At 37.7% G+C, this 72089-nt stretch overlaps 1 protein-coding gene and 1 long non-coding RNA gene across 2 annotated transcripts; one reads left to right on the top strand and one right to left on the bottom strand.

Annotated features, from left to right (window-relative positions):
* Positions 1-36680: 36680 nt before the first annotated feature.
* Positions 36681-57214, bottom strand: LOC133096381 (uncharacterized). Its single transcript, XR_009701771.1, has 3 exons — positions 57083-57214; positions 54133-54307; positions 36681-36717 (listed from the first exon to the last, which is right to left on the bottom strand). It is a non-coding gene; the product is annotated as an uncharacterized LOC133096381 (long non-coding RNA).
* Positions 57215-57307: 93 nt separating this feature from the next.
* SMIM30 (small integral membrane protein 30) lies at positions 57308-59062 on the top strand. The gene is made up of 3 exons (XM_061197953.1): positions 57308-57324; positions 57681-57751; positions 58218-59062. The coding sequence occupies exon 3, from the start codon at positions 58263-58265 to the stop codon at positions 58440-58442; it is 180 nt and encodes a 59-aa protein (XP_061053936.1). The 5' UTR covers positions 57308-57324; positions 57681-57751; positions 58218-58262; the 3' UTR covers positions 58443-59062.
* The last annotated feature ends 13027 nt before the right edge of the window (positions 59063-72089 follow it).

Here is a 72089-nt window from a genome sequence, read left to right as displayed (position 1 = left end):
CTCTTGCATTTCCCACTTAGAGAAGTTCCTTTAGCGTTTGTTGTAGAGCTGGTTTGGTGGTGCTGAATTCTCTTAGCTTTTGCTTGTCTGTAAAGCTTTTGGTTTCTCCATCGTACCTGAATGATATCCCTGCCGGGTAGAGTAATCTTGATTGTAGGTTCTTCCCTTTCATCACTTTAAATATGTCATGCCACTCCCTTCTGGCTTGTAGAGTTTCTGCTGAGAAATCAGCTGTTAACCTTATGGGAGTTCCCTTGTATGTTATTTGTCGTTTTTCCCTTGTTGCTTTCAATAATTTTTCTTTGCCTTTAATTTTTGCCAATTTGATTACTATGTGTCTCGGCGTGTTTCTCCTTGGGTTTATCATGCCTGGGACTCTCTGCGCTTCCCGGACTTGGGTGGCTATTTCCTTTTCCATGTTAGGGAAGTTTTTTGACTATAATCTCTTCAAATATTTTCTCTGGTCCTTTCTCTCTCTCTTCTCCTTCTGGGACCCCTATAATGTGAATGTTGTTGTGTTTAATGTTGTCCCAGAGGTCTCTTAGGCTGCCTTCATTTCTTTTCATTCTTTTTTCTTTATTCTGTTCCGCAGCAGTGAATTCCACCATTTTGCCTTCCAGGTCACTTATCTGTTCTTCTGTCTCAGTTATTCTGCTATTGATTCCTTCTACTGTAGTTTTCATTTCAGTTATTGTGTTGTTCATCTCTGTTTGTTTGTTCTTTAAATATTCTAGGTGTTTGTTGTTTAATTCTTCTAGGTCTTTGTTAAACATTTCTTGCATCTTCTCAATCTTTGCCTCCATTCTTTCCTGAGGTCCTGGGTCATCTTCATTATCATTATTCTGAATTCTTTTTCTAGAAGGTTGCCTATCTCCACTTCATTTAGTTGTTTTTCTGGGGTTTTATCTTGTTCCTTCATCTGGTACATAGCCCTCTGCCTTTTCATCTTGTCTGTCTTTCTGTGAATGTGGTTTTTGTTCCACAGGCTGCAGTATTGTAGTTCTTGCTTCTGCTGTCTGCCCTCTGGTGGATGAGGCTATCTAAGAGGCTTGTGCCAGTTCCCTGATGGGAGGACTGGTGGTGGGTAGAGCTGGCTGCTGCTCTGGTGGGCAGAGCTCAGTAAAACTTTAATCCGCTTGTCTGCTGATGGGTGGGCCTGGGTTCCCTCCCTGTTGGTTGTTTAGCCTGAGGCGACCCAACACTGGAGCCTACCCTGGCTCTTTGGTGGGGTTAATGGCAGACTCTGGGAAGGCTCACACCAAGGAGTACTTCCCAGAACATCTGCTGCCAGTGTCCTTGTCCTCACGATGAGACACAGCCACGCCCTGCCTCTGCAGGAGACCCTCCAACACTAGCAGGTAGGTCTGGTTCAGTCTCCTATGGGGTCACTGCTCCTTTCCTGGGTCCTGATGCGCACACTACTTTGTGTGTCCCCTCCACGAGTGGAGTCTCTGTTTCCCCCAGTCCTGTCGAAGTCCTGCAGTCATATCCTGCTAGCCTTCAAAGTCTGATTCTCTAGGAATTCCTCCTCCCATTGCCGGACCCCCAGGTTGGGAAGCCTGACGTGGGGCTCAGATCCTTCACTCCAGTAGGTGGACTTCTGTGGTATAAATGTTCTCCAGTTTGTGAGTCACCCACCCAGCAGTTATGGGATTTGATTTTATTGTGATTGCACCCCTCCTACCATCTCATTGTGGCTTCTCCTTTGTCTTTGGATGTGGGGTATCTTTTTTGGTGAGCTCCAGTGTCTTCCTGTCAATGACTGTTCAGCAGTTAGTTGTGATTCTGGTTCTCTCGCAAGAGGGAGTGAGAGCACCTCCTTCTATTCCGCCATCTTGAACCAATCTCGCATTCAGTGTTATTTTCAATCACACCTTCAATAAAATATATACCTGACACTTCCTTCAAAGACAGCACATAGAAATTCTGAAAGCTGCCTGCAAACCTGCGGTTGAGGATTTCCAGACCTCCGGAGCCTGAGTGCTCAAAATATCAGACTTCTCAGGGCAATCTCCGTGCTAAATCAGAGATTACCAGGAACAGGGCCCTACTCATTTCAGAATATCAATAGTGTTTTTTATGCTGTTTTTTTCCTGTGAACAAATATGTATTACCTTCTTACTGTGTACTAAGTACTGTTGTCACTTAGAATATATATAAATTTTAAAAACATATCACCTATCTTCAAGGTTATCTCAATGTAGTTAGAAAGATAGAAAGACATGTAAATAAACAAATGCAATAAAGACAGTATTGTACATATAAGTATCCACATGGTATCAGAAATATACAAGGGGAAAAGGTATCAATTCTGCCAGAAAATATCAGAAAAGTATGTATAGAGTCAGAAACACTTTAATCAAGTTGTAAATAATAATAGCAATGAGAACAGCAGCAAGGCAGGTGAAATGTACTATGCTTATCTCACTAATCCCCTTGACATCCTATATGATAGGTACTATTATTATCCCAACTTTACAAATTAGAAACTGAGGAACAGTTCGATTAATTAACATTAACCCATAGCTAGTAAACAACGGAGCTGAGACTTGAACCCAGGGTTTTCTGACTCCAGAGCAGACATCCTTAAATATTGCAGTATCAGAGATATTTCAGATGACACACATGCTGTTAGGAGAGGGAAACTTAGGGAAAGAGACCTAAAGAGAGAGAGAGAGAAATTAAATACAATAATTTCTCTGGGTAAGTGGTAATATCCCTAACAGAAAATGGAATATGAGAAGGGAAGCAAAGATGTAGTGAAGATAAGAAAGATGATGTGCCAGGTTTTGACCATACTGAATTTTAGTGTCTGTGAGACATCCAGGGGCAGTGCCTAGGAGTCAGAGGATGTATGAGTCAGAGTTTAGGAGACACGCTGAGCTCAGGCATGGGGTTTATTCTCTAGGTCCTAGATGTGTCTCACCTACATGCACATTTTAAATATAAAAGTGGTTAAAACTATGCTTCCAAGAAGAATGTACAGTATGAGAAGAGAGGCAACAATAGGGATCTGAGAAATATCATTATTTAGACTAAAATAGAATAGTAGTTAAAAATCCCCTTTTATGAGCTCTCACAATCTCTGCATACTTTTTCTTTATATTATCATCAATGGTGCAAATTTACAATTGTTGACAACTTACTTTAATAATTTCTTATACTCAATGAGTCAAGCCCCCTGGGCTTAGGGATTAGCTTTTGCTAACCACTCATTGTATTTCAAGCACTTAGCATGATGCCAGCACATGATAGGTGCTCAATACTGAATAAATAAGCGAGGAAAGGAAACAGATAAACTCATTAGAAATGTGGAAAGAGAGGCATGATAGAGTGCTGTCAAGAGATTCCAAGGTTTCTAGAACAGAATATACAGTTAGAATAGAAATGAATCTTTGAAAACCATTTGGCATCCTCACTATAACACAAGAAGAAGCACTATAACAAGAGAGCAGAAAGCCCTAAGAGGGCAATAACCTAGATGAAACTGAAAAAGAACTGAGTAAAATAAGGGTGAATTAAAAGAAATCTAAAAATACAACACAGGATCAATATGTCTATTGGAAGCAATAAATGGAAGAATAGACACTGCATAAACCTGTTACTGAAATATATAGGGCAAACTTGAGAAGCTTCATCAAAAATATAGAGGAAAAGGAAAGGCATTAAAGCTATGCAAATACTAAGAATAAAAAATGGACACTCAACATAACAATCATGGATATCCTTTAAAATAAGCAAAACAATTAAACAGAAGCAACATCAAAATTATAATTGATGAAAACTTTTCTGAATTAAAAAAATGAATATGCAAATAGATGTGGCTCACCAGATCTAAATAAAATCTAAGAAAGGTATTCTACATGCAAACACTCCTGAGTAAATTCTTGAGTTACCAACAGAAATAAAAATCCTCTGATAATCCAGAAATTTCCTTTCAATAGAAATGTAAAAACTATTCTTAAAATAAAATAAACATAGTGAATAATGCATACATTAATAATGATAAATTGTATCCAAACCTCTAGTTTTTAATCAGCTAGACATGTTGTGAGGAAAAGAGAAGAGGAGAGGGTTTCAGATGCAACTTCAAAATGTTTAATAAAATTCTTTATCTCACTTTCAGGGGACTTCAAAGATCCTATTTCATTCCTGACTTTGATAACTAGATAAATATAGCTTCAAAGAACTGCCCCCCTCCGTGTCCCAATCAATTCCAAAAAGCAGAAACTGCACAGTTCACATTTTCTAACGCAATCCACTAAGGCTTGAAACCTTTTTTTTTAAATGTCTAACGGAGAAAAATTAAATCTTGGTAACTGAAAATACTCTTAACATTCTCCTAAATAACCACTGATTCAAAGCAAATCTATAATGAGAGACTACTTGAAAAATAATATAAATGGGGCCATAACATCAAAACCTGTGATTGATTTCCAGGTCTGATTTCAGACATAAATTCAAAGTTTTCAATGCTTTTTCAGCATTATTTATTATATTAAAAATTGAAACAGCATAACAAAAATAAGGCAATAGTTATTATTCAAATATTAAAACATATTTTTAAATATTTTTAAATGGCATAGAAAAAAGTTCACAAAATAATATAATGTGTAAAATGTAGTATCCAAAACTAAGTATATTACCATATGTGGTTAAATGAGAGGTGACATGCAATAATAACTTCTCTGAAAATTCAGAGAGAAATAGAAAGTAAAGGAATAGAGAAATAACTGCATAAATATATCTGAGAAAAGCAAAGTTTTTGACCAAATATACTTTCTATATGTCAAATCATTTTTTTAAAAGTTCAGATCTGGCTGATGTATATTTTAAACGTCTTACCCTCAATACAATTTTCTAAACAAGCATATAAAATTTTCAGTACTCAGTGTGTTGATATTATTTTCTTTTCAATATGCTAAAATTAATCTACTATGATTGTGACCAATCTTAGGAAAAATCATACATCTAATCTCTACGGAGTTGTAACAGAGACAAATGATTTGATCTCCATGGACATAGATGTCACTGCATATTCTAAAGATAAGTTTTAAGAACAAGAACTGAAAATGGATAGACCATATTAGGTCAAATCTCATTATAACTATCTCTAAAAAACCTATGAGACAAAACTGAAATTTAATAGTAGTAAGTGAGTAAAAAGAGAAATCGGATTTTCTAATGAAATAGAATTCTGCAGTTCATATCACTTACGGCAATTATTTCACTTCAACCTGGTAGAAAGTCTTCGGTAGCCAACAAATTCGATATGAAAATTGGTGTTATTTAACAAAGAATCCAGAATTCACAATAACACTAGCTTTTAAAATTAATACCAGGCATTGAATATTAAGGTCAATGTCAGCACACATCTATTCAAAGTTGCGAGCTAAGTCAGTTTTACCAGAGATCTGTGCCAATAGCACACTTTGTGCCTGCCCAGGATTTTATTTTTTGTTTTAATTTTTACTGAAATATAGTTGATTCACAATGTTGTGAGAATTTCAGATCTACAGCAAAATGATTCAATAAACATATATATATGTTTATTTCTCCCTTCAATGAGAGGAGAATCATTACTGCCAAGTACATTAAGGTATAGTAAGGCATACATAAAGCAGAAGGTAATTATAGAATATTGTGAAAGTTCATAATTTGCAACCCTCAAAAGGGAGGGGATCTCTGTAAGTGTATGGCTGATTCATTTTGTTGTGCAGTGGAGGCTAACACAACATTGTAAAGCAACCATACTCCAATAAAAATTAATTTAAAAAAAGAGTATATGTAGATTTTAGCAATCACAGTAGATAAATATTACTTTTGGAATATTTACATGAAACTTCACAAAGAATCAGCCTGTGAATAAAAGCTTCAAAACATGAATTTTTTGTTCACTGGCATTATCTCTCCTTTTCCAGTCATTATAGGAAATGTCCTTACAAGAAGTGACAAGAAAAGGACCATCACATTTTTATAGTAGCAGATAAAATTCACTACTAATATTGGTTTCCTCTCCCCTCTGTGCATGGTAGGCAGAATAACAGCCACACAAAGAATGCATGTCTAACCGTAAATATGTTAAGTTACACAGCAAAGTGGGAACGAAGGTTGCAAATGGAGTCAAATTTGCTAATCGGCTGACCTCAAAATGGGGAGATTATCCTGGATTGTCTGAGTGGGATTATCACAAGGGTCCTTATAAGTGAATTAGGGAGGCAGGAAAGTCAGTTAGACTTTTGAAGATGCTGCACTGCTGGCTTTAAAAATGGATTGGAAACCATGAGCCAAAGAATGCAGGCAGCCACCCAAAGCATATAAGGCGAGGAAGCAGATTCACTCCTAGAGCCTCCAGAAGGCACTCAACACCCCATCATCTTGATTTTAACCCAGTGAGACCTGTGTCAGACTTCTGACCTCCACAGAATTGTGATATAATAAATTTGTGTTGTTTAAGTCACTGTTTGTAGTAATTTGAAGCAATTCTTACACTGAAGGAGGATACGAATAAAAATCCTAAGGAAAATAACTGCAGAAGAAGTTTGCCTTCTCCTCAAATGGTAACCATGAGAAAAGAAAGGTGTTTCTTGGAGTTATGGCTATTTGGGAAAATTAAATAAATTTATAATTTTATGTGAGAACATGTACTTTAAAAGGAAAATTACACTTTAATTATCAGTCTATGTATTGTCAATGCAAAGGCTTATTTATCTAAGGTTAAACTTCACATAGACAGTTAACACTTATACATAATAAATGAATTTCAAGTTTCAGGTACTTTCAATTTAATTGTTACTCTGAATGTTTTAAAATTTTATCATTTTGTAAGCTTCTATATGAAAATGTTCCATTTTTACTTTCCCTCTATATTTTCATGTCTTCTCCAATGGCTTCTCTTGTGTCTTTGCTCCCATATCGTCACTCGGAGTGACATGAAAATATAGAGGGAAGTTAATTTGTTATTTACACAAATTAACTTCTCTCATATTTTTGGTCTTCCCTTTCTTCTTCATACTTCCTGTGCACATTTCCTTGATCCTGTATCTTTATGCCTCCCCTTTGGCATCAAACGTGGTTCTGAGTTTCAACCAACCAACCAACCAACAAATAAACAAATTTTGGCCAATTTAAAGAGAAACAATTTACTAAAAATGTATTATCAGAGATAATACCAAGTGCTGGTGAGAGTGTAGAGCAACTCTCCTTGCAGGGCTGATGGAAATATTAATTGGTAACATCATTCTGGCAAATTGTTTAGAAATGCATTTGTGGGCTATGAAGGGAAAAAACACCTAAACCATGCTGAAAAGCTACTCCTATGAAAGACACCTCTATCACTGGCCCAGGGTACAGACAACAGAACCTACACCTTCATGACATTTCCCAGGGACCTGAATGATCGTTTCTCTTGCCAAGGGTTTTCTCAAGAGGAAAAAAAAAAAAGGTCAATAAAAGAGGTCATTTGGTAATAAATTTGGTAATAAATTGCCTTGAGTTCCATATGGATGTTTGCATTTAAAAGGTAATGGTTTTAAATGGCAATTACAAGGATTGATATGAGTTCTTAGTAGGCAGAAAGGTAGTCAGATATGTTTAAATAATTTACAAATTTATATCGCAAGTCATGGGGGAAAAATAATCTTACTTAAAACTGGCAAAAAAAAAAAAAAATGGCAAAAATGAACCTACCTAGGAACTATTGTAGGCTTAAAGCATCATACTGGCTGTATGACTATGACATCAGCTACTAATGTTTAAATGTCATTTAAAAATGAATTGCTATGGCTTTTAACAAAAGACCTCTGTTTTGCCTGGTTTTCTTTTTACTCCACTTATTCATCAATCATTACCGAGAGCCGGCTATGTAACAAGCACTCTGCTAAGCACTAATAATAGACAGAAGCACAATGCCTCTAACCTCAAGAATTCTTATTCCCGTTAAGTAAAAAATGTTATGAGACATTGTAATTATTATCTCATATTTTACTAAATTAACAAGGCTGACCAGCTAGTTTGGAGACAGAGAGACCCAATCAACTTGCTTATTCAAGAATTTGTGGTACAATATATGGATTATCTATATAGGTTATCTCTCCTCCATTTTAGTCCTGCTGCTTAATATTTCACTTTTTACTACTCAATAACATGCTCATGAGAAAATGGGCTAGGAAAATTAAAAGAGGTTAGCTAAATTATTCTTCAACTGATAGATTATGAAGAAAGACTTGCATGTTTAACTGATAAATATATATGTATAAAATCCTTTTGTATGTATATCCATAAGAAAAAAATAATAGCCCAAAAGAAATATAAATAAAAGATATAAACTGATAATTCACAGAAGAAAAGATGTTCAGCCTTATTATAGTAAAGAGATGTAACTTTAAACAGTAAGATGCCATGTTTCACCTGTTGCACTGATAACATTTTTCAAACTTGATAATGTCTAGATGGCAAGAATATGACCAAAACAAGGTCTCATATACTACTGTAGGAACAAACAATTTAGATAGTGTTTCAGGAAGAGAATGTGGCAATATTTACCAAAAATTTAAATGCATATATTTTTCGCTCAGTAATTCTACTTTTAGAAATCCATCCTACTTACACCATCTCTCAGAACAAGAGGCTGTTCATTTAGGCCTTGTTTCTAATAGCAAAACTGGAAACAATCTGAATTATGATTTTTTAAAAAGGGGAATGGCTAAATAAAACATTTCACATACCATATAATACTGTGTAGTGATTTAAAGTAATGAGACTAAGCTTGTGTGCTGACATGGAATGATATCCCTTATATAGCTTTAAATAAATGGAAAGCAAGTTGCAAATGATGTTCTATATGATTCCATTTTTTTGAAAAAAAAAAAGCTAACAAGCCTATATGTGCATGTGCTTATGTGTTTATGCTTAGAAAAAGTCTAGAAGGATATTTATGAACCACTAAGGTAGACTCTCTATGAAGAATGAGATTGTAGCACGAGAAGGGAGGAACAGCACATGTGTACATCATTTGATTGTCACTAATGCCTATTACTTTAAAACTTCTTTATATTTTAACCACTCTTTTCTTCTCCATTAGCAGAGGAGGAAAAATTTTTTAAATTTAGATAAGAAGCTGAAACCACAGGGTAAAAAGTACTCGCCATAATCTTCAGGTTCTGTATCTGCATTGATGCATATATGGGAAGCCTCTGCCCTAAAATCCCATGCTTTGACACCTGAAGCAGAGAGAGATGCTACCTGTGAATACTGTTGTTTGCTGCTGTGGTTGTTTTGTTGTTCCTTTTGCACTCTGGGGGAGCTGTATGGCATTTCTCAACCTGGTCACTACAAGTTGGTTAACAACACTGCCACACTGCCCTCCTGGGGGGTGCAATATGGCAGACAGGCAGGTAGGAAAACTAGGAGAAAAAAGAACTCCTGAAAATATCCTGAAATAGTGTCATCCTGTTATGGAGTCCAAGCTTGTACTGCTCCCCATACAACAGGCCAATAAATAGAGAGACGAGTTGTTGGGGAAAGGAACAGCAACTTTATTTGGAAAGGTTGGAAAGGCAGCAGACCAAGAAGATGGTAGACTAGTGTCCCAAAGAACCATCTTACCCAAGTTAGAATTCAGGCTTCTTTTATACTAAAAGAGGAGGGGGTGTGGTTGGTTGTTGAAAACTTCTTGGTGTCAGAATCCTTTGTTCTTGCATCTGTCCACTTAGGTCAGGTCATGATGTTCATGTAAACCTCCAACAAGACAAATGTTATTCTCTGTTCTATAACTTTTTACCTCTATAGGAATGGAAGTGTTATGTTGCTACCTTTAAAGGTCAGCCTTGAGAATGGGCTATCCAGTATATTTCAAGCTGTAGGCAACATTCTTAACTTATAGCAAAAACAATAGAATACAAAGGTTAAATTAAAAGAAACAGATCCACTATGGAGTCAGATTTATTCTTCCTTATTACAATCCTGTATAAGTAAAAGCATTAATTCATTCACAAATGCTAAGTTATATTTAAACAGGAGAATTAACAAATGAACAACTCATGAACTTAAATTCTACCCTTATTTTTTTTTTTTTTTTGGCTGCACCACACAGGTTGCAGGATCTTAGTTCCCCAACCAGGGACTGAACCCGCACCCTCAGCAGTGAAAGCACAGAGTCCTAACCACTGGACCACCAAGGAATTCCCTAACTCATGAATTTAAAATTGCATGCGTAGAATCCATTTCCATATAGGGAAATATATGCACAAATAATAATAAAACTGGCTTTAAATCCCAGTTATTTTTCCTTTATTCTATTATTTTAAGCTTTCCTATAGAATTGAGCTACATACTTTCACTCCAAACAAATCTCTGTTGTACAGAAATCTATAAGAAATGTAGCTGCCTTTTGAACCTTAATTTTACCTTAACCTACTTAAGAATTCTTTCTTTTCATTACATTATAGCTATCTTTTTTCAGTCTTAACCAATTTGTGAGTTGGTGTTCATTTCTTGACCTACTTAGCTTTTGGTGTTTTTAATGAGAAACAACAATTATTAAACAAGAAAACTCTATGAATCAAAAAGATTGGCTTCAAATCCTGACTCAGCAACTTCTAGTTGTGTGTTTTGGACAAGGTACTTAAGACTCAATTTCCTCATCTGTTACATAGTTAATAGTGGTGCTTACTTTAGTTGTCCATGTGGATTCCCTAAGAGAATGCAGGTAAGGGGCATCCCACACAGTAAGTGTTTACTGAAGTATTATTATAACCACTCCCCTCAAATAGATAATGTAGTTGTGCATTAGCTCACACATGATGTTACATTGGTTAGTCTTTATCTTAAATAAGAAATGCAAAACATATTACACTACGTGAGAGCTGTTTAAAAACAAACAACTTTATCTAATTGTCTGAATTCTTTTAAACACCTTTAAAAATGCCTGGAAATACTTTCTTCTAAAATTTTAAATGTTGGCAGGAGTCACATAGATGAATGGCAGTCTGCAGAGGCTATAGTACACCCCCTTCCATTCTGACTGATTTACTATGAGCCAGGCTTCAAATATTACCAGTCCTCCCCAGCAGGCCCCCAACCATGTTCTCAGTGGATCTTGATTAGAGAGAAACAAATAAGACAGGCAAATGTAGACAAAATTAGATGACAGCGTTAATTCCCATTTCCCAAGCCTGGAAATAGTCTGCTGCCTTGTTCCCATTCTCCTCCACTGGCAACTCTGTACTCAAGAATGGGAGAGAAATTGGTGTTTCCCTCCAGCAGTTGGCCCAGATGTACTCCCCAAGAACTGCTGTTTCATCCTTCTTGAGGTATGGGGTGAAATGTTATACATTCTAAGAAGGGGGGGCACAGCCAAAAGCTGCATTGCCCAATTCGAGTTACCGAAGACTGAAAAGTGGGACACAAAAGACCTTGCAACTTTATCCTTATGAGGCATACCTGAGGTATGCAAATACACAAAAGCATTATTGAATTGTAGGATTCTCCTTGTAAGATTATAACAAGATTGCTTTTGTGAAGTATTTTTCAGGCTACTAGATATTTCTTTCTAAAAGTAGCTACTTATAAGATCTTGAGATAGGCAAATTCTGCAAGAGTTCTTCCTTCCTAGCATCTTAAAAAAACACCGAAATTCTGCAAGAGTTCTTCCTTCCTAGCATCTTAAAAAAACACCGCGTTTCTTTTTCCAAATTACGTAAGCAGACAGCCATATTGTTAAATTAAATGATGGCAGCCTTAATGATGTTCCTTTTTTTTTTTTAATTTATTTATTTTATTTATTTATTTTCGGCTGCGTTGGGTCCTCGTTGCTGCACGGGCTTCTCATTGCAGTGGCTTCTCTTGCTGTGGCGCACGGGCTTAGTTGGTCCATGACATGTGGGATCTTCCCGGACCAGGGCTCAAACCCGTGTCCCCTGCAGCGGCAGGTGGATTCTTAACCACTGCACCACCAGAGAAGTCCCTATAATGTTATTTTCAGTCATGAGATTATTGTTCTACATTTTACCTTCTTCCTGAGAGCAACATGATCAGTACAATATATCTTTTCTCCAGGAAAGTTTAACAGCTTCCAGAATTTTCTTGGATATTCTCTAATATTTATTATAATAGTAGTAATAGTGGCTAACATTTATTGTGAGATTACTAATGACAAACACCATTCTAAGTGCTTTACATAAATTAACTTATATAATCTTCATAACAACCCTACCAAGTAGGCACTATTATTATTCCCATTTTACAGAGGAAGGAAATAAAGCACAGAGAGGTTTAGTAATTTCCCATAGTTACAGCTCGTAGCTGGGGAAACCTGAATTCAAACCCCAGCAGTCTGGCTCCAGAGTCTGCATTCCGAAATTCTAGGCCATGCTGCCTGGCTATCCACAAACAAGATGCACCTGTGATCAGACCAGGGTCTGATGAAGGTAAACACTGCAGTATTGGTTCTTGTTACATCACAAGCTATGCTAACCGCTACCCCCAAAAGCCTCACCCCCAAAAATGAACAGTGAAGGAAATAAAAGCCCATTTCAAATATGCATATTTTTAAAATCTTACATTTTTCTGAATAGTATATGGTTGTGCCATTTTGATTCATATTTCTACCTCCTAAAAATACAGCAGTCAGACATGCATTCATTTTAAAAATTTACTCTGAATTTTGCAAAAGTCCAAGATATGACACTTTATCCAATGTATTCTGAAACCATAAAATAGCATTAGTGTATAAGATCAATTATTCTGATTCACACTAAGGCTTACAAGACCTCAGGCTCAGCATACATCCTCCTGAACACTCCAGGAAACCTCCAAATCCTTGGAATCCTCTGAATCAGAGGTTGCCGACACATTCCTAGAGGGTCCATGCAGGTAATTTTAATACATAAATCTTATGGAGTATAATACAATCAGGAGTGGGGGAACCTGGGGTTAACTAGAGAGGGCACACCCTCTATAAGAACATTCAAATTCAATTTTTTAAATAATGTGTCAATCACATAAAATATGGCTAAGAATACATTCTGCTCTAAATGGAATAGCAAAGCAATATGCTTCTTGGCCTGACCAATCTGGCCAGTACATCTCATACGATGTACTCTTTTCTGTAATCGTTTGGTTTATTAGCTATCAATCTCCCAGTATAAGTTCCCTGAAGGGACAGAGTCTCTTTCACCCTTATATTCATTTAGTCATTCAAGAAATAGTTTTTAAGCTCCTACTAAATACCATTATTTTAGAAACTGGGCATATAGCAGTGAACAAAACAAGTGAATTCTCTGTACACATGCCTTTTTGATCTTATGGGGAGATACAGAATAAATGTATAAATAAATAAGAAAAATCAGACTATGTTACATGGTAATAAGAAATAAGGAACATAAAGTAGATAGGACAGAGGGTTTTGGGGTGGGAGTGAGGGTTGATATTTATAAATGATAACAGAGATCTCTCCAAGAAGGTGACATTTGAGCAAAGACATAAAAGAAATGGTGAGTGATCCACATAGATATCCAGGAAGAGCTTTCCAGACAAAAGGAACATTAAGCACATACGTCCTTGAGTAGAAAGTGTTTTGCCTGACTGAAGAACAGCAAAGAACCCAGTGTGGCTGAAGAAGAGGAAGCAAGGGCAGGAATAGGAATTTGCACAGAAAGGTAAGAGAAGGGGTTGCTGTTCATGCAGGGTCTGGCAGACCATTGTGATGACTTTGGCTTCTACTCTGAATGAGATGGGAAGCCACTGGAGGAGGGATATGATCTGGCTTATGTTTCAATAATATTACTGTGGCTACAAAACTGAGAATAGATGGAAGGAGGGTAAAGGTAAACAAAGGAGACCAGTTAGTTAGGAGGGAATTGCCATAATGAAATGCAACAAATGATGGTGGAGTGGACCAGACTGGTAGCAGATAGGATGGTAAAAGGCTATCAGATTCTGTATATATTTTGAGGTGGAGCCAACAAGACTTGCTGATGGATTGCATGTGGGGTATGAAAAATAGAGAGGAGTCAAAATTTTTGGCCTGAGAAACTAAACAGAGGAAGTTATTAATTTACTGAGGTGGAGAAGACTATGGGAGGAATTGGTCTGGAGTGAGGGCAAGGGAAGAATCAGGAGTTCGGTGCTGGACAAAAATTGTGATGCCTATTGGGCATCCAAGTGGGAAAGTCATGGAAGCAATTGGACGTTTATGACTCTGAACTTCAGGGAAGATGTCCAGACTGGAAATATAAACTTAAGATTAGCCAGAGCATAGGTAATATTCAAAAAGACAGACAGGATGGAATTACCAAGGACATTATTGTAGAAGGAGAAGAGGTCCAAAGACTCAGAGCTTGCCAAGGTTTAGATGTCTGGGAGATGAGGAGAAACGACCAGATGAAACACAGTCATGACGAAGACAGTACCATGGAAATGCACCACCCAAATTCCCCCTTCAAGGAAGGACTTGCTTCCCAGTCTAAGGAAGTATGGGCAGCAGACAGTCACAGCCGTCAGCTACTTTAGGGTCCAACTCAGCAGCAGAGACCACCTCGGTCAAAAGCATGCCCTTCTCTGATAAGTCTACTTGGGAAAACAATATTTTCTATGTGGAAGTCTATTCTGGCAGTTTTGAGTTAAGTGGTACTATAGTTAGTAAGACTGAGGGAACCATCGGATAAAGACACTTACATGAAACCCATAATCCAATTCAGCTTTCTTCCTCTTTTGAACTCTAATATTTTTAAATGGCATTTTAATTCCAGTAAGTTATATGTTTTTTTATCTAAATTAGTAACTCTAAGTACTTCCCTAAATATTTGGGAAGTTCTAGCACTTCCTTGGTTATGCAACTATAGCAAAAGAGGCAAAACTACAGATTAAAGACAACTTCAAATGGCTTATTTTACCCAACTGCAATTATTTGCTAATTTGTCTATATTTCCAACAGACAATGAGCTTCTTGCAGTTAAGAACCATGCATCTTTGTATCTGTGGTATCTAAGCATGGACTAGTTCTGGTATGTGCTCAATAAACCTTTGATTAATTAATTAATTAATTAATTAATGCATCCTCACAGAGCTATTGAGAAGCAAAATAAAAATCATTTAAATTTTACCTTCTCTTCCTTCTTTTATGATAGAAATGCCAATAAAGAATGAAATGGCAGAAAAATAAGAGGAGGGAGGCAGGAGGCATCAAGATAATACACAATTAATTAATGGCTGATTGTATGATTATCTCTTTCACATTTGCTCGTTTACATAAAAGCCTAAAGTGTGGCATGGTCAAACAATTTGTGCAATAGAGTACAGATTTCTTTATCACCAGTATATGCACTATCTACCAGTGTCCACCCACAATTGTTGGACTGTTTTGTTCACTTTTGAAAAATTGCATTTCACATCTGTAACCTCAAGCATTTATATTGCAATATATTAATTGGATTTACGTATTTCTAATTGATCTTTTTTACTCTTCACATTTCTAATCATTTAAAATGCATTAGTTACCATGGAAACAATGTCATCAACTAAGGGGAAACCTCAGTGACATCCATAAGTGATGAAATATGAAATCAATTAATATAATGGCTGTGCAATTTATAAGAGTTACTTAGAAAGGGTTAGCTGATCTAATGTAAAATAAATATCATAGCATGAGAGAGGGTATAGTCACTTTTTTACTCCTACAATCTCAGGTAAGTTCTATCATCAGTCACCCACTTAAAATGTATGCTTCGTTTGGATAAATTTGTCATATAAATCATCTCAGAAGTGGTCCACAGATTTAGTCATCCTCAGAAAAGACGGGAAATGAAATAAGGCAATTCATAGCCTATGCACCGCTCTTCCATTCCAGGATCTTTGCCTCCTTCTGGCTGTGCCTTACACTGAAGTACTGATTTCTGCATCCAGTGACTTCCTTTGTAGATGACAGACTCATCTCAGGAAAAGCCACAGAGTAGGCAACCAATCAGGTGGTGAGATTTTAGGGCAACAGGAAAGTCTCTACATAAAAATATTACCTCTCACCCCATGGTCTCTTGTGCATGAAATTCTACCATTTATTTCCATTTTTTGAGCATTGTCTTCCCTAGAAGACACCTTTTAAACTGCAGATCTGAAGTGCATAAATTTGAGACAAGAACATATCTCAGAGATCCTCATATCTTATAGATGAGGAAAGTTGAGCCCCTAAGTGAGGAAGTGGCTTCCCTAGGACAAAAATATCAAATAAAGAACAGGGCTAAATAAGAATCCCTATCTCCTAACTCACAGGAATAGCACTGGGAGCCTATAAGAGGGGTTTGGAGAGAGAAGGAAAAATGGGTACAGGTAGTATGAGATGTGATCCCAGGGAACATAAGTGAGGAGCCATGGAGAGTAAAGGAAGGAAAGCCAATATAGCAATGCTTAGTGAATGGTTTGATATAGAATACTACACAGCAGTGAAAAAGAACCAGCCACTAACACCTACAAACAACATAGGTGAACCCCACCATCATAATACTGAGTATAAGAAGTTAGACCCAAAACAGGATATACAATATGAATCTATTTATATAAAATTTTAAAACAGAGGGGGCACAAGCTAGCATTCTGAGGTGCTCAAAATATTCTGTATCTTGAACTTGGTAGTAGCTACATGCATGTATACAATGTAAAAATTCATAAAGCTATACATCTAAGATTTGTGAAGTTTTATGTAAATTTTGCCTCAATTTTTTAAAATCTTAAAAAAAAAAACTTTATTGAGTTGACCAACACTGTAGGTAATAAATGTTTAATTCTGCCAGGATCTTCAAGGTGTTATTTGGAATGAACCTTAAAACTGTTTACCCAAGGGATGGAAGAGATAAACGCTTAACCATCACATCCCAGAACCTATTGATTGAGGTTTGCCTGATGGGGCATTAATTTATCTGCATGTGCATGAGTGCCAATGTGTCCCCCAGGTGTCCACCCTATGGACTCAGAGAAGCCTCAAGGCAGAAATCAGGAGACGCACAGTTCATGCTTGTGATGAGGCACTGGCAACATAAAAAAAAAAATGGAAGTCTGATCAGAACTGTTCTCCATGGCTATGGTTAGAATCAGAGGTAAAGCTGAGAAGATATGAAACAATGATAGAGACGTGTCTGATCCACACAGACTTTCCACACATGATAGCAAAATGGTACTATAGGTGAGGTGTAAATGTCAACTCCTGGTGGGTGTGAAAAGGGTAACCTTAGTAAAAGCAATGAAAAAATGATAAGACAACAAAATTATGCCCCAAATAATATATAACCCACTTGGTCCTGTGATGCTCTAAACCAGGAGTCCCCAGCCCCCAACCGTGGACCAATTAGCGGTCCGCGGCCTGTTAGGAACCGGGCCACTCAGCAGGAGGTGAGCGGCGGGCAAGCAAGTGAGTGAAGCTTCATCTGCCGCTCCCTATCGCTCCCCATCGCTCACATTACTGCCTGCTGAACCATCCCCCCCCATCGCTCGCATTACTGCCTGAACCATCACCCCTCCCGCCCCCTCAACCCCCGTCCGTGGAAAAATTGTCTTCCATGAAACCGGTCCCTGATGCCAAAATGGTTGGGGACCACTGCTCTAAACTCACTGATCCCCACAAGAAAAAGCATTATGTGTGTGTGTGAAATAGAGGAATGAAAGGGGTTGTACTGCATTCTCCACAGCCTTCCATTTTCACAGTGAGACAGGGGTAGGTCTGTAAATAGATGCAGCAAGATCAATAACAGTGGCGATAACCTGACCAATGAGGAGATGCCTTTAATGATAGAGAGCTGAGAGAGAGTTTGGGATAAATGTGAAGATTTCCCAATAACCAAATACCCTGTAGTGTAGGCACTGAAACTTCATTAACTACTTATGAAAGTTCCCTTTGGAGCAAATAACTTTGAGCACTTAGAGAGGGGGAAGGACTGAGAAATGCATTCCTTAGCAATAAAGTTAAGTACATTCATATAGTCTCTAAGAGACCCCAATTATATCACTGACTTGACCCTCTAGCAGGATTCAGCTGCTAGAATAACACCTTAAATTTGCTATAGCAAATCCTACCACAGGCAGAGAAAGAAACAGAGGTTGTGTCACAGGCAGAGAAAGAAACAGAGGTTGTGTCAATCATAAAAACCAATGTTACAGATACTACTGTTGCCTGACTGTAACAAACCTTCATTCTCTACTTCCTCGTTTCTGTCAGTTAGCTCTTCCACAAACAGCAGATATGACTCAATCCCACTATGACTGTATATGGCTTAAAATAAACAGAACATTCACTTTTCCTAGACTTTATTACTGATTCAGTGTCATATGACCATGGTACACAAGCATTTCCTCTTTTTCCTTGGAATTTTTTCCTAGGTGATTGTAAAGCCAGGAACTGTAGCCACCATCTTGTTTACAGCCTATGGATGAATCATACACGTGGAGGAAAGTATGTGAAGAGAACACTGCTCAAGGCAACTATGAAGCCCACAACACCTTTTGACTTAGAAATATGGGACCAACGACTTTCTATGTTGTTTAAGATAGTTAGAGCTGGATTTTCTGTTGCTGCTGATTCATTTATTTTTCTTTTGTCTCGATTTTTAATAACTATGAACCTTCACCAAATAAAAGCTGGATAAGCCAAATACCAATTGCCCCACTAAAACACAAGCAGGACACCCTGGCATTTCCATTCTCTACTGAGGTTCACCATCATTTTCCATAATTTTTGTAGCTATATGGGATATTTCTAAATTATTTAGAATAAAACATATTTCTTTTCAGATAAACTGACTTGTTTATCTATTCCTATTTTTTGAGCGTATTGTTATGAATTCCAGCTTCAGTGAACCTCTGAACCTACCCAAATTCATCCCGAAACATCTCTGAGGATCTAAGCTGTAGCAGTATCTTGGCCTAGAACTTCATCGGAGGTAAGAAATTGGAAGAATAAATGATGATGCATTATTCTTTTGTTCATTTGTTTTTAAACAATCTGAGCAATTAAATATATACAAGCATGATTCTGGGTGATGACTGAGTTTAAGGTAAAAGAGAATTTTTTTTCCTCCTCCATCTTGCAAAGCCATTCACTTAGGAATTTTTTTAAATGCTGTTAAACTAAAGTGGAACAAAGACAATAAAGCCTCTTATTATCAAATTGTTGTTATAAGGTTTGCATTCAGAACTATCTACCCTCTTTAAACTATATATAAATGTGTTTCTATTTTTGTGTTTTTTATATATAATATATACACATATTCATGTAAATATATGTATATGAAGCCCTATATATTGAAATTGTTTTTAACTGGACACTAGTTATCTGTTGAAAAGATTTTATAAAACCACTAGCTTTCACATACTTTTACCATGAATCGAGATCTGGTTTTCTACCATCTTTTTCTGTCCTTAAATTCCTAACTGTGCCTTTATGTTTTGGTAGTAGAAAAGCAAGTCTTCTTGATGTTTTCAGGAACCCACAAATCCCTCATTTTGTATATCTCTCCATATCATGCTTTTATCTTTTCATTCTATGATAATTTAGAAAGGGGATATTCTAAAGTAGGTGTTTAGCAATGAAGCTTTCCTTCATCAATGGCCTGCTTGTCCTTTACTTTTTTAAAACTATTCAATACAATATACCTATTCTGCATATTTCAAAAAAGTGGTTTTGTGATATTATAACTGTGAGTCTTTACTGCTTCTATGTGAAAAAAAAATTAAAATCCTGAAATAAATGAACATGTCAGTCATTTCTTCTGTTTTCAACCAATTACGTAAAATTGATAAATGTGACTGATAAGCTAGATTGACTTAAAAAAAAATAATTTCACTTCAGGGCTCATCTTAGAAGGATTTCCCTTCTCGCTTCTCAAAGAAAATACACACCTCAATTATAGTTCGAATAGACTAGGTTACACTGCATCAACAGTCAATCCTAAAATCTCGGTAGCTCAAAAAGAAAATCAAGATTTATTCTTCACTCATGCTACCCATTCACTGTACATCACCTGGGTGTGCTCTGTGCTGTCCTCACTAGAATGCTGGCTAATAGAGCAGCCACTCTTTGGAATGCTCTTAATCACACTGGCAAAGGGAAAAGGAGAGAGTGTGACAAATCACCCACTGGCTCTAGCAGTTTCAACCTAGAAGATTTTGCACACATTTTAATGACCAAAGCAAGACTCATGATCACTCCAAGAAGGCAGGGAAGTGTAATCCCAAAATGCCTGCAGGAGAAACCAGAAATAACTGGCAGAAGCACTAATGATTACCACACCACCAGACATAAATTCCTTCACTTTCCTGCTACAAATCTATAAACTTTCCTCCAGCCACCTACTCATCCTTCCTTCCTATAACAAGAGAAGTCCTCCTTCCTGACTAAGATTTACCCTCCCTCCTCTGCCCCTGATATCTCAGGACTCAGCTCTATAAACTACTCCCTCTCCTCTGTATCTTTAACACTTTGTGTTCTCTTGTCCCTTCTCATCATAATTTATAATTGCTTCTCCTAATTTAAAACATTAAAACCTGCCCTTAACCTTCCCATTTCTATTTCTTCCTATCACTCTGCCTCGTACCTCTCACAGCCACATTTTTGGAAAGAGATGTGTACACTCCCGTGGCCATTTCCTCAACTCGAATTCATGCTTCAACCTACTCTATCTGGTTTTATCTTCACCATGCAATTAAAACCATTTTTATTAAACTCACCAATGACTGACCTCTTATTGCTAAATCCCCTGTACATATTTTAGTTTTCAAGTTACTTAACTATTAGCAGGACTGTCTACTCCCTCCTACTCCTGAAAATGTTCGCTTCATTTGACTTTGTAGTACTACTTTCTTGGCTTCTTTCCCTACCTCTCCAAGAGGTCCTGTCTCAGTCATTTTGAAAGTACCTTGTTCTCTATCTGTTCTTTAAATGGGGTGTTCTCAGGCTCCTGCTCTAGTCCCTCTTTTCTTCTCACTCATTAGTCTCAGCCAACATGAGTGATCTCATCCATTCTCGCAACTTCAATTATTATCTCTATGCTGATGACTCTCAACTCTGACCACAAAGAGCTGAAACAATTTCACAGTCATCCTGCCTACCACACTACCCTTTCAGTGCTTGCCTGTGTCCTAACTTCCAGATGCACCAGATTTGATTTACAGGAAACCAGTCATCTTTGAAGCCAAAAATGAAAAGATAAAAACTGAAATAGAGTCTTTTATTAGCAGTTACCTACATTTTAATAAAATTATGTGTTTGTTTACTATCTCTCCTTCCCTGGGCTATCTGGGGTGGGAGGGATATAGTGTCTTAGTTATTATACTGTACCTCTAAGGCCTGGCATAGTGGGTGCTCAATAAATGGTTGTTAAATAATGTTGCAATGCCACCTGGTGCTTCTCACCTAAATGTCACCATACTCAAACATCCTTTCTGGGGAGTCTAGTATACCTGATTATATGCAGGGGCATAGCAGCGCAGGAACTACTAAAAGTTGTCCTGTCTTATTAAATGGAAAAATATGCTGCTGCTCAATTCAGAGAAAATATAAACCACAGTTATTAATCTGAATAGACTGTGTTGTTCTGAATTAGCAAGCAATACTAAAATCTCAGTGGCTCAGAAAAAAATCATATTTATTTTTTGCTTATGCTACATCTCTACTGACGTTCTCCACCAACAGAAGCTGCATGAGAAGTGTTATGGATTAACTTGTCTCTCCCAAAATTCATATGTTGATACCCTAACTCCTATATTTGAAACAAGGACTTTGAAGAAGTAATTAAGGTTAAATGAGGTCATATGGGTGGGGCTCTAATTCAATAGGACAGGTGTCTTTACAAGAGGAAGAGACCCCAGGGAGGCACATGCATAAAGAAAGGTCATGTGAGATCACAGCAAGACGAAGGCCATCTGCAAACCAAGGTGAGAGGCCTCAGGAGAAACCAAACTGGCTGGCACCTTGATCTTGGACTTCCAGCCTCCAAAACTGTGAGAAAATAAATTTCTGTTGTTTAAGCCACCCGATCTGTGGTATTTTGTTATGGCAGTCCTAGCAAACGAATAAGAAGTAAAAATGAAAAAGTCTGGGACTTCCCTGGTGGTGCAGTGGTTAAGAATCCACCTGCCAATGCAGGGGACATGGGTTCGAGCCCTGGTCCAGGAAGATCCCACATGCTGCGGAGCAACTAAGCCTGCGAGCCTCAACTACTGAAGCCCGCGTGCCTAGAGCCCATGCTCCCCAACAAAGAGAAGCCACTGCAACGAGAAGGCCGCAACGAAGAATAGCCCCAACTCGCCGCAACTAGAGAAAAGCCTGCGCGCAGCAACGAAGACCCAACGCAGCCAAAAATAAATAAATTCATTCATTCATTCATTTAAAAAAAGTGAAAAAGTCACTGGTGTCAAAAATCCTCTTCATGTTGGGATGCTGCTCTGCTCCTATGAAGTTCCAAAGATCAACATGAAGAGCAATTTTCATCCATTGTCAATTGGCAAGAATGTGCTGAAGGGCACGTTAGATGACCTCACGCTCCAGATGAGACCCAAGTCCCTCCAAACAGTCACTCTTCCCTTTATGACCAGTCTTCTTCTGGGTATAGTATTGAACATGCCTGAGGAGAGCAATTCAATAGAAGGCAAACAGGACCCAGCAGCAGGACACTAGCAGATCTTATGAGAGAAGGTTGCCCTAGAAGATATAGCTATTCCTCTCCTTTAGAAGAGTCTTTTGAAATATTGCATTTCCTCCCTAATAAGAATGATAGAAGTGTTTGGTCCTCGGCGGCAGCCCACTCCATCCCTCTCCTAGTCTAACTTCTTCTTACTGGGCTTCCTTATGCCTCCCCCTGACTTCACAGTCTCTATACTGAGACACATTCCAGCAGTGTTACTCAGGGAAATTTCCTTATCTGCCTCACTGATTGCTTCTAGCTCTAGATTAATGAGTTCATTTTTTTTTTTTTACAATAAACTTAGCAAATCACAACTCTAAATCAGGACCAAAAAACTGAATTCCATCCTTTAAAAAACAGTAAGTTATCACAAGTTCCTACATATTCTATCACTGCATTTATACCAGAAAATGACAATTTTTTATTTTATATATTCTTACATGAGGCAGAAATATTATTTTAATTTTGCTACAAATTAGAACAATACTATTGATATACTGTCCTTAATAAGGTTGGCTACATTGAACATCAAGAAACAAATGCTCTGATAGGTCATTTTTTTTTTTGGTCATTTTTGTTTAATCCTGTGATATACTGGCAATGACTTTATTATCATTTACAATAACAAAAAGTGAAATATGCACTTATGATTTCCATTCCTTGAAAAGACAGAAAAGAGACCCAATCTAAACTCTATATATATGAGCCCAGACATAAGGAATGTGACCAATAGCAGTTATCATGGAGACTCTTTAGAGTCACCTCCCATCTGGCTCTGGTGAAGTCTCCGGTTTACCCAGAAGGTATTATTGCCTCCCAAGACAGATTCAGGAAACTCCTGGACCAAATAAGCTATAGTTTTGATGGAACAGCAGTTTTGGGGGTGGGTTACCAGAGAAAGCACCAAGCTGCCCTGACAAAATACTTGATTATCATCAAGCTACTGTTGGCACATCTCTACCCTTTGGAAGTTATCCTAGAATTGCCTGTAATCCCAGCACCTGCTCCTCCCCCACATATTTTGCTTCCTATTTGTCTGCCCATTTTTGGCTCATGACTACATCATAGGTTATACCATTCTCCAGCCCATTTCCTAGCCCTTTTTTTGACTTTCAGATCCCTGAAGGTTACCCAGTGTGTCCTCCTGGTCTCACAAGTGACTCAGATAGTGTCCAAATACTCACAATTAATCTACTTATTCCTGAAATCACTGCTGATGTCATCTTTCCATAGCCTCCCCACCACGGTATCTTGGACAACAGCCATTCATCCCCAGGACCACCCCTACCCCAACTCTTCTGTGGGCCTGCAGAGACAAAGAAGATGCTTTGTAATGACTGAGTTTAGTTTGGTTCTTTTTGTTTCTATCTCCGACACTCTGCTCAATAAAGAAGTGGTTTCAGACATTCTTCCCCTCTTCCCAGTAAGGATAACAGTTCCTGGCTCACACCCTACCCTCAATATCTCAGCCAGGACCACGAAATACCTTCCAGCAATGCCCTACTCCTTCTGTCAAAAAGTTCAGCCACTTCTGCCCTGAGTCCTGTTGGTAAAATTAACAGAAGACTCGTGTTTCCTTTTCAACTTTGCTTACATCGGTGACTTTCCATTTCTCTAAATGTTTTCTAAACTCTCTTGCACTTAAACCCATGTTGTAATGTTATAAGTCATTAAAGCAAAACAAAACAAACAAATTAGCTTCAGGGTGTTGCTTTTTAAAAGCCTAAAAAATGAGGTCAAAACCAGTTTCCAGAGTGGCTCACTGAATAGGATCAGCATCTTGAAGCATATACACCCTGTTACCCTATCTCAGAGAGAGGCATCCCATAATAGCTCATCTCCCAGCAGTTGCCTTCCCTGCAATGCCGCCTGCTGTCTTGCTTCTGTGCAACCTTGGAAGAGGTCCCTGCCCCTTCCCTCAGAGGCACTCATTTCCAGTTGCCATCTCAACCTGACTGAGGTATTCAGCTGTCACTCATTCACACCATACATCCAGGAGTGTGATTATGATGCAGTTCTCTCTTTGAAAAAAATAAATAATGTAGATCTGCCAGTTTCTGAATTTGCCCTGTGGAGGTCAGTTCCAGAAAAACTTTTTGCTTCCTCTACAAAGCTTCTTTATTCAGACTTGTGCAAATAGCTACTGCTTATTATCCCTCTTAGTAAAGAAAGGAAGGGGTAAAAAATAATGAAAAAAGTAACACATATATTGAGCTGAACACATATACTGACATCTGAAGCCACACCATACGTTAAGTGTTTGCACATGCATTTGTATTTTTGCAGAAACTGAGTCTGATTTGAGCACTGTTGAAACACTAAATCCATATTTCTTCACAATACATCATGCTGCCATGCCCCATACAGAGCTGGTATATTTTTAAGAAATTGGGGAAGAAAAAAGTATGGGATGAGTGGCCACTGTGCTAAAAAGAACTGCCTGTGAAACATCTATGGCTGTTCTAGTCTCTCACTAACCTTGATTCACCAAGTCTCATATTTGTTTAACTTTTACCTACATAGTGTGATCTGAGAAACAAAAAAATGTCCTTCCACCTTTTGAAGACAATGCCTGAAACTTTAGCCTCACTTCCCTCCATTCCCTTTGGATAAAGGATTTGTGGTCATCAAGAATTCCTATTTAGAAATGCTACATAGATTCTGAGATATATTTGCTTATACCTGATACGAACACCTAATAGATGAATTAATGGAATACTTACTTAATTTACTAGTTAACAGAGTGAACCTCAGTAATGGAGCATTTGATAGCTTAGTTTTGGTGAGGGAAAAGAGGAAGAGAAGATGGAGGAAGTGAAAAATCTAAAGTCCAACGCACTGAGGTACGGACAGTTTGGGGAGGGCAGTCAAGGGGAAACACAACCCAATTTGTAAATCAGGGTAGAGTTGAAACCCTCAAGGCAGGAGGAGGTGGTAGGAAGAGAAAAATAGAAGGGTACCAAACCCAATCTTGGCCTAAGGGACAACCCCATGGAAACTAATTAGGGGAAAAGAGCTAGAACAAATAATGAGACACTAGTAAGAGCAGAGATAAATTGGGCACAACAGACTCCTGAGCTTATCTCCATTACAGAATAAGTATCACATATCGCTCTTTGTAGAAACTGTCTATTTATTTGCTTGCACCCTTCTCCAGGTCATGGGTTTTTAGAGGACAGGGACTCTGTGTATATTTTATTTGTGTGGGACCAGAGCCTGGTGCACTGCCTGGCACACTGTAGAGGCTCAATTCATGTTTGAAGGGTAAATGAATGAAATTAGTTTCCTTTATTTTCTATTACTCACACATAAAATCCTTGCTATGAAGAACCAGATGTACTTCATATATGGTGGCACTTCAGCTGTATACTCAGGATTCTTAGAGGTGCTAAGGCCCTTTGAAAAGTATAAACTGTTTCATTTACAGAAAAGCGAATATCTTTTCCCAGAAATGTGGTAATGTCCAATATCTAACAAATACTGTTTGGGTGATAATTATTGTCATTTGTAATAGGCATTTTACTTATTTTCAGGGGTCTTTGTTTATGGTTAAGCATGCTTCTTTACATATTCTATTTTTATATAAATCATTTAAATCAAACTCTATCTTGACTTCTATTGCATTATACTTCAATATCTGTAAGACAGATTTAGATAAAATATAGCTAATGATTCCAAAATAGTTCCTCTAGACATGCTATATGTTTTAAACTTAATTTAATGTCCTTCTTATGTATCAGGAGAAAATTGTATGAGATTTTTTTTCCCATGCATCTCTCTTTCCTCATTATCAAAGTATTCATACTGAATTATTTTAAAAAGGCAGCGTTTAGTATTCAATCAAATAATAAGGAGAACGTGTTCCTTCTCAGTGGTTTAATAATAATTCTTGCATCACCAACCTTGAATATTCATGTTATGGAAATGTGTCCTACTTCTATAGATTTCATCACTGTCAGCTGGTGCCATAGCAGAACACAGGGACACTTAGTCAGTCTTAATACATTCAGGATTTCAGCAATTACCAAAATGTCTTCCCTGACTTACCATCAATAATTCAACTTTTGAGGAATATAATACTGAGACACAGGAGGCTGACCAATAAATATGCTGCTATTCTTTGGAAAACAGGGACCTAACTGCATAAAATTGTGATATCACTTGACTCAAGTCTTACTTCAGCTATATCTGCATGACACAAAGACGACTGATCGATTCTGTGGGGGGAAATAAATCAATCAAGCCAGGTTTTTTCGTCTTTAGGTAAATGACCTATAGCATATTTATTTTTTCCCTCATTTTGCTGTTAGAACATAGTTTGTCACTGGTCTGATATTCATCATCCTCCCTCAAAACGTATTTATCATGCTTTAACCTCAATTCTGACCTTGGGCTAGTCAATATCTCTAGGATCAGTTTCTTCATCTGTAAAATCAGAAAGTTGGATTGTGTTGGGATCAACAAATTTGTTCTGTAAAGAGACAGATAATAAGTATTTTACGCTTTGAGGGACATACAGTCTCTGTAGCAACCAATCAACCAATCTGCAGTTTTAATGCAAAAGCAGCCATATATAATAAGTAAATGCGTGAGCATTTCTGTGTTCCAATAAAATGTTATTTTCAAAAACGAGCAAGCAGCAGGACAGATTTGGCTTCGTGCAGTAGCTTGCCAACCCCTGTCAGGTCTCCTTCAAATCTATGATTCTATATGTTAGACACATATAAGGCACCTGAACACCAGAAGAGGGAATGAACTCATCTAGCCCCTCAATAACCCAGAATTAAAGGTGCATAGAAATTCCCCATTACTGAAAAATTCCTCTGAAAAAATCAAGTAGACCTAAGTAAACCCAGCTGATTAAAAGATTAACAAAGGTCCCTCCACTCTGGTCAGCCAGCATACATTTTATTGGTAGCCCAGGGTATACAGACACTGAAAAATCCAGGCCAAGTCTCCAAGTTGTTTCTGGATGAGGGGAGAATATGCACATGAGCTTACAAGAATAATAGGATTTCACTCCAGGTTTTGCTGCTTTTGACTGCACTGAAATAACTCATCAGCATTAAAACAAATATTAGGTCACACTGCAGCTTCAAACTTAGAGAAAAAAAGAGAACCATTTTTCATCTCTGTATAGAGTACCTATTTCATTGAGTAGCTCAGGTGGTGAAAGCTTCAAAAGTCAAGGTCATGTGTTAATCCCTTGTGAATGTCTGTCTATGAAGGTCTACAGTTTCATCCTGTTCCACCACTATGAATTACGCACATACAAATATAAACACAGAGGGACCATAGCTTGAGAATGCTCATCTGTGGAGAACAAGTAGATAACTGTGTGCTGAAAGATGATTCTGTGACATTCAAAATGATTTTTTTTTAAATTGGGGGGTATTACAACTGCCTAAGAAATATGTCCATAGTGACAAAGAATCCTAAGATAATAAAAAGAATGACAGAGCTCATTTGGTTTACAGCAGTTTCTCAACCTCGGCACTACTGACATTTGGACTGGATAATTCCTTGTCGTCAGGAGCCTCTGTGCATTGTAGGATAGTTTACAGCATCCCTGGCCTCTCCCCACTAGATGGAGTAACAGTAGCTCCCTTTTCTCCTCCCTTAGTCATGACAAACAAAAATGCCCCCAGACACTGACAGATGTTCTGGGTAGTGGGAGGAAAGGGTAAAATCACAACTGGTTGAGAACCTGTGGATTACAGAAACTTAAGATATAGAATTAACCATAAACCATCATCCACACTTCAGGAGTCAAGTGGTACCCCAGACCCAACCTGATATTCACAAATATTTTATTACAATGACTTCCAAGATCCCTTCTGACTAATTATTTCCTCCTCCCAATACATCACAGAATCACCCAGACGACAATTAGAACAAAAGTGCAAGGGACATTATCTGGAGGAGGAGTACTACTGTCTTAGTCCTTTGTCCTAATCCTAAGCAGTATCTAACCCTTACCCAATGGCAATGTTACCATTTCTAAATTTTACACACAGGGAAATCAGACCCAAGTCACTATGTATCCCACTTAACTCCTAAATTATTGTTCATGATTGCTTGTTCCAGTTACTGGTAAAAAGACTTACAGAGCCTTAGGCCATAGCTCAATGACCCAGCACTGAGTCAGTCTGTATGAATTTGAGCTCTTAAATCCCTGATTTCAAACTTTGTTCCAGGACCTAGGTCTCTTTTATTCCTACCATTCCTAAATCCCTGCCTGGCTTCCACAGTTTTCTTAGGCAGTAGTGCCTATTCTCCAGACCTCACTGTTGGGTCCCTACTACCTGCTACACACTTCCCAGCTAACCATAATCTATTTGTTGAGATTTCATTGGGTAATTTCCTGCTAATATCTTCCCCTGTCTGCTCTTGTGGGTAGAAGGTTGTGGTTCTACTCCACTTCTGTGTTCCAACTAACTCTGTTCTGTGAGGTCTCATTGTTGCATCTGGCCATAAAATCAATCATCTATTTATTCATTCCAAAACAACAGTAATCACAGAGGAAAGAAAGGAGAAGCAGTTGTGTGGTTACTTCAAAGGCATCCCACCCTGAAAAGCTTTCTAGTACAACCTGACAACCAGAACTCTGATTATTAAAAGAAAAATCTACTCAGGATATGCTGTTATGCTGTATTACTATGATATGAGGCTTTCTAACATTCTGAGTCATGCAGAAATTTCTACTACTCTCTGATATTACAGGTAGAGAAGGCAAAACCAGAAAGAAGTCAGCAAGGTGATACCAAGAAGAACCATCCATGAATGATTCTTCTCTTCATGATAAAGTAAAAACAGTAGAGACAATAACAAGTGAAGACAAAACATGAGATATTCATTTTTAAATCTTACACAAAATCATGTTTGACTCCAATTTGAGGGGAAATAATATTAAGTCATGTTTAAATATAAACATAGGGATGTATATTAATGTACCCTTGCTTTAATAGTCATATACCCAGGAAAAGTTTATTCAAGCACAAAAGTGACCAGGAAAAATTTAAACACAAAAGTGAATTTTATTTCACCTCTGAGGTGAGGTTAAGGAGAAAGTGTTTTCTTGGCTTGTGCTGCATATAATAAGCACCAGTGAAAAAAAATCTGAAATATAAACATCCTAAACTGTAGAGGCTTAACCACATGACATGTAGAATCTCCAAAGGCGGGCAGTGAGAAGAGCATGGGCCAGGATCCCAGGGGGGGTAAGGGTGGGCAAGAGGCTGGGGTTGGGACAGGGGCAGATAGAGCTCACACAGCTGGAAGCATACAGCATGAGAGGTTGGCTACTACGCAAATCCTAATGACAAAGAGGACTGCCCCAGTGCTCAGGGTGAGGTTACTTCCACAGAGACATTTCGAGTGGGGCCCAGCAGCAGGCAGAGACCATAGCAATACCATGATTCAAGGAAGGTCCACCTGGTTGGAAGCAAATCCCCAGCCACTAGCTCAAAGGTGTAAATAGTGAAAGGAAGAAGTGTGAGATGGACAAATTCTAGAATGGCAGTCATGCCTCAGTCAAACATCCTGGGTGCCAGATGGAAACAGAAGTGTAAAACAGGTATAAAGTCAGAAATCCAGGAAGTCAGTTTCTAGAATCCATCCACTAGAAAAGACGAAGTTCTAGCTGAGCCTTGCTCATTCATTCATTCATTAATTCATTTATCCAATCCTTTGTTCACAAATTCATACTAAACACCTACTAAACATTGCTAGACACTGTTCCTGGCCCTATGGATTCAACAGGGAAAAACAAGCATCATCCCTGCCCTTGTAAAGAGCTTTGCTGGAATTGCTTCGGGGCTTGAGTAGTGGTGAATATTTAGGTTAAAAAACTTCATCAAGACAGGGCTGTTGGACACTACCAGTGTTAGCAAGATTGAACTGCCTGTGCCCGTGAAAAATTCTGCTCCAGCCCACAGGCAGCCAGATCGGTAGCAAGAAAAGAAATGTAGTTCTATCACCTTGTAAACATATATTAAATAATAAATGGAGGACAAGATGATGATGATGATGAGTAGTTATATACTTGTTTCATGATCCAACCAAGAGACTGAAATCACATCACTTATTTAAACAGAAGAACAATAAAGAATTGTTATATTCACTAGTTTGTTGTATTTTTTAGATTCCACATATAACTGATATCATATAGTGTTTGTCTTTCAACAAGCTAGTGAATATAACAAAAAAGAAGCAGACTCACAGATATGGAGAACAAACTAGTGGTTACCAGTGAGAAGAGGGAAGGGGGGAGAGGCAATAAAGGGGTAGCGGATTAAGAGTTACAAACTATTATGTACAAAATAAGCTACCAAGATATATTGTACAACATGGGGAATACAGACAATATTTTATAGGAACTATAAATGGAATATAACCTTTAAAAATCGTGAATCACTATACTGTACCAAAAAAAAATTGTTAATTCAGTAAAAGTTGTTAATTAGCTATTGAAAAGACAAAAAGAGAACTCTAAGTTATCACAGAGATAGTAACTGCAAGATGCAACTGCCATCACTGAGTTTGGAGAAATAAAGGAAGACCTGGGAGTTATTAACAGTTAGAAGCCTGGAGGACAGACCCTATGGTGTTGAAACTCAGACTTCTGAGAAGAGGAGATACTCAGATGGTGCTAGGTCCCTGAGCTCAGAAGTAGGAGGCATCCCAGACCTGGGGAGGAGGTGTCCCAGAACTCTGAAAATGGGGAGCTACCCAGCTGCTACTGGGGTCTTTAAGGGTTGGCTCTACGGGTGTTGGGAAAAAACTGCAAACTGGACTCAACTGCTGCTTTAGGAACAAACTGCTGCTACAGAGGTAAAGAAGCACTGCCGGGGTGACGCTCACGGGGAAAAAAAAAGCCAATAGAAAACAAATAGGAAGAAAAACAGAAAGTAAGAGCAAAGAGGAAGAAGCATGTTCCATCTACTTCCTCCTGCTTGCAGTCTCCCTCTAGCACCCCCACTGACAGAGTTAAACCATTTGACAAAGCAGAAATGTGATTTGCAGACGCCCAGCCCCAGTATCAAAAAGCAAAATATAGAAGAGTGGCTTTGAAACTGAGAGATGATAGTTTAAATAACCATCCCAGCAATCTAGCGCAAATTATTTACCTTTTGGAGACACAGTTTGTCAAATAAGGACAATAACGCCTACCACAAGAAGATGTTTTGAGAATTAGACAAAATATATATAAAGTACTTCACATAGTACCTGAAAAATAAAATGCATTTTTTCACAATTAATGGTTTCCACTCCTGATTCATCCTTCCAAGTACATCTGCCACCTCCGGTGCCTTCCTTAAACAACTACTTTGTAGAACCCCATGTGTGGCCTAATCTATTGCCAGAATATATCTCAGCAGGAAAAGTCTATTTATAAGGCCTCAATCAACAGGGAAATCTTCTAAGTTGGGGACCATATTTTGGCTGTTGTATTTTCACTTCCATTCCTCCCTGTCATCCTGAAAATCTGGCAAAAAATATCACCTACACACTTCCTTGCCCTTGCCACCATCAATCCAATAGGCTGGCTTTCCATTAAGACACATTCAATTTCCTTCTTTCCACTCCACAAAGAGTTCTAGCAATATTTCAAACTTGATCCAACACCTTTCACCCCAAAGAACTGTCTTCAATACCTTGTGGCCGGGAGGATCACATGCCCAAAAAGCAGACACAGGCACTCACTATCATTTTCCTGATGTTCTCTATCCAGCAGCCATTTTCCTCAGCAACATTCCAGACATCAGACACCTAAGGCCTAGGAAGAAGAATTACTGAAAGCAGAGCAGTATCAGATGCATTATGGCACATTTTAGAGGCAAGAGCCACCGTGGCCATGAATGGCCCATAAAAACCAACTCCTACAAAAAATCAAAATATAGCTCTTCCGCAATCTTGTCTAAAATTGTGGGTTCCTAATAGTTCATTCCCTTCCAGACCATGGCTCATGAGGTTCTACCTTTATTAACTCTAAGACCTCGGGAAATTTTCTTAAACCTCTAAGCCTCATTTAGTTCCTTGTGGAATGGAATCCCTAACATTATCTCACAATTTTGTTGTAGGAATTAGATAAAACCATACAAGTTCAAGGAGAGGGAAGAAATGGGGAGTTGTTGTTTAGTTGGTACAGAGTTTCAGTTCTGCAAGATGAAACAAGTTCTGGAAATCTGTTGCACAGCAATGTGAATACATTTAACACTACTGAACTGTACACTTAAACAGTTACAATGGTAAATTTTATGTTCTGTGTTTTTTACCACAATTTAAAAAAATGTTTACTGAATGAATGAATGAATGAATAGAAAGTTCCCATCACATGTGCAGGCACAGGCATACACACACACACACACACACACACAACACAGATTCATCACAATGTCTGGCACATCACAGGTATTCAAATATCCATGAGGTTCTGCCTTTTTTGCCTTTGAGTCTCCCAACAATCTCTTGCCTTCAGCCTCACCTGCATGAATTCCTAATTTTTCTTCCTCTGAACACTGTGTAGACCTAATCACATTCTGTCCAGTGCTACTCCTTAACATTTCAGTTTGGGCATGTTTTATCATGCCAAATAGATTGTCAGTTCCTGCAGAGAAGGGACCATACCTTATATTTCTTTTAATGTTCCCCTTCACATCCAGTGCAATCTTTGCATTAACTGTTGGCTGAGATTCTACTTCAAATGAGATGGACCCTCCCAGAGACAAAACATTCCAGTTGCTGCTGCCTGCTTTTGGTCCTCTATCATCATAGGTCAACATTTATTGACCTGTTATTTATATAGAGATCTCTGTTAGGAAGACGGGGTAAGAGCAATGGACAGGGAAGATAGGAAGACAACTAAATGATATATAAGATATGATTATTGTCCTCAAAAGGCTTACAATCTATTTGCACAGACAAAGCAAACATACAGAGGTTGGTAAAACTGCAAGGAAAAAAAGCTAAGTGTCCACTGAGTGTTACGGACAATGCAGGTATTCAAGAAGCCATGGATACTTCATGGGAAATTAAACAAGAGATGAGCTTTAGAAAAACACAAGCAATAGAGTATATAGTCTTTAGAGTTAAGATGATTCTTCAGGGGAAAAAACTGTATCTGCCTACTAACTCTGAGATAAAATTATTATACATTTTCAAGATAATACTAATAACGACATTATTTCAGGCATTGCAGTAGACTCTACATACTATCACTAATTCTAAAAAAAAGGAGGGGGTGGTATAATCCCTGTTTATATACACGAAGAAACAGTGTGAAAGAAACTAAGCTACTTCTCTACAGATGCAGAGATAGTAAGAACTGGATTTGAACACATCTGTCTGACTCCAAAGCATGAATTCTTCCCACTATACAACTCATTCATTCATCAAACATTTACTGAGCAAGTGTTGTGCTGAAGATAAAAAACTAAATAAAACATGATTTCTTCCTTCAAGTAGTTCTGGTCTGGTGAGGAGGCAGTTATAGAAAGAAACCATTTCAACAAAATGTGGCGAGTCCAAGAATAGAGACTTGCAGAGAAGTTATGGAGTACATAGGAAGGAAACCTAATCCATCCTGGAAAATCCTGGAAGATTTCCTGGAGGAGCAGAATTCTTTGTTAAGTCTTAAGGAATAAAAGAAACAACAATAGTTTACATTTGTGTACTTACTAGGCAGATACTATTATTAGCCCTGATTTACAGTTGAGAAAAATTGAAGCACAGAGAAGTGAGCAACTTAAATCATTTATAAACAAGTGGTAGAGCCAGGATATGAACCTATTCTCTCTTAACCTCTACAGTATACTGCATATGAGTAGGAGTTTGCCAGAAAAGTAGACTGAAGAGGAGCATTTTTTGCAACAGGAAAATTGAGAGCAAGGCAAAGGCAAGAAACTGCACTGTACAGGACCATATAAGTACAGTATGACTGAAGCAGGAAACAACAAGAGATGAAATTAGAGAATTATGGGCCAGACCACAAAAAGTCTTGTGTAACATGCTAGGCTCTTAGAATTTATCCTATAAACTATGGAAGAATGTCTTCAGATTATGCCAGCTATTTGGAGGATGAATGTCAGTTAAGACTAAAGGGAAGGGAGTCCATTAGGAGACAGTTGTCGTTATTATTATTATTATTATTATTACTGTAAAAAACAAACAACATGAATTTATTCTAATAATTTGTAAGTATACAGTACAGTAAGGAGACCATTTTAATATACAACAGAAAGATAATGAGAACTTGAACTTGGGTGGAGAGAACAAGATGGAAAACTAGGAAATAAGACATGTCTAAATGGCAAAATAGGCAGAACTTGGTGATGAACTGAATATGCCTACCTCCCTGCCCATCAGCGTTTCCTTTTTAAAATAATTTATTCAGGAAAAGAGAAAGCATAAATGTATGCATTTGTCCTTCTGAACTGGTTACGCATGGTGCTAGGCCCGGTAGCATTAAACATGATTAAGACACACTTCCCATCCTAGAAGAACCTGCAGTCTGGAGTGGGAGTGAAGAACAAGACGAGTGCAGTAAAGAGTTATGTGGTTATGAAAGAAACAGGTACAACATGCTCCGGGGATCCGAGGCAGGAATAGTTATCCCCAACCTGGGGAGATCAAAGAAGGGTTGAAGGAAAAGACGCCCCAAACTGAATCTGAAGAAATGAGCAGACACTTCCAGTGGGTCATGTATTACTTGACGTAAATGTTTCTCCAGTGTAGTGTGGCAGGAACACAACAGAACAAATAGTTTCAATGAATTATGCAGAGGAGGTGGGGGGGGGGCAAGATAAATATGTGGACCCCTGAAGGTATCAAAAGTAGAACAGGAATTTGTTAGCTGCTAGTTCCTTCATTAAAACACCAAAGCACAAGTGGGAAAGTGAGGTCACAAAAAGATGAAGGTGGGAACAAGATAGTGATCTGCAATAAAACTACACGAAGTGCTTTGGTTTTATAGTGCTGTCTGTGGCCACATCATCACACTCCATCTAGCTCCACCTTGAGGCACAGAGTCAGAGCTCAGTATGCTTGGAGAAGTATATAAGTCTATTAGTTCTACCCTGAAACCTAGCATTTCCTATAATTGTAGGATGTTATCTTGAGATTCACAGTTATGGGTATGTGCATCAGGCAGTTCCTACTGCTCTTCTAAAGGATTTTAAATTACCTCAGAACAACTTATGCTTAAAAGCCTCACTGCCTCAGTCACAAATATTGATCTTTGTGAACATAAGTACCTTTTTTTGACAAATGTGTTTATAGAGACATTATTTTTTTCTAAATGCAATGCCCAATGTCAGAAAAGCAATATTATTCATGAACATAAACTCTCAGACTTGAAAAAGAACACCTTTGTTTAACCTGTTTAATATATAACATCTATGCAAACAATTTCTAAATCTCAAGCATTTTTCTGGAAATGGCTATTCATTCCCTTCTAAAGTCAAATTTCTACTGCTGTCCCTAACAATTAAATAAGAAAAAAGGAAATTCAGTTGCTGAAATTGATCAGACTTTCAAGTTCATTTAACATACTGTCTTCAACACAATAGCATAGGCTACAAATCTAGTTCTTTGATTTTGAATAATCTCAATATTCTTTATAGGGCGGTTTAGAAGTATTTTTCCTTAAAAAAAATAAAATGATTTATCTAGAGGAAAAAATGTCTAATAAAATCATTTTAATTAGTTGTACACATTAATCATGAAATTGTACAGAATAATTATAGTGACAGTTCTCCACTTACTATAATGAAACATAGTGAGAATGGTTAGAATATAAACAGATCAGAGGGACTACGAAGGTGAGTGTTATCTGAGGTAATTTTACCATGATTTAGTAAAGACTATGTCTCCCAGGATAAAATAATAGGTTCTCATTATATGAAGGTGACTTACTTGGAATCGGGAACCAAAAACTCTTTATTTCTCATGACCAGCCATCCCCAGTCCAAACCCCACATGGAGGAGCATCAAAATCTCTGATCACATGCCCAAATGAAGACAGATGGATATAGAGCTGTCACATATTCAATACCTGCAAAAAAAAAAAACTGGAGTATGACATCAGAAGACAGTAGGCTAAGGCCTAAAGAGTCCTGCTTTTTCACACATAGTAGCATGTTTATTCATTCCATTGTACTTCTACAGTTCCCCAGAGGGAAAATAAGTACCTGAAGTTTCAACTGGGAAAGATGACTCACCCCGAAACTTGTTGAGTAGTTTATGAGGGTTTACAATGCTTGTGAATTGCTGCTTGTGTCTTGTGTGCCAGGCAATGGTCAGGATGACATGAGGCAAAAGAGTTTGATAAAATGGAAAATAAAAATCTATGGCAGTCATATATAAAAATGACAATGTGTGTATCATAAACCTTTACACAAACATTTTAGCATATGGTGTATACATTTCAAGTAATATAAATGCAAAAGAAAAGGCCTTTAGCACAAATTGACCAGCTTCAACACTGGAAAAATACAAATTAACAAAAAAGAAACTCAAAGGGAAATTAATGGATCTCATAAATGTCTCAAGGGTGAAAATATTGTTTCCTCCTCAACACAGGAAAGAAACAATTTCTGGTAATAAATTCTACCAGACATTTTAGTGATGGTGTTATTTCTGTTGCTTTTAAAAACGTATTTTTAATTGTCCTACATATTTCCTTAAGCATACAAAAAGAAATGAGAGTCCTGGGGCGTAGCCAAGATGGCAGAGTAGGAAGGCCCTGAGCACACTTCCTCCCACAGGCACACCAAAATTACAACTATTTACAGAACAACTATCTATGAGAATGAGCTGAAGACTAGCAGAAAAGATTTTCCTCAACTAAAGATATAAAAAAGGAACCACAATGAGATGGGTAGGAGGGGCAGAGACACTATGTAATCAATACCCACACCCCCGGGTAGGCAACCACAAATGGGAAGATAATCACAACTGTGGAGGTTCTCCCTAGGAAGTAAGGGATCTGAGCTCCACATCAGGCTCCCCAGCTTGGGGGTCCTGCACCAGGAAGATGAGCCCCTAGAACATCTGACTTTGAAAGCCAGCAGGGCTTATATACAGGAGAGCCAAAGGGCTGTTGGAAATGAGAGACTCCAGGCACACAAAAGCTCACATGCTCCCAGTCCCAGCACAGAGACCGTAATTTGAAAGGAGCTTGGGTTAGACAACTTGCTAATCTTGGAAAGCTTCCTAGAGAGGTGGGAGGCAACTGAGACTCCCCCAAGGACATAAACACTGGTGGCAGTCAATTTTGGGAGCTTGATCTACCAGGCGGACACTGGTGCTGGCATGCACCATTTTGGAGTCCTCCTTCTAGCCTACCAGTGTTAGGGGCTTACCCGCCCACCAGTGGGACAGTACCAGCCCCAGGACCCACCAGGTCATGGAGACAGCCATGCTGGGACCTAAGTGTCCACTGATAGATGAATGGATAAAGAAGATGTGGTATGCAACTGAATATTACTCAGCTATAAAAAAGAATGAAACCTTGCCATTTGCGACAACATGGATGCACCTAGAGGGTATTATGCTAAGTGAAACAAGTCAGACAGAGAAAGACAAATACTGTATGATTTCACTTATATGTGGAATCTAAAACAAACAAACAAACATAACAAAACAGAAACAAACATAGATACAGAGAACAAACTGGTGGTTGCCACAGCGGAGGGAAGTGAGGGGATGAGTGAAATAGGTGAGGGAGATTAAGAGAGGTATAAACTTCCAGTTATCAAGTAAATAAGCCAGAGGGATGTAATGTACTGCATGGGGAATACAGTCAATAATATTGTAATACCTTTGTATCGTGACTGATGGTAACTATATTTATCATGGTGATCATTTTGTAATGTATAAAAATACTGAATCACTATGTTGCACACCTGAAACTAATATAACATTTTAAGTCAATTATACTTCAATAAAAATTTTAATTAAAAAAAAATCAGAGACTCCACTTATCACAGAATAGCCCCAAAACAGGCAATACTATTCCCACTGCTAAAAGTATTTGAAATATATACCAGCATACCATGCAAGTCAACTGTTCCCTACAATGCCCTCTCACCAAACTGAGGTGTTTTCACAAACAACAGGATTCAAAAGAAGCAGAAGTCAGGATGGCTTTTGCAGTTTCTCAAAGCATGACCTACAAAGGAACTCCCTCTCTCTGTGTCATGCAGGCTAATCCCTACTGGTAGCAACGATAACGCTAATATACTGGCTGCACTCATTTGATGTTATTTAAGTACCTCCAACTGACGACTAATAAAATGAGGCTTTAAAAAAAATTCATTAGGTCCCCTTCCTTTCCTCCTTCCCTCCTTCCTTCCTCCCTCCCTCCCTCTCTCCCTTTCTCCATCTCTCCAGATTGTCTTTTCTTTTGTCCAATAGTGAAAAAAAATGGGTGCTAGTAGGTCTACATGTACCGCAATCCCTATCTCAGGCTACATTGGAAGACCAATGGATCATCACCCAGAGTAAACCTGTCACTTCTTCACATCACCTACCCACAGAGAAAAAATTCTGTTTTTTATCTATCTAGGTGTCTACACCAAAAGCTTAGGCATGTCACCTTTGTTTTTATCCTCTAATATCCAATGAGTTACCAAGACCCACTATTCTTGCTAATAGACTCTCAAGTCTGTCCACTTCCTACCATCTCAATGTCTCCACACAATCTGGGTCTCCACGATCTCTTCCTTGTCTCCTCACTGGCCTTGATGCCTCTACTCATAGCCTTTCCGTCTGCTCACCACACTGCAGCTTGAGCAATCAATCAAAAATGCAAATCTGGTCAAGTTACTCCTCTGTTAAAGACACTTCAGTGGCTCCCCCATGTTCTTAGGATAGTCTTGTATGCTCACAATATATGTTTTTGTAATCAGACCCCTGCTTATCTCAACTCCTCTTCACCTTACTGACCCTTACAAAAATAGCCTGTTTTCACTATCATGAACTACAGCCAAGCTCTAAGGCCTTTGCACCTGTTGCCCCCTCTTACTAGAAAATCCTCCCTGCCATATCCCTGCCTTTAACATGGCTGAAACTTACTCAATCTAAAGGATTCATCTCAGATGTTAGTTCCTCCAGGATGCCTTCTACCTTACCTGCTTGGCACTCCCACAGAAATTGATTATCATCAGTCAGTGTTCACTTTTAGCTTCCCCAACACATCAGCAAGTATTTGTTGAAAAAAATTTTTTAATTCAAATCATTTTGTTGTATGACTGTTGGTTTTACTGTAGCATATGTGTATAAAGATCCAAGTTAATTAACAATGAAGCAAGCTGCTTAGCTCTGCATCCCACATTTAAGTACTTGGACACACATAAACTAGGCAATTTTAACTTTATACTATTAAGGGTTGACAGGGACCCTGATATCATTAAAGCCAAGTCCTATAAATATAAAAATATATGGGTTTATATTTACCAGAAAACCAAGGTTTGAGTTTGCAAGAGCTCACTCTAGTTTTATTAATATAAAAATCAACCTTTATTGTTTCAGGGTCATCTCAGTGACACACAACTGTCTGAAAATTGATAAACTGCTTCCTTTTCACAGTGATTAAGAACTGCCTGGTTAACAGAGGGTAGAGAATTGCACAGCTGTAACATGCTTAGTGTTATCTGAATGTAAACAAATGTGATAACTGAAAGCAAATTCAATCAAAAGAAACATTACCACTTTCTCAATGATTAACATGAAACCAGTTATCTAATGAAAAAAATTTAGAACAAAAAATTCAAGGTGACCCAAGACTTAGGACTTCCTAATGTGAAAGCTTAATTCTGTTATAAGTCAGTCAGTATCAATATAAACTCTGTATCTGTCCAATTTAGAAGAATCTCTTGGATAAAAAAATCTAAAGTTCAACTGTCAAACACAGTACCTAAGCTTTGATTTTGAGTGTGATGGGTGAGGAAGGGGGGTAAAATGTGAATATTCTCTGTTTGCTTTGATGGTCCATAGTAAGCACAGTTCTAATTAATCTTGCCAGTAACAGAAGCCATAATCCACAAGGACTCACCTTCCCAGCCAAGCTGCTATTCTATATCCTGTATGGTTGAGTGCAGAATACTGTGCTACCTTACCAAGTATAATTGGTACTGGATGCTCCACCCAGATTCCTTCCTCATCCTTCCCTCAGCTTTTGGGAATACCATCTTTTGACAGTTCACATTTGTGTCCCTCACAGAGAAATGTCCTTGGCCACAAAGAACTGCCTCACTTAAAGTTAAGCTCCCTCTCAGGGGAGAGCTCACAGTCAATGAGCTACTCATACAAAGGAACAAAAACCTCTTTGTTTCAATATAGAGTATCTCTGAAGGGACATCCCAGCTCAAGAGCTCCCTAAAGGCTCTACTGATGCCTCAGTTGCATTGTGGGTCAGGTTCTCCCACTTCCTGATCCTCCTTTTCTCACTTCCTTACAGATGCATTTCTGGAGACCACTTCTCAGAAAACCTCTTCATCTGAGAATCTACGTCCAGGCAGCCTAATCTAAGACTCAAGTCAATAACTATGAAAGGCAAATATACTAGTATACAGTAATTTTGCTGACTTCATAGGTCTTGGTATCAGTCTTGGTCTTCTGTTACAGATGTCAACCTATTAACTGAGGCAAAGACAAGATCTAAAATTTAATCCACCACTAACTGACTCCAGTTCCCATTTAATTGTAAGAAAATTTAGGAACCAACTCATTGGTATTATAGGTTATCTTACTTCTACCCTTTATCCTGAACAATTTTGAATGTTTGGCAAAAATTATTGGATAATTTTATCATCACCCAATTATAAGAGAAGAAATATTCTAGATGAAATTCTAATTAAAAGAGCATAAGAAGAAAAGCAGAATAAAAATGATTTGTCCACAGTAGATCTCTATGTTCTCAAAGATAGAGGAAATGTACTTTTGCTGGACTTATAAAGATTCAGGCCTTTTCTGATCAAAATATAAAAGAATTATTAGAATAACATCTACTTTTTATGTTCTCAATCAATCTCTTAAAATCTCCTTTGGAAATGAAAGAAAGGTTGCCATGAAATCAACTGATTCTTTTATTCCATTCACTTCTCAATCCAAAGGATACGAAAAGATCCTAGGTTTTGAGGTCTTTGTTTTTTGATTGTTGTTGTTTTTTTTTTTGAGTTTTGTTGTTGTTGTTTCGGTGCCACCATTTTGAAGAGCAGAAATTAAATCAGTTGGTCTGCCTAACTGTAGTCTCATTTGTCTTAGTTGATACAAACCTAAGTTTCTCTTCTAGAGCATATGGACACAAAAACTAAATAGATCACGGTACAACAGCAAATGCTGATGTGCTATCCTTTTAAGAAAATATAACTTTTATATATAGATGTAAGCTGCCAAACAGAAAAGGAGGCTTGCCCACAAAAATAAATCTGTTTCCTTTACGTAGAAATTTCTGTCAAGTACAAATAGAATCACTAACTTAAAAGTAGTTTCCTATAACTGAATGACAAGGCCCTATTCCTGTCGGGGAAAGGAAGATGCAAGTGGAGGCAGAGATCCATTCTTTTACGTTTTACAGGAAAAATAAAATGATATGTATCTTTCTCTTTCACTCCCAGTGAATCAAACCTAGACTAGTTTTTCTAGATTTTTCTACAGTTGTCCCTCAGCATTCACAGGGAATTGGTTCCAGGACCCACCATGGATACCATGATCCAAGTATGCCTGAGTCCCATAGTGGGCCCTCTCTGTATCTATGGGTGCAGAACCAGCAGATTCAGAACTAGCATATGTGGAGAGCCAACTGTATATTTATTGAAAGAAATCTGCTTATAAGTGGACTTGTGCAGTTTGAATCTCTGTTATTCAAGGGTCAACTGAACTATGTACTTTTATGAGTAGAAGTGTTTTAAATATTCATATATATAATATATAAATTATATCCATTACTGTGCTAGTAGGTACATTTCAAAAACACAATAGAAGTATTATAAAAATAAAACAAAAATGAAATTAAAACTTTACATAACTTCAGTTTATTAGTGGTCCAAAAATTTTTCCTCATACTAAAATATTCTTAATAAAAATTCTAAAATAAACATCAATGCAATCAAATATACATCATTTCTCTCAAACTTAGCTTAACATTTATGGATGCTATGATTTAAAAGTATGGTTCTAAATTCAATTATGATTGTCATAAGCTAAAAAGAAAATGCTAAACAAAGATAAAAAGATCCAAATAGATGAGGCACATTATTGGCTGTGTTTATTAAAACATGAAATTCATTTTACAGTCCTTTGAGTGGTTAGTATTATATTTAACCCATGGTTTTTTTGCAAGAATCTTTGAAAGTTAATTAAATCAAAACCAGATAGCACGATATGCTCATCTACTTAACCAGAAAGACAAACACTACAGTAAACAATTATATGTTGAAAGTGAACTAATAAATATGGGCACTATGGTTGACTCTCACTCTTCCTAGAATAGCTGGGAGACTCTTTAGAACACATGATTATTTGACAAGTTGGCAGTGTAAGGGCACCAGTGTTAAACCATGTGATAAATATTAGTAAATCTGTATTTCTTACTTTCAAGAGGAAATTAGTTATAAAAAGAATTTGAACATTTTCTTCCCAAACTCTCTGGCAATCCAGGGAGAAAATCTCTTACCTAAACAACTGATTCCAAGGAAATGTTTAGAAAAGAAGACACCAAAAATTTAACCTAGGTCTTTTTTCAGGCTTTGCTTCCCTGAGTAGCTAAGCACCTAGACAGTATGATAAGCAGGGTCAACATGTTTCCAGATCAGCACACTGCACATATTTTGGTACTCACATGCTCAAAAGTCAAATATACTATTGACCCTTGAATGACACAGGGGTTAAGGGAACCAACTCCTATGCAGTTGAAAATTTCTGACCCAAAATCTTAACTACTAATAGCCTACTGCTGACTGGATGCCCTACCGATAACATAAACAGTTGATTAACACATATTTTGTATGTTATATGTACTATATACTGTATTCTTACAATAAAGTAAGCTAAAGAAAAAACAGTAAGAAAACCATAAGGAAAATTTATAGTACTATACTGTATTTATAGATGCCATAAGTTTACATCAACTGTTGACAAGATGAATTGTCTGTCAGTACCTACATCAATACTCTATTATATGGTATAAAACACTGTAGATGTTATACATAATACTAACACTAGACATCAAAAACAAAAAGATAGGGACTTCCCTGGTAGCACAGTGGTTAAGACTCCACGCTCCCAATGCAGGGGGCCTGGGTTCGATCCCTGGTCAGGGAACGAGATCCCACATGCATGCCGCAATTAAGAGTTTGCATGCCACAACTAAGGAGCCCGCATGCCGCAACTAAGGAGCCTGCCTGCCACAATTAAGACCTGGTACAACCATATAAATAAATAAATAAATATTGAAAGAGAAATTCATTTTTATTTACAGGTATAATGATTCATGTATTAATAATGAAGCAGCAATATAATTGCTTTATAGTAGCCTAATGTAATCTATAGGAGTGCTTCACAGTAGCCTAGCCTATATGCTAATGAATGGTTATAAAACTCTCATGGCATACAGTATTATGGTCACATTCATAATACAGTATAGGAAACACTGTTACTTTAAGAAAACACAAAAATTTCTAATACAGTTCTTGCTACAAAACAAGCTCACCACAATAGCAACAAGAGGTGGCTATGAAATTATTACATTAGGACAATAATGTACTACAGATTTTATACAGTTATAATTACTTTTTTGGCCGCAGCATGTGGGATCTTAGTTGCCTGACCAGGGATCGAACCTGTGCCCCCTTCAGTGGAAGCATGGAGTCTTAACCACAGAACCACCAGGGAAGTCCCTATACACTTATAATTTAAAACTGCATCTTAACATTTGTTTACATTTCTCTCAACTGCAAACGGTGCCATGTACAGTCTGTAAGTGTATGTGTAAGTTCTGATAAATTTTAACTTTTTATAATAGATTTGTGTATATTTTATGGTATTAAATGATAAGAGAGGCTTGTATCTACGTGTATTTTATGCATTCATGACATACTTTTTCTTAATTTTTTTCTATATTTCTGGGCTACACAGTTCATCTGAGAGCTTTATCAAATTGTCACAAATCTCCACAAAATTTTCCAATACATGTACTGGAAAAAATCTACGTATAAGTGGACCCACGCAGTTCAAATCCATGTTGCCCAAGGGTCAACTGTACTTTGATGTCCAATGTTTCACGGATTTACTCATTCAGAAATTAAATCAAAATAGTTCATTTCCCAGGAAAGCACAATTTGAAATTTAGAATAAGAAGAAATATGAAAACTTACTTTGGCCCAAGATTTAATCATCCAGAAATGTACAAATGTACAGTACAATGACTTGATATCCAGAAGTCTGTTAAGATCATTCTGACTAATGGCAGGAAGCATTCTGTAGGTATTCCACAACAAATCCATTTTCGGGACACATCACATTCAAAAGCTTGATTAAGCTTTTATCTTGATCCTCAGATTATAAACTTTCGCTGGTCTGAATAAAATATACAGGACCCACTTTTCATCTGTTCACTTTAGTATTACACGATAGTTTATGAAACAGTATCAGTTACACAGACTGGTGATAAAATATGAACAATATTAACAATATATCATATATACTTATGTATTTATAAATATTAAGAAATCATTAACAAAGTTTTCTTTTCAGAAATAGAAAAAGAAGTCCATTTTCCCTTCCAATTTGAAATAAAGAAATACTAAGAATAAAGCCTTTGAAAAGATAAATAGCAGTGTCTCAGAGACTCTTGAATCAACTCTTAAAATGAGCACCAGACAACTAGCATAAGACTTGGGTGGTAGGAGGAGGAGATAAGAGAATGAGAGAATGTCAAGTCCAGACGGAACCTTCAAGGACATGTAAACTAATCATCCTTTTGAAGTTTGAATCCTTTCTACATCATGTAAAGTGTTCATTAAGCCAGCCTACTGACTGATCAAGAATTCACTGCTCACCAAGGTAGCCATTTCTCTCTTAGAACATTAGAAAGCTTTCCCTTATATTGAGCTAGTACATGCCTCTCTATCTCTGTCACCCACTGGCTATCCAGAACAACTCCAATTCCTTCCCTTTAGTTTAGGGCCTCTCCTATGGGATGAGCTATCAAAAATACTAGTTAGTCTCAATGAGTCCTTTCCTTTACATCCCATAGTCTTTCAACTATGTTTTTCAACTAACGATTCTAGTGTTATCATAGCACAGTCCTGGTTAATATCCAGTTTGTTAATGTTTCTCTGAAAGTGGGGAACCCATAAAAGAACACTATATTGCTAGACTTGGCCCAAAGTGGAAAGAGCAAAGCAGAACTTTCCCTTTCCATTCGAGATACTACACATCTATTCCTGCAGCCCACGATTACATTCACTGATTCCATGGCTATGTCACACATATTGATTCAAACTGAGCTTTATGTTGACTAAAACTTTAGTCTTTAGTGTGTCAACTAAAGACTGCTCACCATCTGCCTCTACAAGGATGAAGTCACTAGCCACTGCAGTCGCTGACCCTCAACATGCCCTGAAAGGAGTTCAGGGTGGAGATCAGGAATGAAGCACTCTGTGCTCTGGGAAAAACTGGCACAACAGGCCTTCAGATAGATATTTTCAGGAGAAGATTTTATGAGCCCAATTTCTTGTATCTTCTCATATCCAGAAAAGCACTAAAATCACTAACAGAGACATCTGCTCCTCATGACTAGCAGCCACCTTCTGCCAAAATGTGTACCTGATTGCACGTATCCCCCTTCACCAAAATCATATATATATTGACCTCTCCTCCTCTACCTCTTTGGAGCAGTTCCTCAGAGCTATCTGAGAGGCTGTCTCCCAGTCTATAGTCCTCATTTTGCCCCAAATAAAACAACTCACAATTCTCACGTTGTGCATTTTTTTCAGTTGACAAGTTATTCATTCACTCAATAAATACTTACGTAATGCTACTACAAGGATATTATAATACTTGGAACAGTATGAGAAATTAGTGAGATATAACTGAAAGAGGTAAGACCTGGGCCCAAGCCCCACTTTATCCAGCTATAACTGTGTGGGCAAGAACACTTGTTAGAGCTACTCAATTTTCAGAACTATCTTGCTACCTCCTGGTCACAGTTCCAAAGCATATGGATGGGCCTTCAGGCAGCAATTTAGAATACCAGCACTCCAGGTTATCCATTTCCCTTCCAAACACCTACTGAGAGAAGAAATGTTTAGGGAAGATAGGTCCAAGGCTTTAAAAATTCAATCCTTGGTTAATGTTGAATCACCAGAAAGCTACATGTTAGGAACCAACCACATAATACCTTTCTGATCACCTTCAGTGAGTTGCATTTAATGCTTTGTCCTAATCTTTAACAGAAGATTGTTGTAAGAAGTAACCATGTGAAAGTCACAACTGCATTATTATGTTTTAAAGCTGCCAATACTGTCCATTTTGTGACTGAGTCCCTTTTACTGCTAGGAAAGGCTTTGTTTTCTCTGAAGAATGAGATGTTTCCACAATTCTAAGATGAAAATCATCAGAATGTTTTATACATTTTTTAAAAAAGTAAGTTTTAGAGTTTGGGAGATTGGGATTGACATATATACACTAACATGTATAAAATGGATAACTAATAAGAACCTGCTGTTTAAAAAAAATGAATAAAATTAAATTTTTTTTTAAAAAGTAAGTTTTAGAGAGAGAAAGGTAAGTCTATAAGAAATAATGAGGAAAAATGCCACTTGAAACATGAACAATTAGCAAGAAATATTTGTATTTCCTGCTTCATCAGCAGCTGAAAAGGGGTCCATGAGAGCAAGATGGATAATTCAAATTGGGTCTTATTAAACTTATTATTAATTAAGTTAAAGATCGTTGTTCAGTTGCCTCTATGTTTCCTCTTCCCAAATAATCAGGCCCAATAACTTATTCTCCCCAACGACAAAGGTTCTAAGAGCTGATGAACCTAAGAACTACCTAGAGAACTTGTTTTAGAAATTTGCATTTTTAAATAAACTCCCCATGTCATTGGGATGCAAGTGAACCACATAATACATTTTTAGAACCCTCTTCCAGGACCAATTTTTGGATCACTTGAATTAACTCTGTCACTCATCCCTGGGCTCTCTGTTGTCTCTTGAGGTCCCTTTAAAAGCCTGGTGATCAAAAGGTATGTTGAGCATTCTTACTAAGCGTCCTACTAAAGCAGAGCAGATGAAAGGGTTATGTCTCCACTCTTATGCAGCACACCACATTCACTTTAATACGTCGTAGTGTTGATAGGCATGCTCACAAAAGCAGTGCTTCACTTTGACTGTCAGATTGAGTTCAGTGACTTATTTTGACTCCCTTGACAAATGAGAGCTTAAAATGCATTAAAGTGGGTCCAATTCACAATCAAATGAAACTGTGAAGAGTATTGTTTGGGACTTTTTCCTCAACTGAACCAGCTGCAATCATTTTTTAAAACATAATCTACTCCATTTTTTAAATAAAGAATTTTCCTTTGAATAGAAAATCTGGCAACCTCCTTGAGTAAAATCACTCTTCCAGAAAGTAAGATCTTTTCGTCATAATTTTTTATTCATGAAGATTTTAAATTCAAACAATACCACTTTTAGAATATCTACAGGCAAGTAACCTGTTGTCATAAAGGACTCAGGGAATAGATTTATAAACAATCAAAATATTACAGGCAAGAGTAAAGAAACTTTATTGTTGCTCTCTAGCTCACCATTTCATGGATGAATAAATCATTCCATGACAGAAACTGGTGTTATACCACAAAGTTCTCTACCTGGACCATCTATATGATTTAGCAAAAGAAACAGATTTAAAAACTAAAGTGACCAATCACTTACAATATGTCAACTGAAAATTCACAGTAAATATCGACATAAAAGGTTCAGGTACTCATTTAAGTTCCCAAGATCAATCAAAACGTTACCACTTCCAAGACATTTCTTACCTATAAAAACTCTACCCCAACACATTCTATCATGTCTAAACTGACTCTAGATAAAAAGCATTTTCAAAGAACAAGTTCAGATATCCAAAGAAGAAATTCAGGATCTGAAAAATGAGTGATTTTACTCAGAAAATGGCCAGACAGAAATTTTTTAAGTCTTTAGACTTAAGAGAAATCACGCTAAGACCAGTTGGGGCATGATTCACTCTCCTATGTTACCTGCATTTTCTATCTGGTATGTTTTTAATTTTATAAATTTCATGCTGTCTGTCTCCATGGTTACCAGTGCTTAATCATAATGAGCCCCTGGTCTATACACAGGAATTGCTATTTCCTTATGAATTGCACATACTAAATTGTTAATAACCTCTCTATACTTTTGCAATGACTAGTTTAAGTTTTTCACTTCTAAGCAAAGATTTTCAAAAGGTTCTTTTGACTTTCTTTTCTTCCTTTTTGAATTTTGTATATTATATGGACTTCAGTGATTTCATGATAGTTGAGATTTGCCAACACATCACAATCTATATCCTTTGATATATGATGTCTGTGCCCATCAGTAAGTGCTCTTCTTAGCCTCGGTCAAACATCCCTTAATTTTTAAAAAACATTTTTTGTATATACTTATTAAATCTAAGTCAAAATCAATTAACAAATTAGGTGAATACTGGTATTCATTCATTCACCAAACTAGGGCCTAGAGGGAAGTATATAAACACCAACAACTCTTCAGTGACTCACCACAGTTAGGCTTCCTAAGCAACACTAGAGCATCTTATTTCAAAGATAATTAAAATGCAGTTTGATACTGTGGACATTTTCAACATGAAAGCATGTGGGCAATGATTAAGAGTCAGTCTTTGTCAGACTTCCTGGGTTCATAACCTGATTCTACCACTCACTTGTTATGTGACCTTAGATAAATTACTTAACCATGCCTCAGTTTCCTCACCTGTAACAGGGGATAATAATAGTGTCTCCCTCACAGGATTATTTTAAGGAGTAAATGGATTTACATTTGTTAATGTGTGGAATAGTTCCTGACACATATTAGTCACTATTTAAGTGTTTATTAAATATAAATCAATCAGTCCTAGCCTATGTATCATGAAACCATGTTTTCTAAGAAAATATTTTTTTCCCATGAGAAATATTTTTTCACCCTCCCATGAGGCAAGATAATCCTCACTTTAAATTTCCTTGTGCAGCACTTAAATATTATCTGATCAGCTAGTCCCGTATCTATGAGAGTTCTAGACACTGACCATATTGAGCATTTTATGTGTCACTTCATTTAATCTACAGTGGGAGTCCTACAAAAGATTGGTGATTTTCTCATTACAGATGAGAAAACTCAAGTTTAAAGAAGTTAGATAATTTGCACAAATTCACTGAGCTAGTAAGTGGAAGAGATGGGCCAACTGATGATATCTCCAAAGCCAATGTTTTTAATCAGTCCATTACCATGGATAAAGTACTACATAAAAAGATAATTTCACAACTTTTCAAAACTATAAATTTGTCCCGTCCAGGTATTCTTAGCCTGCTCCTGGAAGCCCAGAAATGTTAAATTTGAATCTGTCAGTGCCTGTGGGTGTGGTTCCTCTGCTTCCTGGACACCATAGGCTCGTGTGTGCGATTGACTCCCACAGATTACTGAGGTTCATCAGTGGAAATCAAGGTTACATTGGCAATGGGCTCTAGATGGTGCCGAGAACCATGTCAAAAATGACCTTCTGCAGCTTGCCCATTCATGTCTGTAAGATACTGACACCAGAGTGTTTAGACTCAGCAGCAGCTGAATAGCTCTGGAAAGTGCAGCTTATCTCATCCTGTTAGCTTAGTTGGCTCTAATGTAACAGTCTCAGTGATGAATGTCCTATTACTGATGGGAAATACTGATTAACTCTGGGTTGGCCTTTTTTAATTGTGAAGCTCCAATAAAATGTCTCCACACACTTGGCTTGGTTCAATTGCTAATGAGGAAGTCTGGGTTGTATGAAGTTCCTGACACAAATCAGTCACTGCAAAATCTTGATGTCAGCCTATCATGCTTTCTCTGATGGATACCAGAAGCGCCTTCCTTCAGGGCCCTACCAATGACTCACTTCTAACAGTTATAAAATAAGCAGAAGCCACTTCTTCATTCTCCTCTGAAACCACTTTTCAGTAACAACTGACTTGTGAAATTTTGCCCTCCACCACTCAGATAAGTGTCTAAAGTAAGGTTCTTTGTCTCTGAGTATCATCGGCTACCAGTGATCTCTGTTTCAGTGAAGGATAGTGTAAGCTTAGGTTCTTCCCAACTGAAAGACTAAATTTTGGATCTGATAACACTAGACACTTAATGCCAAAAGAGGAACTATATAAAAGCCTGCAGAAGCATTCAGACAGCTTGGGCGGGGCAATGTCAGGGGAGATGGAATGTGGCACTGCTTCAGAAGAGCTGTGGTTCATGTTGCTATCAGAGATGTTCACAGGCAGAACTTGTAGCTAGCAGATGCTTGGCACAGAAGAAGCTGCTCATCTCTCTAGTACTGCTAAGGAAATGATCACCTCTTTTAGAAGAGGGAACTACACGTGTACAACATGGCAGTCATTGTCCTGGTCAGTGATCTGGACAAAACATCTAAATCTGAGTTATAGCTAAGAAATAACAGTTCATTAAGATGGTTTGCAAGCACGTCAGAAATCAAAAAGCAGCTGCAGGTCAAAGGAGTGGAGGAGATCATTATATTCACTGTATCCCAGAAATTAATCCCTGCCTCTACATCACTTAATACTAGTAAACCCTGAGTTGACATTTCCAATTACAGTATACAATATAAACTAATGAAAACCAATTATATGACTCTTGACTTATAAGTCAAAGACAAACTTTAAAAAGAAACAAACATGATTTTTTGAAGCTATCTGGGAAAATAGAGTTCCTTCATCCATGAGTATAAGCAAATTAGTTCTAAGTAGGGGTTGTAAGAATAATGTTTATCCTCTTCAAACAGTGGACCTTACTGAAGCCAAGGAGGTAAGGTAAAAATCTTGGTACCATGTTCAACACTGTGTACAGTGCCATCTCTCAGGGGTAATACAAAGTATTTCCTTCTGTCCTGCAAGCTCTGCAATTAAGTATCCCATAACAATCTATCAAGAGTAATACATTCCTCTGAGCCTACAGTCTCAGTTATTATAATTCCCTCTTAGCAAATCTTCTAATGCTGTCATTTCCTTTGCTGCAATTTATAGAAAAATCAGTGCAGAGTTATAGATTAGCTGCTGTAATTAGAATTCAAAAGGAATTAAGAGTCTTTGTTTGTTTGCTGGGTTTTCTTGGGGTAGCCATAGAGTTCATTCCAGCTGAATGATTTCTTGGAGCTATTCACCCATATCTAGACCCTCTCAATCACATTTTCAAAACTCTTTGGACCTAATATGATGAATCAATGATGTGACAATAACTGAATGGAGAATATATTTTAAACATAAACGTAACCACCAGTAGGTATGAAATAAAGAGTAAAATCCCATCAAGGCAACAAAGGGACAGCTTTTGAGTACCAGGGGAGTGTTTTCCAGTCAGCTCCCAACCCAAAGCCTAGGAAGCCTAGGAAGCTTAAAATGCCTCTGTATCCAGGGAGTTCCACAGACATTTTCTTTCTTTTTTTTTTTTTTTAAACATCTTTATTGAAGTATAATTGCTTTACAATGGTGTGCTAGCTTCTGCTTTACAACAAAGTGAATCAGTTACACATATACATATGTTGCCATATCTCTTCCCTCTTGCATCTCCCTCCCTCCCACCCTCCCTATCCCACCCCTCTAGGTGGTCACAAAGCACCGAGCTGATCTCCCTGTGCTATGCGGCTGCTTCCCACTAGTTATCTATTTTACATTTGGTAGTGTATATATGTCCATGACACTCTCTCACCCTGTCACATCTCACCCCTCCCCCTCCCCCTCCCCATATCCTCAAGTCCATTCTCTAGTAGGTCTGTGTCTTTATTCCCATCTTGCCACTAGGTTCTTCATGACCTCTTTTTTTTTTTTTTTTTTCCCTTAGATTCCATATATATGTGTTAGCATACTGTATTTGTTTTTCTCTTTCTGACTTACTTCACTCTGTATGACAGACTCTAACTCCATCCACCTCATTACAAACACCTCCATTTCATTTCTTTTTATGGCTGAGTAATATTCCATTGTATATATGTGCCACATCTTCTTTATCCATTCATCCGATGATGGACACCTAGGTTGCTTCCATGTCCTGGCTATTGTAAACAGAGCTGCAATGAATATTTTGGTACATGACTCTTTCTGAATTATGGTTTTCTCAGGGTATATGCCCAGTAGTGGGATTGCTGGGTCATATGGTAGTTCTATTTTTAGTTTTTTAAGGAACCTCCATACTGTTCTCCATAGTGGCTGTATCAATTTACATTCCCACCAACAGTGCAAGAGTGTTCCCTTTTCTCCACACCCTCTCCAGCATTTATTGTTTCTAGATTTTTTGATGATGGCCATTCTGACTGGTGTGAGATGATACCTCATTGTAGTTTTGATTTGCATTTCTCTAATGATTAATGATGTTGAGCATTCTTTCATGTGTCTGTTGGCAATCTGTATCTCTTCTTTGGAGAAATGTCTATTTAGGTCTTCTGCCCATTTTTGGATTGGGTTGTTTGTTTTTTTGTTATTGAGCTGCATGAGCTGCTTGTAAATCTTGGAGATTAATCCTTTGTCCGTTGCTTCATTTGCAAATATTTTCTCCCATTCTGAGGGTTGTCTTTTGGTCTTGTTTATGGTTTCCTTTGCTGTGCAAAACAGACATTTTCTATTTACCATGTTTGTCTGCAGAACAGCATATTCACAAAGGAGAGAAGCCACATCCTGAAGACCCCATATATTTCATGGATTTGATTAACAGCAAATAGTAACAATAGTTAATATTTAATGAGAGCTTACTATATGCTAGCCACTAATTCTGGAAATTCATTTAATCCTCATAATATACACATGAAGTAGGTACTATTATACCCCATTTTATAGATGGATAAGCTGAGTCTTAGAAAAGCTTACTAACTTGTCTATTGTCATACAGTTAGTAAGCAGCAGGGCCAGAATTCTAACCAATTGGTCTAACCCCAAAGACCCTAACTCTTAATCAGTAATCAGGGGAATACATCTACAAATAAGAGGGAATTGATAAGCAGTGAGCTCTGGTAACCTTTTGGTCACTTTAGAAACATTTCATTTAATCCTCACACAGCATATTTTATAAAAGGAAAGTAAGTTTCAGAGAGATTAACTACTCAAATCCATAAAACTAGCAAGGGAAAAAGCTAATATTCTATATACTACATCACAGCACCTCTCCACAGCTTAAAGACTAAGTGGCAGAAATAAAAGCAGAAATCTCACCTCAATTTGCATATCGGCGCTGTTATAAGAAAGTGACCGAGACGTCCCTGGTGGTCCAGTGGTTAAGACTCCGCAATCCCAATGCAGGGGGCCTGGGTTCGATCCCTGGTCAGGGAACTAGATCCCGAGGACTGCAACTAATACCCAGCGCAGCCAAATGAATAAATAAATAATTCTTTAAAAAAAAGAAAAAAAAAGTAACCAGTGGAAACTGTCTGGCAAGGATGCTGATAGGACACAGAAGGAAATCTGTAGATAACAACAAAATCAGCATAACCAAGGAAGAAAGAATCTAAAACATTAGAGCACTGCAGTGTTGATGTTGGTGTGTGTGTGTGTGTGTGTGTGTGTGTACTGTTTCATTCTGTTTTCAACTACTTCTTTTATTTTCTTGATGAAATCTTGAGTAGTTCTCAACTAGGGACAGTATCTCACCAAAGACTATCTGGTAATACATGAGGGCAGTTGACTGTCTTCATGATTGGGGGATTCTACTGGCATTTAGCAGGCATGGGCTAGAGATGCTAAATATCCTGCAATATTATGTCGGCACAACAAAGCCCTGTCTCACCAAAAATGCCAATATTGCTCATCCAACATTAAAAAGTACTTAAAGAAACCATTCAGGTATTGCTAAGAAAAAAATACACCATCCAGATGGACTTAATCAATATTTGCACCCCAAGTGGAAAGAGGAAGTAAATAGGGACCATTATAGACAGGTTCCTGAACAAAGTAGTTCCTGTTTTAGATATTACTGCGCCTTATACATACATAGACATAAAGCCTTGCTATTAATATTATGGAGAAAATATGTAAGACCTAAATTTTGAATAAAGACTCAAAATAATCTCAGTCGAAATACCTTCATGGTTTAGCCCAAAAGCAGACTTCTTACTTATAAGGTAGTTTCTACTACGAACAGTGTAACAGTGACTAAACGTTAATCAACAAAATTTGATTCAATAAAAATTTGAATCAATAAAACCACAAAATTGGCATGCTTAAGAAACAGCAAAAAGATGAGTGTGATTGGAATGAGCATGAGTGAGTAGTAGGCTGATGTCAGAAAGGCAGGCAGAGGCCAGAATGTGTAGGGCGTTGTGAGTCTTGATAAGGAGCATAGACTTCTGCTTATTGTGATGGAACTGGAGAGCTTTAAGCGAGGAATAAATGATTTGATTTATTTTTATTTTTTTAATTTTTTTATTTTTTTTAATTTTTTAATTTTATTTATTTTTTTATACTGCAGGTTCTTATTAGTCATCCATTTTAAACACATCAGTGTATACATGTCAATCCCAATCGCTCAATTCATCACACCACCACCCCAACCCCCCACCGCTTTGCGCCCTTGGTGTCTGATCTATTTTTAGATCACTAGTTAGGGTAGTAAGAAGAGAACACTGAGAACTAGAATACCATTCTACTTATTACAACCCTGGAAACTAGGGTTGTAATAAGGCAGACAAAAGCAGATACAGCAACACCTTTGTTAAATTGCCTGATTAGGGTAGATGCTGGTTAGGAAAAGTTAACCAATTTTATTTTGAAACTACACGGGCCCAAAACATCTCTGCACAAACTTCTGCCACTCTTTTTCACATAGGCCAGGTCATCATGATCTCTTAAAAGAAAAAGCATTTTATCATCATCAGACCTTCAAACTTAAAACTAACCCATTATCTTCAACGCTGACAACCCTAGAAACAAGTCTGTAATAATACTAAATTTACTGTGGTCTCTGCTGACTTCAGCAAACTGAATAAACATATAGGGAAAAATTAAATCCCCAAATTGTTCACACTAGAATGCAAAAGAGTATTTTAAAATAGCTGCTATTTCAAATATAACTGATGAGAAAGGTAAAAAAACAGAAGTAGCTCAAGGCAAATGAGTCAAAGACAGAACTTGTTAAAATAATCAAGTTTAGAGAAGCAATGCTGACATTACTGTGTAATTATCCATAGACTTCCAATTTGCAAGCCACCTTGCTTTGGTTTATTTGGCACTGCTTTGTCTCTCAAGAAATCCTGTTGGCACATTTATTTATTCAAATAATTATTAGCCAACATTTCTGAGCACCTGCTGTGTGTATGTTAGAAGCTAGGAATATAAAGCTTTGCTGTCAGTCCAGAGAGATTAGTAAAGTGTAAGAAAAAAAGATGAACAACAATAAAAAAATTACATGCCAATTATGGGCACTGAACTGAAATATACCTGCTGTGTCTGAGAGTCCTAGGGGGACTTTCAGACAGGGCAAGTGACTTCACCCCTAACCCACATCATTAATAACTGATAATTTCCAGGGTACCAAATAAGTCCTCTAGTCAGTAAATGAGAGTTCAGAAGCCTGGGTGATTAGAAAGGTTCAGTAAGGACTTCATAGATTAAATTAGACTTCAAGAAAGCCTTTCAGAAAGGGCTAAGACTTACATATGCAAATAATTTATCCTTACGACTTAAAAGTAATAATTTACAACTTTCCATAAATATTTGGGGATACATAGGGTGGGTATCATAAACACATGAGTGAGAAGAAATCTCTAAAGCGTACCATACACTGCACTCCTGAAGTAACAGGGAAACAGAACTCCAGAACCTGAATCCGAGACCTTTTTACAGTGCTTAACCTGTTTTTCCTCAAACTGCCTGTTTTTCCCTACAGATGTTTTTGACATTTTCCAAAACGTCTTATTAAACATGTTTTCCCCCATTGCTTAAGAGTTAACAAATGTCATAAGGCACATTTGGAAGATGGTGTCAGGGGATTCCCTCCTTCAAAAATGTTAGAAGCCGCTTGTTTAAATGCATCTGAAACAGATGGCTCTGCTCGGGTGATTTCTTCCGGCTGCTGTGTCTGCATTTCAGTCAAAGAAAAGGACATAACTTCTTGTGTCTTGAAACCTTGAACAGGGTGAAAAAAAAACACTTGCTGTCATTTTTTTACCTTTGTGTGTGTCAGCTTCCGTACTACATTAAACTACTTCACCAGTGACAGGTTTGGCCACGTGAAGAAGCCCCGGGAGCTCGCTCCTCAGCGTCTCCGGGAGAGCGTGACCATCTTCCCGCAACCAGTTACAGGGGAGCGCGCCGGTGCATCCTGGGAGTTGTCGTCACCGGGGATTGTGGGAAGTGTAGTTTAGAGACTCCGCCCCGCTCGCCATTCCTGTAATGGCTGCTTCCTGGAAGGTAATGTACGAGCTTGTCCCCGAAGGCTACTTAGATTGCCCAGAGTATTTGTAAAACAGGGGGCAAATTTGTACGTTGCCGGGCCAAAGCAGGGATTCTTTTTAAAGTCCTACTATCAAGTCCTCGAACGAACTTGTTTTTTTGGTTTTTGGGGTTTTTTTAGCTTTTCCTTTATAACTGACCAACTTTTAAATCTAGTTCCCCTGCTTGAACAGAACTGTCGTCGTTAGTTATTACCCATTCTTCTCCCTTACGTACAACCTCCCCGCTCTGCACTGACTCTAGCTGCCGCTTTAAAATAATAATAATTAATAATGTGCGATTTTTTAAATCCTGCTACGCCCCTCTGATAATAGGCGCTGTCACGTGGACCCTCTTAGCCTCAGCATCCTGAACTGATAGAATTAAACAAAAACCGCTTTCTTTGGTAAGTCTTACTATTTCCCCCACGACTTCACAGAGTTATATGTGGTTTGACTTTGCCAGATTTGTTTGCATTTCCTGGATGGGAGAGACCCTAGAAAAATATAATTTTCATTCACTAGGATAGTTTCCAAGTTAGTATCTTGTGCCTCTTCTGTCTTTTCTTGTTCTACTGTTCATTTTCTGTTTTGTTGATTCACACGGTGTTGGCGTTATAGAGTGGGGAAAAATCGCTGGAGTAGGGGAATTATCATGAGAAGGGGCGATTAGCCTCAAATGATCATCTTTAAGTACCATTTACTTCCCTCAGTTTCTTCTACCATAAAATGAGGAGATGGGTCTGAATATAATTTATAAAGTCTCTGATTTAAAAGGTTGTATGAACTGTTATTTGTCATGTATTCATACTGTCATTTGAAAAGGTAGGAATTTTTAATGGTTCCTTTTTGTTCCCATGTTTTAATTTCTAGGAACCTTCAGCCTTTAAGAACCAGTCACCTCAAGATCTCAACATCATGATCTCAGTTTCAACACAATTGTTCCTAGTCCTCTTTTCATTGCTTCTGGTGCTGCCTGTTGTTGAAGCAGTAGAAGCCGGAGATGCAATCGCTCTCTTGTTAGGTGTGGTTCTCAGCATTACAGGCATTTGTGCTTGTTTGGGGGTATATGCACGAAAGAGAAATGGACAGATGTGACTTTGAAGGGCCTCCTGAATCAAACCTTGCCCTGAAAACCTTTGTGCTATTGAGGTTCAGAACTGAGTTTTGGTGTCTGAAAGTTCTCAAGAAACAGTAAATAGGGTAGCTTCATAGTCTTGGTTATTTCCCTATAAATAGGAACAAATTGATATATTATGTTAAATGAAAAACAAAACGTTTTTTTCACAACAAATAATGCACTGAAAAATGCCGTCTGTAATTTGCATTTGCTAGTTAGAAAGAAGGTCAAAGAAGTGAGATGGCTGAACTTTGCATAAGTAATATTTCATAGTTTCAGAATTCTCAATAGGAAGAAGAAAACTCTTGCCCAGAATCCTAGGAAATTGCCACTGTTTAGTTATAATCACTGCCTCCTGCATCACTGAGGAGTCTTTTCTCCATATTTTTAATGCATTTTTGTTTTGTTATCTCCCAAGTTAATATTGTACCTAGATATTAAATACAGTTGGTCAAAAATTAAAACTTATCTCTTTGTGGGGGAAAAAGTTTAGAAAATGTATTCAATGTATCTAACGTTGAAATGGAGAAAAGATTTAATGTAAAAAAATACTTTATATTGATATTGAAATGCAGAAGAGATTTACTGTTGAACAAAAACAAAAAAATCTTTATATTAACTGCTAACATCTCCATGGTGAGAAGTACTATATTAAATATAAACCCACTATGTAAGTTACTGTGTGGTGTTTATTTCAGACTGTTTTTATCTTTGTGTGAACTTTTTATAAAGTAAGTGGAGAAGAGTAGGATGCCTTACCTTAACTGATCACACTAGCTTGTAGAGATACAATCAGTGAAAAATGAGAAATGGGCAGCATCAAGGGAGGGGAGAGGCCTCTGGTAGAGAATCCACAGATGCAGAAGGAAAATGTAATGGCCTATACTGATTTACACACAAGCCAGATGAGGTGTAATCTCCCTGACCTTGCTACTTAAGGTGTCCTCACACCAGCAGCATCACCTTAGGACTTGTTAGATCTGCAGAATCTCAGGTCCCACCCAGACCAATTGGATCAGAATCTGCTTTTGTTTCAAGAACCCAGGATAATTTGTATGCACATTCAAGTTTAAGAAGATTGCTCTAACTTGTTTGAGCCCAAGGATCACCCAAAGCACTTGATAAAAACTGTTAGATTCTCAGGTTCCTCTCCTGGTTGCACTGTAGTAATTGTAGGTTGGGGTCTGGAATTCTATGTTTAACAAGGGTCCCCAGTGATTCCTTTGATTGTGTAGATGCAGCCAGCATAGAATTGTATGAGTAAATCAAACTACTATAGGGTCTTAATGAAAGCAGGTAGTCAAATTTTTTCCTAAAATAATGCATTATCCAATCTCTAGCTCTCCAGGTAACACTGGGAGCCTTAATTTTGATCAGAAAACAGGCAGCAGCAATCTGAAATCCTTACTGTGCATTTCTCCAGGTGTGAGCAGACCTGGATTGCATGAGGGATTTGGTAGAGGGTACAAAGAGTGAGGGACAGCCACACTGTAGACAGAGAAACCACACGGATCTGTTTTTGTTATAGTTGTTTTTTCACCAAAGAAAACAGTAATAGTTTTTTATTCTGAGAAATTGACTGTTATACATTGTGTAATCAATAGAAATTTTTTTTAATTTTTATTGGAGTTTAGTTGATTTATAATAGAACTTTTTTACATGTTTTTTTTTGAAAGATGGAAAAAGGAATGCAGATTGCAGGACAGTTTGTCCTATCTCTTATAAAATACCAGCCTATTGGTACTGATGTAGAGAGGCTGCTCCTGCTTCCTTGTATGTCTGAACTTTTCCATTGGCATTGGGAGAAATCATACCTAAAGTACATTTTTTTAAAAAACAGGAAAGCCTGTTTTTGTTTTTACTGGAGGCTCAGGTAGCACATGACAGTTCATAAAATGGCTTCAAGGGTAGGGGAAATCTAAAGTACATTTTAAATCACGGTGCATTGGTTATTTAGTCACCTATAGGTACTATTTTTTAAATGTTCAAAATAAGAGTACAGGCAAACATTCTTTGATAAACCTGTATTTCCACAAGTGCCTAGAAGAAATTAGAAAACTGCCATTTTCCTATTTTCTCCTTAAAAGTAGAGAATTATGAGGTGGCTTTCAGGAATTTTGATGTATATGATGGGGAATACCTTCTCTGTTTTTAGCTCTTTTCTATCTAGGTTGGATTATATAGTTTTGCCTGAAAAGAGCAGAAACTCTTAATGGTTGCTCTTAACGTTTTGGGGGCCACCAGCTCCTTTGAGACTCTGATGAAAGCTATGGTCCTTTACCTAGAAAAATGCACATACACGCTGGCATTTTTTTAGATTAATTTCAGGGAGTTCACAGAACTGAAGCCCATCCAGAAATCCCAAATTACAAATTTCTGCCCTTTTATTTCCTTTTTTTGAGGTTCTTTCCAATTCTGAAATTCCTTGATTTGCTCTGAGGGATAATACCCGCTGTGGAGCAATTACAGGAAGAATGGGATTAGCAAATATCCCCTGCGTGCCCAGCATAATTTGCAGATAACTAGTAAATGCTCTGTACATGTTAGCTTGGTTGAGTCTGGTTAAAAAGAAGACTAATAGCTGAAATCAACAAGGGAAGCGCTGGTAACCAGCCTATTCCTCCAATGCCAAAAATCAGTGCGTTTCCTGTCATTTCTCTGGCTGCTTTCAAGATATTTTTTCTCTGTTCTTAGTTTTCAGAAAGTGGTCTATGGTATGTCTTGGCATAAATATCTTTGGGTTTATCCTGTTTGGGATTTGCTCAGCTCGAACCTACAGGTTTGTGTCTTTTTCCCAAATTTAGGTAATTTTCAGCCATTATTTTTTCAAATACTCTTTCAACCACATCTACTTCTTTCCTTCTGGGACTCCATCTGCCTTATCACTGCCAGACAGAGGTAAAAGTCCAGAGGGAACCTCATTACTGTTCCCTACGTGCCCTCCTCTGACCCTGCAGGTGGGGTGCCTTGTGGCTACTGGGTGGGAGTAGGAGTTCAGACTCCGCATGTGTTCTCCACTGGCCCATGGCCATGTCTAAGCACATTGGCATTTCTGGGTTGCCACCTTGTCCAGTACCTAGTCAGAGATCTATGAGGCAAAAAGAAAATCTAGAGAATTCACCACCGTGTCTTCTGGTCCTAAGGTCCCTAGCCAGTCTGCCTTCTTTCTACCTTTCAGAATCTTATGTTTGTTTTATAAATAATATCCAGGATTTTTAGCTGTATTTAGTGGGAGAAATAGGAAAAAAGATGTTTATTCCATCCTCCTGGAAGCACAAGTCTCCTCAGTGCGTATTTAAAGAGTGGAGGGATTAAAGCACCAGGTAAATGATCGATTCAAGGAATTTTACTCACAGACCTTTGTCCTAGGATCGCTCACATCTACCCTCCCCTTTTCACCCATCCAATAATATATTGTTTATTCCTGTCTCTTACCCAATAAGCGCAATCAAGAATGCAGGAGAGCAGATGAAGTTTAAAAAATGAAATGTATCCATATTTTGTCTCAGCATTGAGAGTGCAATGGCAGCTTTTTGAAAAACTATCAAATATACCACCTGTGAAGGAGCCAGCCAGGCCCAGGAAATCTCAGAAGCTACACATCACATGCACCTTCACCCTCTTAGGCTTTCTAAGCTCTGCAGAAGCTTGTCAAATGCCATTTCCAACCCTGAGTGTAGGAAAAGTGATGTAGCTATATAGCCTGCAGCACATAATGAAGGGAGAATTCTCTGCATAGGAACCAAACCATCTCCCTCCCAGAGACACACATCAGCCTCTTTGATGGTATCACAATAGTGATTAAGAGCCCAAGCTCTGGAATCCAATAGATCTAGATAGATAACCAGATTCCATCACTTAAAATGTGATCTTGGACAGGTCACTTAATCTCTTGTAAATTTCTGTCTCCCTATCTGTTAAATGGGGAAAATAATAGTACCTGCCTCATAGATGGGTGAGGAATACATGAAATAATTACTGTGAAAGACTTGGCATGCTGGATGTTATTATAATTGGTATTTGGAGATATTTTCTAGACATAAGGGGGGAAAAACCTACTAGCATCAATTTTGTATTTATATATAAAGAAGACATCTTTAGAAAGTTACGTAAACAAATCCCTTATTAAACAGTTCATTATATTTTAATTTTGACATTTTCTTTGAGTCTGTTTTCTTTATTATAGTTTTCCCCTCATCATTCTAGGCTTACAAATTGCTATAACTCAAAGACATCTGTGAAGAAAAGAAAATTTGGCTTCCCTAAGTTTCCTCAAGCCTTTTCTGTACCTGAGTCTCCCGAGGAAAAGAAACAGGAAAAAAAGAAAGAAAATAATTGAATCTGTTTTAGTAATTCCTAACGTGCTCAACCATGGGTCTTTACTAAGTGACATAATGAAAGCTTAGCAGCAACTGCCCAGGTCATTTAAGGAGATGCAAGGAATTTGCTTCTCTCTGTTCAGGAAAATAGAAGATCTGGTCCATATTCCACTAGGAAAAATACTCAACATATCTCATCTCATTAGAAGTCATAAAGATATAAGCACCATAAAATGTGTTTAATGTTGGTTTCCTACGTGGGGAAGGTAGAGAAAGCCCTTATATTGACTTACGAACCCCAGACAGGATTTTTATTCTTAGGTGAGAATAGGTCCAAATCAATAAATATGTGTGCAGAATAACATATTTAAGGTTTTTTTCTAATTTTTAGTAACTTCATTTTTCTAAATCGCTTCTGTGATTAAGTAATATACACCTAACATCTAAATGCAAAAGGCAGACCAGAAAGATATGACTGCTGTAAAACACTAAAATGTGGTTTAATTTCTCATTGATTTGTAGTATCAGAGCTACAATACCCCTCTCACACATTATTTCCACTGAATCCACTATATATGGGTGATTAAAATTTTGAAAATATTAGTTAGCTCTTGATAATCTGAAATGAAGTTACAAAATTTTATATATAACAGGGTTAATTATTTTTAAACGGCTAATCATGAAGCACTTCGTTAAACATTGGGATTATAAATACCATATGTCTCAATATTAATCAAGATAATTATGCTCTGGATAAATGTGCATAAATCACTTAACAAAAGACTTTAGAAGCAGGCATGAGCACCAAGAACAGAAACTATACCATATTCTATTTCAGATGATTTGTCAGAACAACTCTTTTGCCACAAAAATTACCAGGGCATTGCAAAACCTACATAAAACCATTTTATGGGCCCTGTGACGACATGTGCACACTTTCACTTGTTTAATCAACACTTTTCAAGACATCATCAGTACAACTTAGAAAGAAATTAATCAACTACCAGGAGATTGACCTTGAGCCAATAATTTAACCTCCACAATTTTTTCATCTGTAGAATTGTCACTAATTTCTAAAAGACTTCCTAGTGATAAAAATGTGTGGCCCCATATAGTTTTCCTAATTTCAAAAATAACAAGATCTAATGTGTTAAAAAATATTGTAATTACCCATTTTCATATGGCAGCATGAGGAGCTGATTTCCTCTTTGAACTCCTCAGTGAAAACTGTAGTCTAGTCATTTGGTACATTTTTGGATTTCAATTTAGTGAAGCAGGGGCAGCTCATTTTCTGTACTGAATGAGTATGATTAGGGATTGTCTCAAGAAAGAAGAATAAAAACAAACCGTAGCCCTGCCATTCCCACTCACAGCAAACAGCCCACACACTAATTGAAGTCGGCCTGGCAGGATCCAGGAACAAACAACCTTGAAGTTTCGTGCGCTCAGTCCTTTATGGCACTACTGGTGAGACTCAGCTAATAGACACCATCTTCCCCGTGGCCAAGACAGACACTTGAAAGGGTGTGTGGCGCCTTCCTCTCCCTCACACTCCACATCCAGTCCATCTCTAAGTCCTATGGAACCCACCTCGAAATTATGCCTAGGATCCACCCACTTCTCTCCATCCTCAAGGCTTCTACCCAAGTTCAGACCACCATCATGATGTGGATGAGATTCACAGCGGAACCCTACCTTGTCTTCTGACCTCCCATCTTAACCCTCTGCAATCTTTTCTAAACACAACAACCATGGTGAACTTCTTAAAACACAAATCTGACCCTGTTACATACCAGCTCAAAATTTTTTAGCAGATTTCTTAAGTTTTATGAAATCCTTAACAAACCTTAGCACTGTTAATCTACCCTTATTTCCTCTCCTACTTTTCCAGTCTCTTCTATGTCCATGACCCTCAACCAATTTCACACTCTAGCTTTCAGCCACACTAAGCTATTGCCTTCCCAGAAAGCACCATGTGTTTTCCTTTCCTCTCTCTCTCATTCCCCCCACTTACCCTGCTCTCTTCATGTGCATGTTCCTTCCTCTGCCTGGCCTAGTTTTCCCAGTTTACCTGCCTTATTCCTAAAATCTTAGGCTTGGACAGCACTTCTTTAGGATGTCTTCCCTGACCCTTCCTCTCTGAACTACGCAGACTACAGTATGCTCACACAGCATTCTTTACATCTCCCATCAGGCACATACCACCCTCTATTTGAATCTCTGTCTACTGTATTTCAACCAACCTCAACCCCATCTCAGGATTGTAAGTTCTATGAGGAGAGGGACTGAATCATTAAGTCACTGTTGTATTCTTAGTTTCTAGCACAATGCCTGGCAAATAGAAATTGCTGCTCCATCTTTTTTAGAATGAATATATGATACAGAGTTAATGTAGCAAAGGGTCACCCCAGCCCAGGATACACAGTGGATCATGGCACCCTCTCACTGGGCCTCTGTGTGCCCTTAATGTCCTCAGTACAGTGCTACCAACCTTTCAGATTTTGCCCAGGACAGGTCTGAGATTCACTGCAAGATTTTAACATTTTCTTGAACATCTAAATTATAATTATAGAACATGATTTTAGTAAGTTTTAAGATACAGTCTAGTTAGTTGATCTGAATGATTGCAAACACTTTATAATATCTTGCATTGTACACACGTTTAATGACTTGTTTTAGTTTAGAAATGACCCACCATTTTGAAACACAAGATGTTTCCTGTTTATTTCTCATTCTCTTATTCCTACTCCAGCAACACCAAACTACCTGAATTACCAAAATCAAATGCCTTGCCATGCCTCCATGCTTATATTTCATTTGCTTTATAAATGTCATCTCCTCCGTGAAGTCTTTCCCAAAAGGAGTTAATGATATCTAAACTCCAGAGTCCATAGCTCATTGTTTATACATGTAGTATTGCGTTTCTTATAGTCTTGTTTTACGGTTATTTAGATACTTATTGTCCGTTTTGTACCACCAGCCCTACCAACCCCTCCCCTTCCCATCGACCCCTGCCCCTGTCACCTTTATCTCAAATTTCTTGAAATCAAGATTGTGTCTTTTTATCATTGTAAGTACTAACATACCTTGTCTATACTGTTAGAGGTTTCAGTAAATACTTATTTATTTGTACATTAAATTTATTTCCTAAATAATCTTGAAGAATTAACACAGCATTGAATAAACAAGTCTATATGCTGAAAAAGGTATGATATTGAAGCTAATATAATTGCTTTTTAATAATACTGCAGGTTGGGAGTTTTCTTTTTACACACAAATGTGTGAACTCTGTCTATCTGAAAGCAGTTCATGTTTACTCTAAATGTCATCCATTGAAAATCATCCACTGTGAAGTAATCACAAGACAGTTGTCAACACACTGTAGTTCTTAGATGATGCTACCATAGGTGATGTCAAAGCCTACATTTCATTCAGATGAGAAGCCTTTATCAGACAAAAATTTAAAAAGAGAAGAAAAGATAACTGAAGCTCAAAGTCCTTCTACATTTCCAAAGATGACTCTCAAATAAAGAGCCCCAAATAGGGTTCCACTTTTCACCCTTAGCCATGGCAAATGGATCATGTAGGCACTCTATGATTCCGCCTTGCTGTTATGTTGGATCTTTCACCTGGGCCCTATGACTTTCCCCTTCTGAAGAGTAAATCAATTCAGTGCCCAGGTATGACTAAAGGTACAAAGAAGCAATAAAATTCACCTTTCAAATATCAACTTGATCATCCAAATGTTTGGGCCTCTATAAAATAGTTCTCTTAGAAAAATGTGGACTTAATTTCATTGATGCTTCCATTACTCAAAGCATATTTGGCCTGTGACATGCTCCTTCGAATATCCCCAACAAAGGGAAGACTTTACCATTGAGCATTTGGTTTTGGAAATGAGCCAGAAGTAAATCAGTGCTGAGCCCTGTGAATAAGGTAGGTGACCAGAAATAGAATGAACAACCACTTGAGATAATTCTCAAATTGTCTGAGAGCTTTGTGCTCTCACATTTTACACTATTCTCACTTTTGCAGGCCACCTTCCACAACATAAATTTAACAAAACTGTGGTAGAGCACACATACCATTTTGTTTTCCCAGCATTTAACATTTAAGTATTTAATGGATATTTTAACAACCAAATAATATTCCATCCCATACATTTGCCATCATTTATTCAAAATCAATTCTTTAAATAATACTGGACATGTCAGTGCTTTCCAACATCTTGTCATTTATTGATAACACTGCTCTGCAATAAGCAAAATAGGCAATTCTTACCAGTTGCCAAATAGATATTCATATCCTTTGAACCAGCCTAGAAATTGACTTTTTTTTTAATTTAGGTAGAGTTGATTTACAATATTATACTAGTTTCAGGTATATAACATTAGTGATTCAAAATTTTTATAGATTATACTCCATCTAAAGTTATTATAAAATATTGGCTGTATTCCCTATGCTATACAATATATCCTTGTAGCTTATTCATTTTAAATATAGTAGTTTGTACCTCTTAATTCCCTACCTCTATCTTGCCCCTCTGCCCTTCCCTCTCTCCACTGGTAACCATTAGTTTGTTCTCTATATCTGTGAGTCTTCTTCTGTTTTGTTATATTCATTTGTTTGTTTTATTTTTTAGATTTTACATATAAGTGATAACATACAGTATTTGTTTTTCTCTGACTTATTTCACTAGGCATAATACCCTTCAGATCTATCCATGTTGTTGCAAATGGCAAATTTTCATTCTTTTTTATGGCTGAGTAGTATTCCATTGTATATATATACCACATCTTCTTTATCCATTCATCTATTGATGGACAGTGCAGTTGCTTCCGTATCTTGGCAATTGTAAATGATGCTGCTATGAACACTGAGGTGCATGTATCTCCAAATTAGTGTTTTCATTTTCTTCAGATACATACCCAGGAGTGGAATTGCTGGATCATATGGTAGTTCTATTTTTAATTTTTTGAGGAACCTCCATACTGTTCTCCAGAGTGGCTACACCAATTTATTTTCCCACCAAAAGGGTTCCCTTTTCTCCACATCCTCGCCAGTATTTGTTATTTGTGGTCTTTTTGACGATAGCCATTCTGACAGGTGTGAGGTAGAAATTAATGTTTAAATATTAATTTTTAGGTTATAATTCAATAGACAGATATACGTACACAAATGTATTTGTAAAGTATCTGTTATCTTAAACCTCTAAAGAAGCCATGTTTTCTAAAATGGAGGATTGGGGAATTCCCTGGCGGTCCAGTGGTTAGGACTCCGTGCTTCCAATGCAGGGGGCACGGGTTCAATCCCTGGTCGGGGAACTAAGATCCTGCATGATGCACAGCGTGGCCAGAAGAAAAACAAACAAAAAAAGACAATCAAAAGTGGAGGATAATTGAGGTTACTATACAGTATTGTACCAGATATGCCAGAGGTCTAGGTTTATAAAAGACTGTTTGAAATCTAAGTGTGGAAAGAAAGGTTTCTACCCAGGGAGAAAAGATAACAAATCTCTTATTAGAGAAGAGGCCCAGAGTCATTGTGTACTTTTATAATAAGCAGTCTATAATTGGGAGCACACGAAGTGAAAAGAAAAATCATCATATGTTCTTGAATATTCATTTTCAAGATTATTCTTATTGTTTTCATAATTGAAATAAGCATTACTTGTCCAGTGATCCCTACATTTATTATTGTTAGTGGTCAATAGTAAAGATAGCTATCAAGAAATCATATTAATTTGATCATTATTACAACAATGAACAGCAAACCACACAGTGAAGTGTTTCTTTCCTCAGTGTTAGTGCTAAGTGACAGAAGTTTATGGCTAAGAAAGGCTGTGTGATATAATGAAAAGAGCAGTAAGTGAGGAGTCAAGGAGATAAGGATCCCAGTTCTGGCTGCACTGCAAACAGGCTAGAGGTCACTGGGCAAATCACTTACAAGTTAATGTGGGCCTCATTTTCTTAATGTGTAAAAGGAAAATATAAATGACTAGGAATGGTCTACCCAACATATCTATTCCACTGACAGGAACTTCAAACAAGAATTCCTCTTTGATGGAGGATGTGCAAAGTGAAGGAAGGCCTTGGCAAACAGGTTACCAGAAGTGGGGCCAGCCTTGAAAAAAGGCAGAAGTGGTTCCTTGATAGACGACATGATTTAAGAAAAGCCAGCAGGAAGCACCCAAAACCAAAATGCCTCTGTTCTATACACCCTTCAATATTTTTGTGATACCTGCAATTCCACCGTGAATGATACCTCTCTTCTGGGTCTTAAAGGCCTAGAGGTATTCTGGCTGAGTCTACTGAATGATCACATGACGTGAGGCTGCATCTTAAGCTAAAAACAAGAACTTCCAAGTGGAAATCCAAATTGGGATTAGACTCCTGAGACTGAGACTAGGAAGATGAAGGATAAGGTTTCCAGAAGTGGGGAGGGGGCTGGGGTGGTCAATGCCCCCAGAATATATAGACAATTATACCATGTGACTGAGGATTGGCCCTGCTTAAAAGAAGGTTAACTTTTGCTTTATCATCCATTAAACTAATCGTGTCAATCTAATAGCAATAGTCTTAAAAGCAGAAAACTTGTCTTTTTTGTTTTGCATTATTCTAGAATACCCAAGATAAAGCATAAAACATAATGAGCACTCAATAAACATTTGAAGACTGACTCAAGGACTCTGTCCATAGAAAAACCGCCAAATGGTTTAAATGACAAAATAAAGGATTTCATAGGAAATATAATCTACTTTGGTAGCCTGGCAAAAATCAAGTAGAATCAAAATAAAATTCAAATTAGTAGCATTACCATAAAAATATAAAATCAAAGCAAGAAAGGAGCATTTCATGATTTTATACTAAGTTGGCTGTTGCAAATTTGTTTATATGTTTTATTTTTCTAAATAAAACTGGCATAAAATGGTTGCTTTCATGTTTTTTCATGTGAATGGAAGCACTCTTCCAAATAAGAGGTTCCCCTCCTACCTCAGGCCTGGTAAGGGAGACTACATCTCATTGTACTCAAATGACAGAACTCAAAAAATAAAAGGAGGCAGGAAGGAAGAAAAGGTGGGAGGAAGGAATGAAGTTATTCTATTTAAGAGAATCCATAGTCATTTTAAAGATCTTTTACTATAATGAATAATTGTATGGATAAAATAAATTTTCACTTACGCTTTTATTTGCTGTAAAAGCAAAAAAAAAAAAAAAAAAGATAGATACTTGGTCCAATTACAAGGCTGTTACAGTGCCTTTAAGAAGAAAGGCTGGTTGTTTTGTCAAGGGAGCCTCAGGGAGGGGCTGAGAATGGTGGGACTGTTTTCCTCATACCTCTCTGCTACTCCTTTACTATCTTAACTGTTTTGTCTTGCTCTTCTGATGCCTTAATGTTCATTCATTCTTCAAGTCTCAGACTTTGGCCTTCTCTTCTGCCCATACTCTTTCTTAGAAAATTCCTGTCTCCATATTACTTCATTCAGAGTAGGGCCCCAGGGCTTCCATTTTGAGCAGACAACTCCATATGGCTAGCTCTGACTCTCCACACTCCAGTTCAAGACTGACTAGCACTTATCAATGACGCCATGTGAATGGCTGGCTGTTACTTTACGTTCATTTGCTAAAATGAAACTTATCTTCCTGTCCAAACTGAATGCTTTGTCTGAATGGTTTCTCTCTCTCTCTCTCCCCCCGCCACCCCCTCTGTGTGTGTGTGTCCCCATCAATCTACTACCAGCGAAGTTTGAACTTGTTCTACTCTCATACCCAGGCAATAATTCTGATCTACCTTGGTTCTTTCTCATTACAATTCTTTCCGTTGACTGTTCTGTCACTCTAGTACTTACACCTGGACCATTTTTCATAAAGTCAAATATTTTAGAATTGTAAGTCTGTGGCTATCATCAGCCTGGCAAGGAGAAAAAAAATGGGGGGAGGGGGTTTGTATGGACTAAAGCAGTGTTTTTCACTGTGTTAATGAGACATCTAGGCTCCACAGAGCTGCCTTGGCAGCTGCCAAATCAAACAATAAAACACCAACAGAGTACGGCTCCAGCCCCAATCCCACTTCACTCCTAGCAGCTCCACCATTATCTGTTTTATGTGTAAATTCCAAGTATGATCTCATCTGAAAAAACCTGTGCTATTACCTTAAGGAAAAAAGTTCCAAAACCACTGTCAGGTGACTTTTTAAGGCCCTCTTACCTCTAAAATTCAAGTCCTGTGAAATATAGTAATACAATTATTAAGACAGAATTAAAGAAATTACTAGTTTAAGCTTCTACTTATTAATATGCATCTTTAGATCAATTCTGGCTCTGGCAACTTGAAGGGTTTGAATAAATTTAGGGTAAAAATACAGAAGTTATTCTGGGTTTCCGAACAGTCAACAGGAGGAGAGTGTAATAAGCCTCTAAGAGTCCACAGCATCTGTGAAGAAATAGGGAAACATCTCTAAAACAGCACACATTCTGAAGTCCATAGGATTCCAGGCTTTTTCCCAAACAGAAGCACATTATGACAATATGCTTTCCACAGCTCATTTGTAGTTAAACAGCGAATGAATCTAGGAAAAAAAGTTTCCAGGCTCCTATGTTCCATGGAGATTTGAACTTTTTTTGGCTCTTTCTTTCTGTTTCATGCAACTTGGCAACAGTAAATAAACAAATAGGGTTTAACATGTATCCCACTGGAGTGAAACCAGCTGGTTTGGCCTTCAAGGTGTGGAAGATGGAATGTAGTACAGTGGATTCTGGGTATTTAGGTCCAAAGACTGGCTGTTGATAGAAACCATGCAGGAGGTCCCTCAGAGCCGTAACTCACACAATAGGGCAGCAGAGGATTCACCGGGCTTCAAGTCTTGGCAACTGATTTTTCTCTTCAAGTCTGGTTACCAACATGACGTTTATGCACCTGATTAACTCTGAGTATGGGAATTCACTTCTCCGAGCTTTTTATTCTTACCTATATGTAAAGACTTTAGGCTTGATGGCTCAGAGCTGGTTTGCACACTGGAAATGTGGCTAGTCTGAATTAAGATGCCCTGTAAGTGCTGCAAAATATATACTGGATTTTGGAGACTTAGTAACAAAAAAATATATAAAATCTCTCTTTAATACTTTTGGATTATTATATGTTGACTTAATATTTTGGATACTATTTTGGATATACTGATTTAAACAATGTGTATTATTAAAATTAGTTTTACTTGTTTCTTTTTACTTTTTTATTTTAGCTACTAGGAAATTTAAAATTACGTATGTGGCTCACATTAAATATCTCTGGACTGGTTTAGATGCTAGAG

This window comes from Eubalaena glacialis, chromosome 8, assembly GCF_028564815.1.
Source record: "Eubalaena glacialis isolate mEubGla1 chromosome 8, mEubGla1.1.hap2.+ XY, whole genome shotgun sequence".
In the NCBI taxonomy this organism is placed as follows: domain Eukaryota; kingdom Metazoa; phylum Chordata; class Mammalia; order Artiodactyla; family Balaenidae; genus Eubalaena; species Eubalaena glacialis.
Note: the sequence above shows the minus strand (reverse complement) of the source record. Positions and strands in the feature narration are given on the sequence as shown.

Excerpts from the sequence above, each read along its gene's own strand:
- SMIM30 (XM_061197953.1), top strand. The coding sequence starts at position 58,263 with ATGATCTCAGTTTCAACACAATTGTTCCTAGTCCTCTTTTCATTGCTT.